This window comes from Castanea sativa, chromosome 11 (genome assembly GCF_040712315.1).
Source record: "Castanea sativa cultivar Marrone di Chiusa Pesio chromosome 11, ASM4071231v1".
Classification (NCBI taxonomy): Eukaryota; Viridiplantae; Streptophyta; class Magnoliopsida; order Fagales; family Fagaceae; genus Castanea; species Castanea sativa.
In genome coordinates this window covers 70,758,504-70,819,451 of record NC_134023.1, presented here as the reverse complement: position 1 = coordinate 70,819,451, position 60,948 = coordinate 70,758,504, and the positions used below count along the sequence as shown (strand labels likewise).

Sequence of the window (60,948 nt, the reverse complement as noted above, 5' to 3'; positions counted from 1 at the left end):
TATTATATGCATACAAAGAATATCCTAACCTTATAGGAGGTAAGCTAGGCATGTCGCTGAGTATCTTAATGTTCAACTTTATGTTTATTTACTCAAAAGTCAAAAGGTTGGTTTTAGATCTAAACCAAAGTAGTCAATACCGTACCGGTACCGGCCGTACCAGTATGTATATCGGTATCGAAACACGCTGAGTCTCTTAATGTGCAACTTTATGTTTATTTACTCAAAAGTCAAAATGTTGGTTTTAGATCTAAACCAAAGTAGTTAATACCGTACCGGTACCGGCCGATATATATCATACCGGTATGTATATCGGTATTGAAATGTCAACGTTTCATACTAATTTAAATACCAGCCGGTACCGGGCGTACCAGTCAGTACAGGGAATTTTTTTTTTTTTTAAAATTTTTAGTTTTGTAATTTTTGAATTTTTGTTAGGGCAAAATGATACCTTTATATTAACTTATTAATATTATTTGTTTTCTTAGTATGCAATGAACAATTAAGCTTTCTATTTTTTATGTTGTATTTTTTTTCTTTTAATTTATGCTAAAGTTTTAAACCATGAATAATATGTTTTGACTTGAGAAAATGTTTTATGGTAAAGTTTTATATTTATTATAATACACACACATACACATATATTTATTTATAAATATAAAAAATAATGGTAAATCCGAAACAGTACACCGGTATTGACCGGTATCGAAATGTATCGTTTCACTAGTCAAACTGGTATCACCTCCAGTACGAAATTGACTCCCTTGATCTAAACTAATTTGTGCGCTGCTTTTACAAGGAGCTAGCGAAAGTGAAGAGGGTATAGCTCCTCTCTACCGGGACTCATCCATCGTGTTCGTGTGTGTGTGTATATATATATATATGTATATTTTTTTTTTAGGGAGAATTACAACATGTTGCTAATCTCGGAACTCAAACACTTTCTTTCATAAACTTCCAAGCACTTTGTATATGGAGAAGTGTCAATTCAGTTACAAGGTTCTTGACATGTGTGGATATATATAGACAGATATACATACAATTTTCAAACATATTATTGCATTGAGTTTCCAAAAAATGGATTAAAAAAAAAAACAACTAAAGAAAAAAGAAAAAGAATTCGACTAATTAAATACAATGAGACATTTCCTATACTTCTTTTGCTGATCAATATATATAGTAACATAAAATCATTTTCTAGCTTGGTGCTAATTAAAAATGCATTATTATATATAGTTTTTAATTTTTGATTTGACTAGGTAACCATAGAAGGTGTACCAATGGGCTAACATTGGAGCTGATCTGTTACAGTTGACTAAAGATCTAACTTTCACTTGAACCCTATATGGGTGAAATAGTAAATCTTAAGCAATTCAATTAGAGACCCTTCTCATAAAATCTATGATCCTTTGTGATTATATATCATATTGTGAATCAACTCAGTCATGCTGACGAGAAGGGATATATACTTATATATGGCGCAGTTTACTTCTTTTTATGATGAGTGGAGTGAAAAATGTAGAATCAGGGTCTGTTTGAAATTCGCTTATTTTGCTGAAACTGAAAACTTTTTGCTGAAATTACTGTAGATAAAAGTAAAATTTAGCAGAAATAATACAATAAAACCCATAAATAGTACTAAAAAGTGCAATGGGGCCTATAAATAGTAGCAAGAATAAGCTGAATAGTAAAATAAGTTGCAAAAATAATTTTTGCTAGACACACACTCAGTATAATGGCATCACTGAACACAAAGGAGGAGGAAATGTACAGAAAGCATAGAAACATACTTTCACTATATATATATTCTAATTACATAATAGAAGAAAAATTGAAACTAAACAAAAGAGGAAGTTTCCTTAAAATCTTCTATGGAGATAATGCATTTCAACTAACAATCAAGTAACTTAACTCAACTCTTCAATGAAACCATCCAAGTCAGAGAAACCATCAAAGAAGCCATTTAAGTTTTCATTTCTCCAAAATTCTTCTTCATCTTCCTCCTTTATTCTCACCCCATTTTGCAAATTGGCAAAAGCATCATGCATTTCTATGGTGCTGCAGCTTGGCTCCCTGTAGAAACTCATTAAATTTTTGCTTGGTGGGCTTCTTGTTGTTGAACATGTAGTACTGTTCCTATTACTCTTCATCATCTCTGCAGGTTTTCCCGTGAGTCTCTGAACAAGCTCTCGAAAATTTGCAGGTTCTGTCTTTATGACTTCTGGTGCATATATGTGAATTATACGAATCTTTGGCTTGAGCTTTGATATCTCCCGTGAGTGTTTGTGCATGGAAAGCTGAGTAGAAGCAGCTGAACTTGGTTTACATAAATGTGGCTTCATCATCTTCTTGCAAAATTGATTGACAGAGAAAGAGTGGGTAGGAAAGGGTTGGTTTGCTACTATTGATTGTGTATGTTTGAAGAATGACTAGTGGATATAGAGGCTATTATATATAGGAGAATGTTAAATTTAAGAACTTGTTTTAAAAAATACTAGTGAGATTTTTTTTTTTGATAATACAATTGAGTATTGAAGGCAATATTAAGCTGTCTTATGGAAACCAGGGTTGGATATATATATAATATATATATATATATATATATATATATATATATATATATATATATATATATTCTACTATCTCAAGAGTCAATGAAGTAATAGAATGCTATTGGGCCTTGCTTACAGTTACATACACGCATACATAGATATTTTTCCATTAATTTGGAGTCTAAATCATTATACTCCACATCTATAGCATATATAAGAGTACTCGTCCAAGTTCATTTTACCTAACTCCTGCGTTACATTAACGTGGATAATATACAGCCACATGTTAACTAAAACTAATCTTGGCTATCATGTAAATGTTAGGAAATGCTTTTACATAGAAAATAAGTTTCGTATAAATTAATTCAGACCAAACGATGTGAGAACTTCATAATGGTGTTAACTACACCATTATTAGTTTTGTGAGAGCTTTTTTGATTATTAAAATCTGGATGTCTTCAGCTTACTATTCAGACCAAACGATGTGAGACTTCATAATGGTGTTAACTACACCATTATTAGTTTTGTGAGAGCTTTTTTGATTATTAAAATCTAGATGTCTTCAGCTTACTATACTTTAATTTCTGCTATGATCATATTAGTGCATGTAAGGTTAGAATTAGAACTGAGAAGGAGGAACGGATTAGAAGAAAAGCTTTAAAGGAGACATTGTTAGCCATTGATTTTTTTGCTAAACAAAGACTTTTATTGACAGAACAAACTAAAATTGTTAGAGCATTCACACCCGGCATGCCATATGCCATATGTTAGTTTATTTTACCATTAAAGCACAAAAAACCCACTCCATCTGGCCTTCCAAAAATCTAAACTTGTAAATTTTTTTACAATACCGCTACAGTACCGTTATTATAATATTATTTCTCTCTCTCTCTCTCTCTCTCTCTCTCTCTCTCTCTCTCTCTCTCTCTCTCTCTCTCTCTCAAAGCATGCCACCGGAGTTGGGTTGGATTTGGCGTGGTAACGGTTGGTCACGGCGTGGCGAGATCGGTGTGTGGCGTGGTCTCGATGGTGGTAGTGTGGGTCTGGGTCGATGATCGATGGCGGCGACGTGGGGAGGTCTTGATGGTGGGTTAATCTAAGTTTATAGTGTGGGTTGGTCTAGGTTTGTGTGGGTTTGCTTGGTCTGGGTTGTGGGTTGATCTGGGTATGTGTGGAGGCATGGAGGCATAGAGACTGGTGGGTTTCTGGGTTTGGATCAATGTTGTGTGTGTGGCTCCGGCATGGAGGTGTGAATTTTTTTTTTGAATTGGTTTGATGGTGGCTCCGATGGTGGGTTTTTGGCTTAGTTTGAACTGATGCTTTGATTTTTGATTTTTTTTTTTTTATGTGGTTTTGGTTTTGGTTTGATGGTTCGGTGGATGGTGTTGGGATATGTGGGGGTGACTGTGTGTTGGTGGGGGCGTGGTGGCTATGGGGGGTGACTGTATGTTGAACTGTTTTGGTTTTATCTGTTGTGACCAGTGCTAGAGGTTGAGGGAGAAAGAGAGTAAAAGGAAAATAGTAAAAAAAGGAATAAAATAGAATATTTAAATAAAATGGGGAAAAAAAAGAGTTTTGGGATGTTGAGTGCATTGTAAAATGGTATGATATAATTGATAAAATAATTTTTTGAGATGACAAAATAAGATGTGATAGAATTTTAAAATGTGAATGCTCTTAACTATGTATCATGTACTCTACTTATCACCTACTGGTGCATCTACTGTCTCTTTTACGTGGCCAGCTTAATGAACCATTGTACCATATATGTACTCTACTGCTGCTCTACCAGCCTCTGCACAAAACAAATGTACTAATTGGATCTACTCGTGGGGCTAAATCAATATGTGCACGGGCCACGGATCTCTTGCAACCATTTTCACTGGACACGCAAATCAGTAGAGCACGAGATTTGTGCAGTTCCATTTTCACTCTCCTCTAACTTTTTAACAACATGAAAGGTTGTTCTATAGACGACTTCCAAAATTACAGCCGGATATCAAAAGGAACATAATGGGGCCTCCTAAAATAACATTACTTTTATGAGGTTCACGTGAGGTTTTGTGAATCCTTTTTTGTTTTAGTTAACAATAAAAAGGATACATCAAGTTCTAATTATAATTTTGATACTCCCTTGGTGAGAGTGAATAAATAATTATGTTGGCTTTAATTTTGTGCCAAATTTGATTGTAATTTCTTCAATCATTTCCCTGTATTTATGTGAGTTTTTAATTGTAAAGGATGAGTGTGAAAGAGTATGAAGACTCAAGCTTAAAGCGATGAAGAAGTGGAATTCACGAGTGCCTCGCGAGAAGCTATCCCGCAAAAGGGCCACGTGTAGAACACATGACTGGAATGCGAAAAATCATGTCAGCCTGGAGTTTTCATGAGTGTCTCACAAGTAAGGCCTTCCCACGAAATACTCGCGAAACATTCTATTTGGCTAATTTGTCATGTTTTGTTTTACCAAGTCTTTACCCACACTATATATACCCTCATTATCCACATATTGTAAGAAGTACTTTTCAGAGAGAAAATACATTTGAGAGTTAGAGATTGTTATACCCACAATCATCTACACATTTCCTTGTAGTTTTCTTCTACTTTTACCTCTCCATCTCTAAATCCATGAGAGGTTGATAGTCCAAACACTTACCACACTCAATCTGAGTGTTAAGTGAAATTTTGGTGTTGCTGAAAAGTATTGGAAGGAGTTATTCATTGGCGGATGCAATGGGGCTAAATTGCGGGATCTGGGAAAGCTAGAGAAGACAAGGTTCCGAGAAGCCAGTTGGTAGTAGGAGCTTGAAGGGCTCAAGTACATTGGGTAAACTAGGCTTGGAGGGTCTTTTGTTATTCGTGTACTCCAACGTATTCTCTAATGGATCGATTTACCGGTTGGAGGGCAGCGGAGAGATTTTTCGCCGAGTTCTTCGGTTTCCTCTTCGATAGCACATCTCGGTCTTATCTTGTGTTTGCATCTTTCTTCCCTAATCTTTAAACTTATCTTTTATTGTTGATATTGGATGAATATGACTTATGGTAGTTTTATCGTTTGTTTGCATTTATTTACTTTTATTCCGTACTTAGTTTAAATTAGAGTAAAAGCAATCTAAACGTAATTTTTTATTGAGGGTCTGAACAAACTCTTATGTTTTTACACAAATCCGAGCTTTTACAAACTTTCCTTATTATACTTCTTTGTATTTCAAGAAGATTAAATTATTAAACATTAAAGAAAGGGGGTTTGAACTTAACTTCTTCTTTTTCATATTTCATTTTTTTTGGACCAATGTAAATAAGTGTAAAGAGATCATATGCTATTTTAAAGATGCTTGAATAGGAAGGGGGTTTACCTTACATAAAGAAACAATTTTAGTTGATATTAGATGCCTAAAATTTAGCTATATCATTACTTATACAAAACCCCATTTATATTAATAAAATGAAGAATATTACAATAACAAGAAAAATGAAAACTAACTGTGAGTTCTTTTCTTTGACAGCACACAAGCCTAAGTAGAAACAAGGATTCTAGGCTTTTGTGCTTAAGTTTAAGGGACTGGGCTTGGTTCACCGCAGCTAAGTTGAGCTGATTTCTAACTAAGTTGTGCACAAAACGTGGTCCTTACAATACATACATACAAACACATAGAAAATACATACATATTGCGCCATAAGAAACAGTAAAGAGTGATATAAGTAAAGGGAAAATGAAATAAAACATTAGGAATCCTTAGGATAATAAGAAATACTTAATTATTTTCTTAAGTTTTTCAATACATTATGCTCTTATTACACTAGGATATATCACAAGGTCCAAATAAGTTCAAAAATCACAGACTTAAATAGCTCTTTAAGGCTTCTAAGACTTGTGAAGTTTGAATCCCTTTGAATCCAAGTGTATTCTCTAGTGTCTGTCTCAGGATCTCGGACGATATTTTTCCTCTCTTTTCTCTTTTTGAATTCTGAAGAAGTTTTCTAAATGGTCTTTTCTCTCTGATTCACCATTACTGAATGAATTTCATTGTTGGCCCCCCCCTCTTTTTATAGTGCCCTCTTAGGGTTTTTGGTGTACTAGTGATTTCCTTCATTTGCTGTTCTGGGTACCAGAACCAATGTTGTGTCAGCAATATTAGTGGTTAGTCACTTCCTCATTTTTTCATTATTTTCCTCTTTTGAGGTTCCTTCTCTAAAAGGTCCCAGCTGACCTTCCTCTTTTAGGAGGTCCTGAGGGCTGCTTTCTAATTCTTCTTTTCCTAAGACTTCTAGATACTACTTTTTTTCTACTTTTCCTTTTGTCATTTTCTCTAAATGGGCAGATTCTTTTCTATCAAGCTGAAAGATCTACAACTACCTTCCTTCTTGGTCTATTTCCCTGGGTTCCTCGAGGTACCAGACATTTTTTCATGAAGTGTTGGTTCCCAAGTCTTCTGCCCCTTTTCTGCATCATTGGGTGGCTGATGGGACATATCTGTTCTCGTTCTTTGTGTTCCTGGCATGCCTCCTTGAGCTGTCTCATTCCCAACTTGGCCCTGTTGCATATTCCGAGGACCCTAGGCTTTTAGGAATCCCCAAGTATCTTGGTTCAACTTTCTCTTTGAGTTCCCCAGCGATTTTCTCTCTTAAGGGCTAGGCTGAGCTGAGTTGAGCTTCTCTTTTTCTTTGTTCTATAAGGCCCAAAGCTTACCCAGTCATGGGTTTAGGCCCCTTCCCATTGACTTTTAATGAATTTGGGCCTTACCCTTTTCTTGAAAGCCCAAACGGTTCTTGGATTTCAACTTTTTGGGCTTTGGTGTGATATTTTGGACTTCAACACTAGCTTACAAGTTACCCTTTATTTTTTGGGTTTTAAAAAGAAAGAGAGAGATTCTAAAGTCTAAACAATGATTTTTATTTAATGATGGGTAATCTAAAAATTGAACCCCCTTTAAGATAGAGGAATGACTTCATTGCAAATGTCACAATCATATGTAATAGTAAAATTAAAATTTGATAAAAGATGATTGTTTATTAAAAGTATTCCGACAAATGATGATTTTTTTATGAGGGAGGAGGTAGCCCCATCGCTGTTTTGGACTTTCCGTTTCTTTTACAGTCACTTTGAATCTTTGATGCGGCTAACTGAACATTTTCGGTTGAAAGATTTTGTTACCAACCAAATCTCTTTCATTATTACTATTTTTTTTTCTAATTGGATGGTAATCTAATCTTGATTTCATGATTTGTTAGAAAATTGACATACTAATTTGTCACTTTGCGGCTTTCTTTCTCATTGAAACAAAATAATTAAACAGTAAAATACTAAAAATGATTAGTTAACAATATCAGCAGTTCGTAGACATTGACATTGGATTTTTAAAATATTGATACCAGAAGGTATATGCGAATTTCTCAAGATTATATTCATTTAATTACCGTTTTAAGAGTTGAACAATGCTTGGATTAATAAAATCATTCCACCTAGTGATGTTACAAATTTACAATATTATTCTATAATGTCAAAAGCTTCTATTTGTCCCTCTAGGGAAAAAAAAATCTTGCATAACTAAATAATTACAATAACTACAAATATAGATGGTTAAGTTGCCTTCTCAACCCGATTAGAATCAGAATTAAAAGGTTGCAAATTTCAGGCTCTCGGCTTGCCCTCTCTTGTGCAATTTGTGAACTCACTTATGAATTAATATAAAAAGGTTATACTTAGGGTCTATTTGGGATCAGCTTATTTTGTTGAAATTGAAAACTTTTTACTGAAAGTAATGTATATAAAGGTAAATGTTAGTTGAAATAGTACAGTGAGATCTATGAATAGTACCAACAAGTGCAGTAAAATCTATGAATAGTAGCAAAAATAAGCTGAATAGTAAAATAAGTTGGCAAAAAATAAGTTAACCAAACAAATACTCAATATTCAAAACTATCACTTTTAGAAAGTCTAAGAGAGATCGTGGTAAGCACAATCTTACCCCAAATTATTTGAAGAGGCTAATCTCTTGACTTAAACTTGCTACCTATCAATTTTGGTGGAAGGAGCTTGCCATCACACTAAGGTAGAAAATTATAGGAAAAACCATGGTTTAGTGGGATTGTTCAAATTTCCATTATAGGAAGACTTATGGTAAGTGAAAAAAAGAAAAAAGAAAATCACAAGAGGAATAGTTCTATTAAATAACAGAAATTGGAGAGAGAAAAATTGTATATAAAATAGAAATCATTTGTCTCACTTTTAATGTTTCACTTTATACATTAGCAATTGTGGTATATTATTTGTTTGAAGTTTTTTTTTTTCTTCACAAATTATGATTTGTGGAACATAAAATGAAATATTCAAAATGAGATAAGAGTATTTTGACAATCAAAGAGTTCTAAATAAAGTAAGCTAAAGGGTGCACCTAAAATACCATTGGAAACAAGAAATGAAGATAATAGAAATTAAAAATATATAAATAAAAAGCAAAATTAGGGAAGGAAATATTTTAAGGTTGTGTACATATATGAAGACGGGAAAGTAGGTAAATAAAGGAAGTCCATCAAAGATCATAAATAATTTAGAAAAGAAAATCATGGATGGAAAAAAGATTTCTGTCTATTCATTAAAAATGACAAGTTTCTTTATAAGCCTCCAAATGGGTAGGTATAATTCGGCCAGCCCATAATCAATTATTGTTTCTTTTTACCCACGATTTTCACAAGTCTTTGTTTGTCTATAACTTCCTCTCTTTTTTCAAAAGAGTTATTGTTTATACTTTTATATGATTCCTTATCGAGTGCCACTTAAGATTTTAAAAGATTGATGGACCCAACTGACCAAACCGGTACCTCTCGTGGATCAAAGTTTCTTTGTAGAAAAATGAAAGAAATTAAGCCCATCAAAATTAACACTGTTTACCATTTATTTATTTTTTAAAAAACAAGCCTTTCTATCCGGTTTCTTCCAAAAATTTCATTTTACCATCTCAAAAGCTACATTATTTATTATACCATATCATTTTACAACACACCCAACATCCCAATTTTTATTTCTCTATACAACACAATAAAATAATATATATCTACACAATAAAATATACAACACAAAACTATCTCTCTTCTTTCTATTAATAAAAAATTGGAAACACAATAAAATAATATTATTTAAGAATACAATCTTGCTAGCTGAAATACTTGGAATAATTCTACCTAGCACAATGGGATTTTTTTACAATTACAACTTGGGGTAATGCTTGTTTTTAGTGTTTTTAAATGGTAAAATGCAATTTTGGGGCTTGTAACTAACGCTCTAGGCCAAGAGCTCCTTATATAGCATGGATAGATGAATACAAATCCTTAAGCTTTGGCTATTCTATAAAGAAAGTTCAAAAAATATATCGCAAATTGCGATTAATAAAACATAGAATACAAAAAGTAGTATAGAAGATTTGTATTCTGGATAAAGGGCTCCAAAGAGAGACCCAAATGAGCAATAATGATAAAGAAATTATTTTGTACATCGGGTGCTACTGCACTAAAAAAAGAAGAAGTAATGGTTGATGGAAATAACTTCTCAACTAAGGAATTGGTAGAACTTTTACATGTCTTCATTTGTCTGGCTAGAAATTTGTCTTCCATAAAAATTTTACATGTAAAAAAAAAAAAAAAAAACTTTGTGAAGAGGTAATTGGCTCCCATATGCAGAGGATATGTTTAGTAAATTCAACACAGCATTAGATCTCCACATATATAATGAATTCATGTTTGATCTACATGAATAGTGGATTGAATTACTACATTGATCATCTTTCCATATGATATTGGCTATATGTCTAACATCCACAATTTAAAATTTTCTCTTCCTATTAAAACATTTTTTGGATCTATCATTTATATCCTGCCACCACTCACCGATTGCCATATCACTAGAAAACGCGTGATAAGTGGTGCTAAAAAGACTTTATATGAAAGCTAAATCTGTTTACTAGCTACAATAACAATCTCTGTCCAATGAATGAATAAAGAACCAAAGAATCCGTCTAATTCATGTACACATCAACACAATCAATCTTACAATATAGAAGCCAGCAGCCAAAGCTGTGCCACAAATAATTAATACTAGTATAAAAGAAAAATGAATGGAAGTACATATATGAAAACCAAAACAAAAAAGAAAACCAAAACCAAAACCAACAACAAACAAAAAGGCCTAAGATGTGTGCTCATGAGGCCTTGAATTTTCCTTGATTGGAGACTGAGGGCCTCTTGGAAGAGGAGACGGCTCGCCACCAGCAGGCATGTCGCTAATTGCAGCAAGAATTCTGTTAATACTTACAGACCGAGCTGGTTTGAAACTAAATGATCTCTGGGTGTTTTTGGAGAAGATGCTTGATGAGTTTGAAAGTATGAGATACACCAAAGCTTGTACTAGAAAAAACACGGCCACCTTCATAAGCATGTGTCCTAAATCACTATCCATCATCATCATCATTCTTGTTGATAATGAGATTTTTGGACTGGGAGAGAGGCTAAAGTTTTGATCGAGTATGCGTGTGTGTGATAGCAAAAGAGAGGTGAGAAATGATGAATTGGATTTAGCAAAGACCATGCACACAAGTCCTTATATAAAAGCTGGAAAGAGATTTTGCAACTTGCAAGCCTTTCCTCTTTGACTATTGACTTAGCCGCCTCAAACTACTGTACTTAACATTCAGTGTAAACCAAGCAAATATATAGCACGTGGCTAGGTGTCAGAAAGGAAAATGCCTAATAATTTAATTGATTGTGGACCTATTTAGCGATCATCAAGCGTAATTGCAAACGTGACACCTTCATGAGCATGAAGGTGGGAATTGGTCAATTTTGACACATTCATTTTAGGGGCTTTAAAAGTATAACCACCTTCATGAGCAAAACAACCATATTCTAGATACCACGTGTTATTTGTTTATCCAATAAGCTTTGCAAAGAGTTCACACGAAAGTCATCAAATGAAATGAGACCATTTGATCACAGACCGTAGGTGTAGGTGTCTGTGCAGTTCAATTTATGTTTGCCTTATCTTCTGTGAAATTTGTATGGTAGGGTAGCATTGGCATCAATTATTGCAGTTGCAGATGGTTATGTTTCACGTTTCTAATACTCATTGTTAACAGCACAATAAGGTAACCAAATCCCTTTTCTGTTCTAAATTATTAATTGCATTTACAAACAACCTTAAAACATCACATTGCATTATTGGATTTGGATTTTAGAGTAAAGGAAAGAGCCGTGAAAGTGACAAGGACCACAAACATGCTGACCATGGACTTGGACAATAAGAGTCGCATACGACTGCCATTATATTTATGTGGCGCCACCTCACATTTCTTTGTCCCTTAGCTACACTTTTTCTCCTTGATAAGTATTACAAGAATTTTTTTTTTCTAGGATCAGGAACCTAAAGAGTTGATTTTTTTAGAAAAAGGTACCTAGGGAGTTTTTGTTCAATAAGATTCGAAATTGCTTATCTTAATAGAATTCAATCCTATTTGGGTTGAGTTTTTGAACAGTCTGTATAACGGTTCTTTTGAAATGAAATTACTCATTTCCAAAGAAATCTCTTAGTGTGCGTTTACGGCATTTCTACGTTTACGTGTGTTTGCGTTTCACTTGGCTGGTCCCATTTCATTGTTCATGGACTAGCTAAGTGATGAAAAACGCGTGAACAGTGTATTCAGCAATAAAAAATATTTACTACAGTATTTTCAACAATAAATTTTCAATTTTCAGTAAAATAAGCAGTATTTAAACAGACCCTTACACTTTCACAAAGAAATTCCAAGTCAATATGATTGGAGTTATACTACGCGCCTAATTCTTGGACAAATCAAAACTCACATGCATAATCCTCTTGCATGGTTTGCAATGACAGATGTGGTGTGAAATTCATTTATTTATTTAATTTTATTTTAAAAAATTGATATGAACACCGCCTGCACCTAGTGAGTTTTGAACACATCACCTCATCCTTCATCCGATTATTATGGGAGAACAAGGAATTGCCAATTAATCTACAGCCCATTAGCACTGTGAAATAATTGTGAAGAAGAAAATGTATAAAACTCTATACTGTACGTCCCTTGACATGCAACCCTTCCGTGTGTAGGAACTATGAAGTGTTGATTAAGCTATAGCTCATTGGTGGGTGAGAGAATTGAGTAGAAGAAAATGTTAGAAAATTTTATACGCGTCTTCACATGCATCTCTTCCTTGTGTAGTTGGATGACACCCATGACAGATCCTACCTAATTGGTTGGGGTTGGCCTGACGTTAATCAATCAGCTGAGTGGATGACAAAATCACACGGGACCTCATATAAACATGTTGAGAGTTACAATCCAAACACAGCAGAACTCACTATAAAATCTGAAAGCCAGATTCTATTATTGTACAATAAAGAAGGCAATGATGCAGTTGCAAAAGCAATTCTAGAGGGTGTACTAAAGTTAAAGGGAAAGTTCCATGGGTGGCATTAAAATAGTTTTGCAAAGTGAAATCATAAATAAACACTCAGATCAAAGCTTTACTGGTACACTAAAATAGCAACTTAACCTTCTATTTTATTGAAATTGAAGGAGAGTTTGGATTACATAATATTCAATTCAGAGAGAGAGAGAGAGAGAGAGAGAGAGAGAGGTGTTGCACAATAGTCACGCATAAAACCAGGTTATCATCTTATTGGGTGGTGCACTATACCTAGCAAAAATGGAACAGGATACAATTATCCGTTGCAGATTTACACTTCATCAGAAGCTCTTCAATGACTGAATTCAGATTCTCCTAATAACAAATTATATACATTACCTGCAATAAGTTATAAGGACATCAAAATGAGATAGAAGCCAGTTGAAATGCAGCAAGAAGTAGAAATCAACCAAGACTATGTACATTATATGAGTAATTCTGATCTCTACATCTCCCATCTCTCTCAGATACAACTCGTGTCTTGTCACAGTTTTTGGGAAGATATTCCTGGGCCACTGGGGTTTATCCAATGCAGGTAAAGAAGAAAGGCAGTAGGTGACAGATGATACAAAATTATATTTACTTTGCAACATTGAAACGCATACACACACATGATGATTTCTTGATTTGTTTGCATAGAATTCAACTTAAAGTTGATACAGGAAAGCACATAACTAAAATAGGTCTATATTTTATAGAATTGTACTATCCTGACATAACACCAAATTGGCGGAAATCTTCAAACTGGTGATAAAGCATTTCAGGTTGCTCGACCAATCAAACTAATCTCAGCATGAGCTGAGATAAAGGGATGTTGATTATCAAACAGAGTGGCAGAGATATTATAAATAAACTCCATGTGTCAATTAGCAAATACAAACTAACGAGCATACTGAAAATACATCCAGACTTATGAAATTCCAACACAATTACTGAATTAAGCCATAAAAATGCCAGAACTAGATATATAGCAACAACTTGATCCCAAACGCAGCCTACTTAATATGTATAAAGCCTGTCTCCCATCTCTCTCAGATACATCTCTTGCCTTGTCACAAATTTTTAGGTGAATATTTAGAGACACCAGAGTCACCTATTGCATCTAAACAAGAAAGGACTAATGAAATAAATGAAAAATAATCACTTTCACATTTGCAAAACTCAGAAGAATAATGTCTTCATTTGTCTGGCTCGAAGTAACTTCAAGTTTAATTTTGTGTGAGCATACATTTGATGTGAGTTTTATAGAAATACTATCCTGATTTAAGTTGGAGGACAACTTCAAACTGGAACTCTGGACCAATTAGACTAATGAAAGCTCTTGAGCTACAATATAGATGGTTGTTGATGATCAAACGAAGTGGTTGAGAAATCATCAATAAAGTAAAAAAATATAAACCAGAAAGAATAATGAAGTTGAATCCAAAGTACAAGACGGGCATATAGAGGCTTCCCACAGCTGTTTGATGAAATACAAAACTGTACGGCAGATGTGCTGGTGGAAAAGTCTTCTATTACAAGTACTACAGAACAGCCACACTCATTACTACTGCTGCAACAAGTACTACTACTACCATTACCCCTTTTTTGGTGGGTTTCTTTCCCTTTACCTTTACCTCATCTCCTCACGTTTATTTGCAATCTCCCACAATCCCCCAACCACTCTTCTTCAACCATTATATCTTCCAATACATTTAGGACCTTTCCTATTTTATATTCTCAGTACCAAAGTATATATATAGCAAAGAGAAGGAAGAAAGTTGAAAGCTGTTCTTTAAGGGGGAGCCAGAGAAAGTAGCAGCAGCTTAAGGATTGGCAATCAAATATCATCACAATGAATTGCTCAACTATGAGTAGTAAAAAAATATTTTAAATTTGTACACAAGTTTTCATTTTGATATTTTTGAACAAATGTACCCCAAGCCCAAGGGCGAGGGTCAGTGTAATTGCTTAAAAGAACATCTGACAGATTATATCCACTAAACAAGTGTAATAATCAAAATCATGGCCCAAGCATTAACCCACAAATCAAAGATATTTGGAATTTCTGTCAAAATTATTATTTCACTTAAACTTGCAGTTATATAGCATTCTTCAATTCAATTTAACTTACTGATTTAATTTGAAGATGCTGTGTTAAGTCCAAAATAATTTCAGAGGGAATTAGAATAAAAAAGTCATTACAGTGCACAGACATGACCATTATTATAATTCAACTGCTGCTGCACTACACATACCAATAAATTCTCCATTATGCCCATCTTTTTTCATTGTTCTTTGTACTTTTTTATTAGCTCCATTAGTGTTCAGACTTATTTTTCATCAGACAGAAATAAGGCAGCATAAACACATGCTTTTAGATGCTATATTTGAGAGCATTAGTGGAAACATCTACAGAAACTTTATCATTAAGGAACAGGAAAACCATAGGGAACCATAAATTTATCTTTCTAAAAGTGTTAGAGAAATATTATTTACCTAATTGGAACCATAAAACTCTGAGTTGACAAAAAAATATAATCAAGCCTGAAAGATTTAGGTATCACTACTTCCATTACTTCAAAGCATACTAAACCATTGTTATATATTGGCCAATAAACTACCAAACATCAGATGCTGCACATGAAGCATAACCCATCAGACAACCAATTTCAACAAAAAACACAAATTTCTCTCACAGCTTCAAGAACTCTAGTCATATAACTAGAAAATAAGAATTAAATTAAAGGTTGGGTTGCTTGGTAATAGATTCAACAAATTGCACAACTATGAGTAATAAAAAAAAAGAAAAAAAGATCACCTACGAGCTTAATCTAAGACAAAGTATAGTTACTGGAAGCCGTAACCATTGGGGTAAAACAAGTATTGATTCTAGTACTTAAAAATAGATAATCAACTTATTAGAAACCTTGAAAATGCCTAACAAATAATTCTTCACACTCTTAAAGCTATATTGACTTTATACTAGTAGGAGTATAGTTAGTAAGGCCATATTTCCACTTCATTTACATAATCATTATTTTAAAGCTGGGTTCTTTATCTAGTGTCAGCAGCAGAATTGTGTGAAACAACCAGTTATGGTCTTTTAGAAGGCATGAAAATATCTATGTTAATACTTAATACCCAAGTAAAGTTGTATATATTAATTTTCCTTTTCAAAGTGAACCTTTCCTGCTATTCAAAAGACAGAAAACACACGTGGAGGAAGAAGAGGAATTAAATACTAATGAAAGTGTTTTACTTTTATCATGAACAAAAAGCAAAGGCCTGGAATTCCCACATACAAAAATTGCTGAAAAATAATAAAGATGTGAACTTCGGTAGAGAAAGTCAAAGAATGAAATTGGAAAATTGAAAAATAAAAAGACCCACCAGGAAATTAAGGTAGAATGATATGAGCATTGTGGTCATTGTCATCAAGGTCCAAATGTTGATCTCCAGAAGCAGCAGCAGCAGCAGCAGCAATCATGGTTTGTCTGCGGGCAATGTGCCTGAGAGTGTTGGTAAAGCCAAGCCAATCCTGTTCCTGCTCCACCTCATCGTGGAGGAAATCACGAAAGGAGAGTGTCCCGGCGGCGGCGGCGGCGGTGGTGGGGAGTTGGAAGCGGCAGAGAGGGCAGGAGTTGTGGGAAGAGAGCCAGGGGAGAATGCATTGAGAATGGTAGAGATGAGAGCAAGGTAGCTGCTTGGCTTGGGAGTGGAGGAGAAGGTCGTCCTTGCAAATGGCACAGAGAAGAACTGGGTCCGAGTCCAGCATGGATGAGGAGATGGTGATGGTGGAGAGAGAAGAAGAGTCAAAGTGGTTGTTCTTGTTATTGTTGTTGTCGTCTTCTTCATTGTGGTGGAGGAGGAAGAAGCGGTGGAGGAGGGTGGGGTTGTCAAGAAAGTAGGAGTCTTGTTGTTGGGTAGTTGTTGTTGTAGTTATGGTGGAATCCATGAGCTCCAGGAAATCGCTACTGTTGCAGTGAGGACATTGGGAATGGGAAAGAGAACGAGAGATCAAATTAACGCTCATGTCACATTCATGGCACCAGTATGTGTATATTTGCCCTTGCATCTCTTCTTCTTCTTCGGTCTCAGGAAGCCCAGCAGCCATTCTGGTGTCGGTGGCGCATCTGGTGCTGTTCATGCTGCAAGATGCTTTGGTGCTGGGCTTGCTGGCCTCTACCTCACGACTCAGGAAGAGAGGATATTCTCTCTCTTTCTCTCAACTATTTTCTACCTACTTTTTTTTCATAAAAAGTAATTAACAAATAGTAAGGAGTATTTTTCAGTTAAGTACTGCATTGCGTGGTGATAGTGACAGTGACGGTGGGTGTGGGGCAGTGGGGGTGGAATGGGGTGGATTAGAAATTGGAAATTGGGAAATTGGAGGAGAGAAAGATAACAAAAGTTTCTGTTCTGTTCTGTAATCTGTTTTGTATTGATTTGTTTGGTGGGTTTATTTTTGTTTTTTTGATAGGGGAAGTGGGTCCCATTTTCCATAAAAAAAGGAGAGATAGATAGGAAGTTTCAATGCATCTATGGTATGGTCGGTCAGCTGTATCGTTAGTGGTGCAGTGGAATAGGATAGGGAGAGGGAATTGTGGACTGGTGGAGGGTCTCATTCTTTAAATTTAAAAAATACTATATATATGCTAGGAATAGGAATGCTTAGCTTAATGCTATTCACTTTCACTGTTGACTCGACTGTCTTTTTCTTGGGCATTTTAGCATAATTTTAGGAATAATTTAAAAAAAAACCACCGGCCCAAAATTATTTTGTTATATAGCATTTTTTTAACCTTTAATTTGTCAAACTCAAATTCAATTCTAATAATCCATTTAGGATTCACTTATTTTGTTAAAACTGAAATTTTTTTGCTGAAAGTATTATAAATGAAAGTAAAAGTTAGATGAAACAATACAGTAGAACTCATGAATAGTATAAAAAATAAGCTGAATAGTAAAATAAGTTGGAAAAAATAATTTTTGTCAAACAGACACTAAGTGTTTGTTTAGAAAGCAAAATACACGTCCAGCATTTGTGAGTTGTTGTTGTTGTTTTTTTTTTTGGGGAGCTGTGATTATTGACTTTTCTGTGTGAATAGTGCACACTAGTGGGACCTGTGCACTATTCACGGGATCCACAAATCTCACTTTTCAGTAATTTTTCATTAAAAATGGGTCTCACGGTACTATTCACACATTTAAAAATTATTTCGTTGCATTTTCAGTTTTTGACTGTATCCAAACGGACCTTAAGTAAAACTTGAGTTCCAAACATTATGATAATTTGATCAAACATAACGCTTGAAACTCGAATTTCGCTTGGAACTCAAGTTTGACAAATTCGAGTTCCAAAAAGATGCTGCATAATTAAATAACTTCGGTCAGATGCTCTTTAGCAAAATTTTCCCTTATCTTGCATTATTTTAAGAGAAATGCTATGTTTACAACAAATCCAAAGTAGTGTGAGGTCGTATGTTTTAAGATTGTGTGATGTATAGATAGCAATAAATGAAATCGAGGTAACAAGAAGCGTCGCTTTGGCCGAGTGGTTAAGGCGTGTGCCTGCTAAGTACATGGGGTTTCCCCGCGAGAGTTCGAATCTCTCAGGCGACGTTTATCACTTTTTTATCTTCACCTTCTTCTCATTCCCACTACCAAAAGGAGCTCTCTCTCTCTCTCTCTCTATATCTCTCGCTACCTTTTACTTTTTTGGACTCCTATTTCTCTCTTATCATCTTCCTTCTTCACTCTTCTCTCTCTATTATCATATCTTATAATTAAAGTTAATACCTTTAATCAAGTTTCAACTAACTTCAATCAAAGGTTAGATCTTTCTCTTTTTCTCTGTTATGTTATGTTGTGTGCTTTAGTCTTTATTCTCTCATTTTTATTTTTTACTTTCATTACATCATTATAGAATCTCACTCACACCCTTCAAAACTCAAAAAGGGCAATAAATTAGAGTCTCTGATGCGCTTTCTCCATAGCGTTTACAGCGCTGTACATTGCCTATATTGATTATTGGAAGCAGAGAGAGTCTCGCATTATTGCCTTTTTTATATATGTTCATGTGGCTTATGCTTTCTCAGATGCTCCTATATGGAAGAATAAGATTCTCAGTTAAATCCCCTCTTGGGTTAGACATTAATTTTGACTGGGTCTGAAATTTTTATACCAATTCTGCTGCAATTAACCATTTTTTTTACTCTTATCTTTAGTGCTTAGATACCCTATCCCATGTGCTCATGTGCCCACCTCTCACATGCTTTTAGGTTCAAGGTGTTTGGATCCTAAAACATACATGTGAGAGTCAAGGTATGTGCACCCTGGGTGGAGGGTACTTCAAGCAACTGGCTTTCTTTTATTTTGTACTGCCAGAACAATAGGAAGGGGTGGAGTGAATTGGTATAAACATAGATTGATTCTGTTAGAATATATTAGGATATTACCATAAATACATAGACTATGGTTTTTATAGAATACAATAGGCTATTGTGTCTATTGTGTTTTTCTATACACCATGTTTTACGAATTTATGGTAATATCTTAATATATTCATACACCTTCTATTATTCAATTCCTAGTGTCTCATCGCTTCTACTATTGGAGCATTGTTAGATAAATGAGTGTAATGGATATAACCCCATTTGTGTAGGTTGGTATATCTAGGCGAAGAATTTATTTTTTCCTGTAGTAGGTGTGCCTAATTCCATTTTGTTATGGTTTGAGTATCTGCTATGGAATTTCTGCTATTGACTTATTATTATTAGTTTATGGTTTTTTGATTCTCAATTGGTAAGTTGTAGAGGCAGTGAGGATGATGTCAATACCGTCAAACTATGAAAGCTTTAAGGCTTGTAGATGTCATAAGAAATGATTACTCTTTGACCCCTTTTTCTTAAACTCTATTTACTTTGAATAGTGTTTTATGTTTTGCATTTGATTTCTTCTTGTGCTATTCCTAGATTGCATGTGTTATGACATGTTTACCAAGACTTTTTCCTTGATGCATCTGAAGTGTCCTGTATTGAATGTTGGTTTGATCATTTATATTACTAATGTGAGAAAAAAAATTTTTAATACCAGTGCTGTGGTGGTGGATTAACTTGCCATACATAAGAGATTTTCTCCTTGGTGATTACTGTCAAAAGAAAATAGATTTTACACAAATTGGTGGTGGGTGTTGACAAATTACTTGGTGTAGTTTTTTTTTATGTGATCAACTAGTTCTATTCTCATATTAGGACACAGTGTCACATGAATGCATTCCCTGAATCGTCTGCTTACTTGTAAATGAAATGATTGGAATTAATGGTTGGACAATAGAGTTTGTGTTTACATAAGCTTGAGCTCTTTGAATTGTCTCCATGTACTCATGTTCATAGCCTATTGGCTTTAAGCTGGAATTGTTTCACAGTGTCTGTATGAATTCCTACAAACCTATTGGCCTTGTTTCAGTAAAATGTGTTGAAAAAGTGGAGAAATTAAGAGTCTCATTAGTTTAAGCAAATCTCCATGATAATGTTCCGTTGTCTTGTCATTCTGCATCATTTGTTATCTAAGCTGTTGAGCTTATATAGCATTGATGACATTAAAAACAAGATCAAAGCAGTTCTGCTCATGAGTTCTCTGTAATCCATGGAAAACCAATAGTTTTTCATCTTGGGTTAAGCTTAAGTTCAGCTTTGTTTTATGGTTTATGATTTAAAATGAAATTATTTCATACTTAAGTGTGAAAAGTATTTGATTCTATGTAGTTTAGAATGGTTGGTCTTATCTATTGGTAACTTAAATTCTTTTTCATTTCCTGGGAAAGATGATGTTTTGCAATTACATATATATATATATATATATATATATATATTTAAAAGTATGTGGTTTTGCAAACATAATCACTCTTTTTTTTTTTAATTTAAATTTGCTTCTTATCTCACTAATGACCAATACTCTGCTTCCAGTGTCCATATGGGCTTGGTTTCAATTTTATAATGGAATAGTCTTTCCTTAACTATATAGATCATTCTTTTTTATCAAAATTTATTTGTGCTGATTGTGTATTTACATTTTTTCAAAGAGAAGGCTATTGATCAATAAAAATACTTGGGAGAGCATTCCTTTTCTTGTGAGTTGCGTTGAAAATTTGTAAAGTTTAGAGGCAGTGTAATCCACGCTTATTTCACCACCCTACCACTGTATTTGTCATTTCGTTTGTGCACTGGCACACTAGTGACCACAGGACATCTTTTGCCTGTGAGACTTGTGCGTGTTTTACTCCTTTTTTTTTTTTTGATGATGAAGTCATCTACCATATATGACCCTTCTTTTCAGGACCTAAGTATTGCATATAGAAAGGAATACCCTTCATCCACCAACGTGAAGTTGTGTTAGAATAAGAGTCCATTCCTAAAAGTTAGGTGTTGGAGTCATGAACAACTTAGAGCTTGTTTGGATAACATGAAAATTGAGTGATGTTACTTAGTTTTCATGATCCATCATCTAAAACTAGTGACCATAGGACAACTTTTGCCAGTGAGACTTGTGTGTGTTTTACTTTTTTTTTTTTTTGGTTGCTTTTTTTGATGATGAAGTCATCTACCATATATGACCCTTCTTTTCAGGACCTAAGTATTGCATATAGAAAGGAATAGTCTTAATCCACAGAGGTGAAGTTGTGTTAGAATAAGAGTCCATTCCTAAAAGTTAGGTGTTGGAGTCATGAACAACTTAGAGCTTGTTTGGATAGCATGAAAATTGAGTAATATCACTTAGTTTTCATGATCTATCATCCAAAACTAGTGACCATAGGGCACCTTTTGCCAGTGAGACTTGTGTGTGTTTTACTCTTTTTTTTTTTGGTTGCTTTTTTGATGATGAAGTCATCTACCATATATGACCCTTCTTTTCAGGACCTAAGTATTGCATATAGAAAGGTATGGTCTTAATCCACAGATGTGAAGTTGTGTTAGAATAAGAGTCCATTCCTAAAAGTTAGGTGTTGGAGTCATAAACAACTTAGAGCTTGTTTGAATAGCATGAAAATTGAGTGATATCACTCAGTTTTCATGATCCATCATCCAAAACTAGTGACCATAGGACACCTTTTACCTGTGAGACTTGTGTGTGTTTTATTTTTTTTTTTGTTTTGGTTCCTTTTTTTGATGATGAAGTCATCTACAATATATGATTCTTCTTTTCAGGACCTAAGTATTGCATATAGAAAGGAATGGTCTTAATCCACAGATGTGAAGTTGTGTTAGAATAAGAGTTCATTCCTAAAAGTTAGGTGTTGAGGTTATGAACAACTTAGAGCTTGTTTGGATATCATGAAAATTGAGTGATATCACTTAGTTTTCATGATCCATCATCCAAAACTTGTGGATCTCACAAATGATGCAGTGTTTGGCTTGGTTTTAGATGTTTGTTTCCATCATTCAAAAACTCAAAATTTTGAGTTTGGATGATGGAAAACGGAAACAAAAAGGGGCCTTTTGGCACGGTATTTTGAACAACACTTTTTAGTTTTTAAACATTACACATATATCTATACACTTTTTCACGAACACGTATTTTCAAAAAACACAAGCGTTACTAGAATAACGTTACCAAACGGTTTCTGTTTTCAAAAGTTGTTAAATGAGATATTAGGGATTTTTGTAAGAGTCATGTTAACGAGTGTCCTTAAGGCATTGATTAATAATTTATTTTAGGAAAATTTTGACATTACTTTTATGAGAAATGAAAAAAGCTGTCAAAACATTAATTTTTTTACATAAAATTTTGTTTAAATGGATTGTTAACTAAGAGCACTCTCATTAGGTGTGCCAAATGTCAAAATATGGCACATTTGGCACACCAAACTCCAAAATATGAGTCTCATGAGATGTTTCAAAGGCCAAAATTTTTGGCACATCTACAGTACTGTCTCATATTTGAGACGGTACAGACATATATGCCAAACACTGTTTGAATTATTTAATTCGTTTTTTTTTTTTTTCTCTCTGTCTCTCTCGTCTGCAACACATCTCTCTCTCTCTCTCTCTCTCTCTCTCTCTCTCTGTCTGGCCACGCCAATCTCGTTTTTTCTCATCGCCGTCTCGCCACACCGATCTCACCATGTCGAGAGACAGAGACTGCCCAGGCTTGCCATTGATCACTGACCCACTTTGCGACGAAGAGGAACTCCAGTGTGAAGGATACGATGGCCAGAAGTGAAAACTTTCTTCAGTGACGGCGATGGAGGCGTCCGATTCAAAATGTCTCGGTGTATGTCTGATTCAATTTATGATTTTAGTGTAAATTGTAATTGATTTTATAATTGATTTGGTGGATTTGGGATGTGGGTTTGTTTGATTTGGTGGATGTGGGTTTGTATCGATCTCTCTGGTTGTGTGTGTGTGGCCGTGGTGGTGTTTGTGCCGATGGTGGTGTGGCCGTTGTTGCGGCAGTGCTTGTTGGTGGCTGTTGTTGCGGTAGTGCCGTTGTTGTTGTTGTTGATGATGATATTAGGAATGAGTAAATATATTATTTTAATGTGTCGTAAATATTATTTTAATGTATAAAATTGAAGGATAAAATATCTGATAAATGAGATTTTGTAAAATGATGTGGTAAAATGATAAAGTAGGTGTTTGATGTGTCAAAACTGATGTAGGACATGTGGCAAAAACAAAATCCAAAGGTTGCAAAGATGCCACGCCAAATACAATTCTTTATTTATTTATTTTTAATAGTTTCTTCTCTCAGGAATTGTTCTTTTGAATTAAATGTTAATGTTATGATTGATTTTGTGGTAACATTGGCAGTGGGTATTATTTATGTTAAATGGATCTTTTGCTCTTTTTAATTTCCTAATCTATTGTTTTGTTTTACCCTTCTTTTTCGGCAAGCTTTGATGCTCAAGTTTCGGTGGTGATGGAGAAGAAGAGAGAGGCAAAGAAGAGAAGAAAGGCTTTGTGGGAGAGAGAGAAAGAGAGTGGTCAGACTTTTTAGGTGTGAAAAAAGTTGTATTCAGCGTGGCTTTTTTGTAACCTTTAGATTTTGTTTTTGCTACGTGTCCTTCATCAGTTTTAAAATAGGAGAGAACGGGAGACTTTGAGACTAGAGAAGAGCCGGTCCCGTTGTTGTTGATGATGATATTAGAAATGAGTAAATATTATTTTAATGTATAAAATTGAAAGATAAAACATCTGATAAATGAAATATTGTAAAATAATGTGGTAAAATAATAAAGTAAATATTTGATAAGTCAAAATAATTTTTAAAAAAAATATATCTAATGAAAATGCGCTCAAGACCACACATGCGGTCAAACCTTTTTTACTTCTTTACCTTTTCTCTCCTCCGTACTGATATTTCTTCTCTCCCTCTGCTCTTTTGTCTTTTATTTCTTTCTTTTCTTCTTCGAGCTGGGTTCTTTCAGCTGCTTCGCCTTTTCTTATCTTTCTTTTCTTTTTTTTTTCTTTTTTTCTCAGCTTCTTATTATTCTTCTTCATTCTTTCTTTTTCTTCACGCTTGTGATGGCAGAGGGCTTCGATTTCAGTTGCGATTTGCGTTTTAATCGGGTTAAGATGTGTTTTTTGGGCTTGGAGTTGTGGATTAGATTATGTGGGGTAATCTTTTCTGGTATTTCTTTTTATTTTTATTTTCATTATATATATATATGTAAAAGATTTTGTTGTGATGTTGAAGGTGTTGGTGGATCTGCTATGATGGATGGGTTTGATTTTTGGTGATTTGTACGGTGGTGGATGCAAAACAATGGCGGTGAGTTGGGTTTTTGAGAATTGCAATTGGTGGGTTTGTGGGTTGTTGTTGGTGGTAGAGGCCGAAAATGGGAGGAGAAAGTTTTCAATCTTTCAGGCTTCGTGAAAGAGGAGAGGAAAAAAAAAATGAAAGAGATGGAGAAGAGAGACATGGCCTTCACCACTTTGTCAAAATTTTGAGTTAAACTCACCCAGATTTGAAACCAAACAAAAATAAGATACAAAAATAAGATAGAGTTAAGGAAAAAGTAGAGATACAGATATGAGTTATCAAAACTGAGTTTGAGTGATGAGAAATGAGATCCGAGAATTGTGCTTGCTCACTTATTTACATAAAAATATTGCACATAATATAGAGAAAGAGTACACGAAGAACATCACTCATAATATGCATATATATATATATAATTTATTTATTTTTCACCCAAAAAAAAATGCATATATATAGGGGAAACTAGAAACCCAGCCCAGAAGAAGCATCTGCACAATGGGATTGGATTGTTAAGGAATGATGAGGACTAGGACTAGGAGGAGGCCTTAGAATCAGACTTAGAAGCCTCAAGATCTGCAGCCCTTTTAAGCAAACTTTCATCACCATCCTCAAGAGCCATCTGAATGGGACAGGACCCTAGTCCATCAGCAATAGCAAGCATGATCTTCTTCATCTCCGCCCTGAACTCCTCCACATCCACAGTCCCATTGCGATCACAGTCAAACTTCTCGAATATGGAGTCGTAGAGCTGGGTGAGCTGATCCGGAGTGGTCGCCACATCGATGCCGAAGTGGCTCTCGAGGAGCCTCATGGACTCGAAGGCCTTGCGGAGCTCGCCGCGCGAGAGAACCCCGTCGTTGTTGAGATCGAAAGCTGCAAACCTCTCGTCCACGCTCTTCTTGAACTGAGCCTCGTCGCTCACAAAGTCACGCACCGTTGATCCATCTATTATCACCACCCCCATCTCTTACTTAACTCTCTCTCTCTCTCTCAATTTGTTTGTATGGCTAACAATGTTGTGAAGACAATATATGAGCTTGTGAAGATAGACATGAGTGAGTCTGTTTGAGGTGGTTGAAAATTGTGGAAATTACGTAAATGCAACGGTTTTGGTTTGTGGAATATTCACGAGGAGCTATCACTGTGGTCTTTGGCAAATACGTGGGGAGCAGCGAAGCTTACACAAATATCTATAGGTGGATTACGAGTTGGAATTTGGCCCGTTGATTTATCAAGATTGGTGGATGAGAACGAGTCTCTGGACAACGACATTTTATCTAGTTTTGTACTCCAAAAGACTGTGATAAAAGTAAAAGATTAATAATGAGTGTCTAGATTTACTACAAATTTGATGACTACTGAGATGAGTCGGTAGGTTGTGATTATTATTATACAATGAAGTTCATGTTAGGGGTGGTTTTAAGTGAAAATAATGTTGTTTCAAATGTTTTGATTGAAGTTGTGAAATTTATTGTGTTTATATTGTTTAAGAATGAAAGGTAAAAATGAAGAAAAATGGTGGGAAGGAAAATGCACCCTCACACATACACACATGAAAGGAAAAGGAAATTGTGGACTATTTACCACTAATTTACTAATCTACTTTTGAGATTGCGGGTGATGTAATTCAATCCCAAGCGAGTTTTTATAATTTCTTAAAAAATAAAAACCCAATTAAAAAGTGAAAACCTCATCTAAAATCTACTCGAATGAAACATCAATACAAGTTGTCTAATATATGATGGGAATTTATTTTCTAATTGATCTAATATAAACCTTACGAAGCATCTTTGATGTTGTTTCCTCCACTGAATATTTTGATTAAGTGCCATTTTGTTTTTGGTAATGGAAGGAAGGGGGTCAATTTTTCTTGTGGAAGCTAATTTGAACGTGTTGGTCATTGGTTCAAGAGAATGAGATAAGTGATGACATTATATTGATGTAATCTAGGTGAATAGATTAACTGGATTGTTTGTAGAGAGACAAAAGGGTATAGCGAATTAGTTTGCATACAAGGAAAGGTAGGTATACAAGGGAAGGTAGGTTCCTTTCATTTTCTAAATTTTGTCTCTGCTTACACATTAAAGCACAAATATTATGCTGTTAGCCGTTTGCTGAAATGAAGCGAGATGAAACCGTTTTTGACTTATAAAACATGGTCCTTAGTCCTTCCCAAAAAAAGCCAACACTTGTTCAAAATACAGTTTTTATGTGGTTGTAATCTCAAAATTGTAATATCGTATACCCAATTGTATTGAAATCAATGTTGCAATCGATCCTACATTGCTTATTGCTTGTTAATGCTTATATTAAGGGTCTGTTTGGGATCCGCTTATTTTGCTGAAGGCTGCGTTTGGTTGGATGTAAAATATTTTTCGAGCGTAAAATAATTTCAGGTGAAAATATTTTCGGGAAAGGAAAATATTTTTAGGTGTTTGGTGGTATTTTAAAAAATACTTTGGAAAATATTTTCAAGTGTTTGGTAACATTCTGAAAATGCAATTTTTTTACTGATTCCTCACATTTTCTCACATTCCAAACAAATTTTATAATAGAAAATTACAATCCATCAACTTCTAAACAAACAAAAATCAAAACAACACCATGGCCAAATCATTTGGTCAAACTGAGAGAGGGAGGTGAGACAGGGAGGAGGAAGAGAGAGATTGGTGGGTCACCGATCTCGCCAGCGCGATCTCGCCCGGCGCGAGCTCGACGATGCGAGATCGCGCCTCGATCTCGCCCTGCGTGAGCTCGATGGCGCGAGATCGCGCCTCGATCTCGCCCTACGCGAGCTAGACGACGGGCCTTTGGGTTGAGGACGACGATCTTGGCTTCACCGGCGTGATTTGACCGATTCGGCGATCTCCCTCTAGCTCTCTCTCTCTCTTTTCTGGTGTGGGTCGTTGCTCTCTCCCTCTCCTTCTCTGTTTTCCAACGGAAAACTCTATTTAAAGGTAAAATAGAAATGGAAAATGTTTTACGGGTGGGGAGGGAGTATTTTATGGCCAATGCAAGTGATTTTCCATTTGACCAAGATTTCAGTTGTTGCCAAACACATGCAAACGCTTAAAACATTTTCTGAAACTTATTTTCTGTCCAACCAAACGCAACCGAAATTGAAAGCTTTTTGCTGAAAATACTAAGATAAAGGTAGAAGTTAATTTGAAATAAGATACTAAATCCATGAATAAGTATCTAAAAAGAAAAGTACAGTGGAGCCCATGAATACTACTAAAAATAAGCTAAATAGTAAAATAAACTGACTTTTTAATTTGGAGTCAAACATACACTTGAAAAGGATAAACAAATGCTCACACCAATTCAGATAAGTTATATTGCAACATCTTCTTCATGCTTTATTTTTGTTACAAATTATTCATACTCCATACCTCCTCCCAATAATCCCACTCTAAAAAAATAATCAAAACAACATGCTAAAGACTACCATGAAAAATCCAAGCCATAGTTGAGATTCCCATGATACAACTATTTCCATCGATATTCCTTTGTCAAACATGCTCAATTGAAGTATTTTCAAATGGGAAAAATTTACCTCCAATTCAATTTTCCTCCAACCAACTACATGAAAATTGAAAAAAATCATCCACGTGTATTATTAGTCATATGACATTTTTCATGAGTCGTGATATTTTTAAAATTAATACACGTGGATGATTTTATAAATCATCATGCAGTAGGTTAGAGAAGATTCATTTGAATTGGTTTGGAACTTCGTAGAATTTCATGATTGTAGGGAATAACCATACCATTATACAGCTCAACACCTTGTAGTCATATATATTAGTATATTACTACAAGCGGGAGAGCATTGAATTAATTGGGAAGTAGGATACAACAATCGGAGCTCCAGATGGTTTTGATTTTGATTTGCTTTTGGATTTCTCTGATGACTCTGCTTTCATGGCATCATCTGAGACTTGTGACAATGAGGAGGGCACGAAACATTTGAAGAAGGCTGAGAAAAGTGCCATTGCGTTTTTCTTCTGTTGTTGTTTCTTTGGCGAAGCAAAGTTTGAAATGAATGAAGTGTGTGATTGATGAGAGTTTGAGGAGTAAGGTGGTTTATTTATATTGATAAACCAGAGATGGCAATGGCCAATGATTTGGCCTGAAGAAAAGGGACAGTGATATATATGACTAACAAATTTTATGTTGCTAGTGAGTCCAAATGCTTGGAGAGCACTCATCATAAAAAAAGAAAAAAGAAAAAAGAAAAAAGAAAAAAGAATAAGCTTGGAGAGCAAGGTGAAGACCAAATTAAATCTTTGTAAATTCTTAGATGGTTCTCACTAGTCTTAGGGTCTTGTACCTGCGATTTGGCCACAGCTTACAAGTAATAATATAATAATATGTGGAAATTTGAATTGACGTCAAGAAGTTAGTTAAGATCATGGCATGTGGAATCAGTAAGTTCATTGGTGTAAGATCATGACATGTGGAACAAGGGACAGAGATATAATTATATAATAAATAAGTTTCTAAAAAAAAAAGTTTAAAATATTTTAATAATTACGCATCATTATGCAATAAAAATAATAATATTCCTAAGCTTATCCATTCTCAAGCTACTCTAGGAATTATAAAATAGGTTAAGGTAGTATGCACATGATATATTTAATTCTAAAATTTACCTATAATAATTGTATACTTTACGATAAAGTTACAAACACAATAAATTTCTTAACATTTCGTAACTTGTTGAGATAAATTATTATTAACATAACATCATTTTCATGGAAACCACCGTTATGATTAGCATAAATTATGGCACTTCAAAGTTCAAATGTCGAAAAATATATTGTAAAATTTGTTTAGTATTTAAACATAATTGTATCCGGTAAAATTTGCTTAATATTTAAAAATATAAGTTATAGGACTTTTCATTTTTTTAAGACAAAAAAGTGAGTTTTCGAGGTGAATTCATTGACTTTATACCGTGCGACAACAATGGAATACTACCTATATCACCGGAGCCTTGAGGGGGCTATTATCGTGGGCATAGCATATATTAATTGACTTAGATAAATATGTATAAGAGATATTGGATACGCAATTTCTTGTGTGTGCCAGAATTTACCCAAAAAAATATTATATAACTAAAAAGAAGCTTAGTTGATGTACATCATCAACTATAGCATTAGCAACAAAAATACATATTATTTGTACTGCTATCGATGTGGACTTTAACACGCTCAAAGGTGCTCAAATTGAATTTTTCATTAATCTTATTGTTTAATGAAAATTTAACAACAACAAAGTGATGCAATCAAATTATTTATGACCGGGTTCCAAGATGACAAACAAGTGCAAGTATATTTAATATTTAATATTTATATTGTTTTGTTTTGTTTTTCTTACTTTGACTTTTGAAGGTGGATCAATAGAGTTGATCCTTTGGAGGGAGACATAGGAGAAAAAATTAGCGTAGAGAGCAAGGAGGAATAGACAAACATTTCAACACAAATAATTATAACGCGTTTTTCACTTTTTTGGGACTCTTCTGCCTCCTCTTTGGTGAATCCCCCCATCCCTTCCTCTTCCCCTTTGACTAACATGAAGAACATGTCATCTAACTATTCTATTTTTAAAATACATAACCGTATTAATTTTTTTAGTATGTTAATTTTTTTAGCCGAACTTTATAAGTAACATATATATGGATAGTTTATGTATCTTTATAGTCTAACCTTGCCCATATTGTAGCTAGATATAGCCAACTTACCAAACTGGAATGCCTTTTTCTAGGTTCGCCCTTTAATTGATTATCCTCATTGTAATTTGTAAGGGAGACACTGAAGAGAAAAAAGGATTTTACAAATTCAATTGAATAAATGATTAATTGATTATCCTTATTGTATGGAATACAGTGAAAAAAAAAAAAATTTTTGACAAATTCAAATGAATACATAATGAAACATCTTTCTTCATCAATCTACACCACCATGAAAAACCCCATAATTGACAATATTTACAATATTATCCCTTCCAAAATCTTCAAATATTTTCATCATCATTCTTTCAGCAAACGTTCTGACTTCTGACACATATTTGTTTCAAATTAACCCGGCTTTAGATACTGCTGAATTTCACGATTGCATTGAATAAACACAACCATCTTCCAGTTCAACATCATGTAGTCATATAGTATCATAATACAAGTACTACAGACGGGAGAGGTATGAATTAACTGGGAAGTGGGATACTACAATCGGAGCTTCAGATGATGATTTGGATTTGGATTTGGATTTGGATTTGTTTTTGGGTTTCTCTGAAGACTCTGCTTTCATGGCATCATTGGAGACACGTGACAAAGAGGAGGGCACGAAACAATTGAAGAAAGCTGAGAAAAGAGCCATTGTTGTTTGACTTAGAAGAAGTTTTTGATGGAGTAGTAGTGAAGAGGCGCTAGACAGCTTTTGGTTTCTTTAGCAGAAGAAAGTAGAAATGGATGAGCAATGTTGTGTGATGGATGAGAATTGAGGAAAGATGGTCTATTTTATAGTGATATTGAAGAGACTGTAAGTGAGAGTGAGAGATATGTGGGAGGTGGGGGAGTGTTTCCGAATTTTTCTTTGCTTGGAAAGCACGGAGAGGACAGACCAAAGTAGAGTGGGTCCATTGCCATTTGTAAATTCCCAGATGGTTCTCACTTCTCACCAGTCAAATGGTCTTGTGGCTGCGCTTGACAAAAGCTTACAAATGAATTACGTTATGTAAATGTAGCAGGTGGAAACCGTGGAGTCATCAACAACTTGACTGGTCTAGTCAGTCACCAGTATACTATGCCTTGGTTTGGCCCTTTTTTTAAGTAATCCACAAATAATTACACTACTTGTTTATGAAAGCATGGATTTGCCTGAAAACATAAGAGTTTGTTCAGATTCTAAATAAAAATTACGACTAGATTGTTTTTACTCTAACTTAAAACAAAGGGTGAAATAAGAGTAAATGAGCGCAAACAACCAATACAACTACCCTAAGTCATATTTATCCAATAGGTGGGCAATGAGGGTATATATAGTGTGGGTAAAGACTTGGTAAAACAAAACATGACAAATTAGCCAAATAGAATGTTTTGCGAGTATTTCCCAAGAAGACTTTACTCGCGAGACATTCGCAAAAACTCCAGGCTGGCATAACTCTTCGCATTCCAGTCATGTGTTCTACATGTGGCTCTTTCGCGGGATAGCTTCTAACAAGGCACTTGCGAAATCCACTTCTTCATTATTTTAAGCTTGAGTCTTCACACTCTCTCAGACTCATTCCTTACAATTACACCCCTAAAGTTTGGGGGTGATTGTATTTTACACCCTGAAATTTTAGAATTTAGATTTTACTTCTTGAAGTTTGGGGTACTTTGATTTTACACCCTAACGTTTCAAGTGTACGGTGGTGGATGTTTATTTTACATCCTTTTCAAGTGTATGTTTGACTCCAAATTAGAAAGTCAATTTATTTTACTATTTAGCTTATTTTTAATAGTATTCATGAGCTTCACTGCACTTTTTGATACTATTCATGAATTTCACTGTATTATTTCAGTTAATTCTACCTTTATCTCAGTATTTTCAACAAAAAGCTTTTAATTTTAGCAAAATAAACAGATACCAAACAGACCCTTGATATAAGCATTAACCAGCAATAAGCAAGGTAGGATCAATTGCAGCATTGATTTCAATACAATTAGGTATACGATATTACAATTTTGAGATTACAACCCCATAAAAACTGTATTTTGAACAAGTGTTGGCTTTTGTGGGAAGGACTAAGGACCATGTTATATAAGTCAAAAACGGTTTCATCTCGCTTCATTTCAGCAAACGGCAAACAGCATAATATTTGTGCTTTAATGTGTAAAATAAACTGACTTTTTGGTGATTTGTACGGTGGTGGATGCAAAACAATGGCGGTGGGTTTGTGGGGTGTTGGAGGTGGTAGAGGCCGAAAATCGAAGGGGAAAGGTTTCAATGTTTCAGGCTTCGTGAAAGAGGAGAGGGAAAAAAAAAAATGAAAGTGATAAAGGAGAGAGACATGGGCTTCATCACTTTGGCAAAATTTTGAGTTAAGCTCAACCAGATTTGAAACCAAACAAAAATAAGATAGAGTTAAGAAATGTAGAGACAGAAATATGAGTTATGAAAACTGAGTTTGAAGGATGAGAAATGAGATACGAGAATTTTGCTTGCTCACTTATTTAGATAAAAATATTGCACATAATAGAGAGAAAGAGTACACGAAGAACATCACTTGCATATATATAAAATTTTATTTTTCGCCAAAAAAGAAAAAATGCATACATATAGTGGAAACTAGAAACCCAGCCCAGAAGAAGCATCTGCATAGCAATGAGATTGGATTGTTAAGGAATGATGAGGACTAGGACTAGGAGGAGGCCTTAGAATTAGACTTAGAAGCCTCAAGATCTGCAGCCCTTTTAAGCAAATTTTCATCACCATCCTCAAGAGCCATCTGAATGGGACAGGACCCTAGCCCATCAGCAATAGCAAGCATGATCTTCTTCATCTCCGCCCTGAACTCCTCCACATCCACAGTCCCATTGCGATCACAGTCAAACTTCTCGAATATGGAGTCGTAGAGCTGGGTGAGCTGATCCGGAGTGGTCGCCACATCGATGCCGAAGTGGCTCTCGAGGAGCCTCATGGACTCGAAGGCCTTGCGGAGCTCGCCGCGCGAGAGAACACCGTCGTTGTTGAGATCGAAAGCTGCAAACCTCTCGTCCACGCTCTTCTTGAACTGAGCCTCGTCGCTCACAAAGTCACGCACCGTTGATCCATCTATTATCACCACCCCCATCTCTTACTTAACTCTCTCTCTTTCTCTCTCAATATGTTTGTATGGCTAACAATGTTGTGAAGACAATATATGAGCTTGTGAAGATAGACATGAGTGAGTCTGTTTGAGGTGGTTGAAAATTGTGGCAATTACGTAAATGCAACGGTTTTGGTTCGTGGAATATTCACGAGGAGCTAACACTTTGGTCTTTGCCAAATACGTGGGGAGCAGCGAAGCTTACACAAATATCTATAGGTGGATTACGAGTTGGAATTTGGCCCGTTGATTTATCAAGATTGGTGGATGAGAATGAGTCTCTAGACAACGACATTTTATGTAGTTTTGTACTCCAAAAGAGTGTGATCAAAGTAAAAGATTAATAATGAGTGTCTAGATTTACTACAAATTTGATGACTACTGAGATGAGTCGGTCAGTTGTGATTATTATTATACAATGAAGTTCATGTTAGGGGTTGTTTTAATTGAAAATAATGTTGTTTCAAATGTTTTGATTGAAGTTGTGAAATTTATTGTGTTTTTTTACCCAAAAAAAAAGAGAGAAGAAGAAGAAAAGAAATTTATTGTGTTTGTATTGTTTAAGAATGAAAGGTAAAAATGAAGAAAAATGGTGGGGAAGGAAAATGCGTGCTCATATACACATACAAGCGAGAGGAAAAGAAATTTGTGAACTATTTATTACTAATTTACTTTTTAGATTGCGGGTGATGTAGTTGAATCCCGATAGAGTTTTTATAATTTCTTGAAAAATAAAAACCCAATTGAAAAGTGAAAAGCTCATCTAAAATCCGCTCCAAATGAAACATCAATACAAGTTGTCTAATATATGAAGGGAATTTATTTTCTAATTGATTTAATATAAACCTTAAGAAGCATCTTTGATGTTGTTTCCTCTACTAAATATTTTGATTAAGTGCTATTTTGGTTTTGGTAATGGAAGGAAAGCGTCAATTTTTCTTGTAGAAGCTAATTTGAACGTGTTGGTCATTGGTTCAAGAGAATGTGACGAGTGATAACATCATATTGATGTAATCTAGGTGAATAGATTAACTGGATTGTTTGTAGAGAGACAAAAGGGTATAGCGGATTAGTTAGCAACTTAGCATACAAGGAAAGGTAGGTTCCTTTCGTTTTCTAATTTTTGTCTCTGCTTACACATTAAAACACAAATATTATGCTGTTAGCCGTTTGCTGAAATGAAGCGAGATGAAACCGTTTTTGACTTATATAACATGGTCCTTAGTCCTTCCCAAAAAAAGCCAACACTTGTTCAAAATAAAGTTTTTATGTGGTTGTAATCTCAAAATTGTAATATCGCATACTCAATTGTATTGAAATCAATGCTGCAATCGATCCTACATTGCTTATTGCTTGTTAATGCTTATATCAAGGGTCTGTTTAAAATCTAATTATTTTGTTGAAATTGAAATTTTTTTGCTAAAAATACTGAGTTAGCTGAAATATTACAGTGGGACTCATGAATAGTACCAAAAAGTGCAGTGGGGCTTATGATTAATACTAAAAATAAGCTGAATAGTAAAATAAGCAGGCATTTTAATTTGGAGTCAAACATGCACTTGAAAAGGATAAACAAATGCTTACACCGATTCAGATAAGTTATATTGCAACATCTTCTTCAAGCTTTATTTTTGTTACAAATTATTTAGACTCCATACCTCCTCCCAATAACCCCACTCTAAAAAAATAATCAAAACAACATGCTAAAGACTACCATGAAAAATCCAAGCCATAGTTGAGATTCCCTGATACAACTATTTCCATCGATATTCCTTTGTCAAACATGCTCAATTGAAGTATTTATAAATGGGAAAAATTTACCACCAATTCAATTTTCCTCCAACCAACTACATGAAAATTGAAAAAAATCATCCACGTGCATTACTAGTCATATGACATTTTTCATGAGTCATGTGATATTTTTAAAAATAATACACGTGGATGATTTTATAAATCATCATGCAGTAGGTTAGAGAAGATTCATTGGAATTGGTTTGGAACTCCGTAGAATTTCATGATTGTAGGGAATAACCATACCATTATACAGCTCAACACCTTGTAGTCATATATATTAGTATATTACTACAAGCGGGAGAGCATTGAATTAACTGGGAAGTAGGATACAACAATCGGAGCTCCGGATGGTTTTGATTTTGATTTGCTTTTGGATTTCTCTGATGACTCTGCTTTCATGGCATCATCTGAGACTTGTGACAATGATGACGGCACGAACCATTTGAAGAAGGCTGAGAAAAGTGCCATTGCGTTTTTCTTCTGTTGTTGACTTAGAAGAAGTTTTTGATCGGAGTGAAAGAAGGTTGTAGTTTCTTTGGCAAAGCAAAGTTTGAAATGAATGAAGTGTGTGATTGATGAGAGTTTGAGGAGTAAGGTGGTTTATTTATATTGATAAATCAGAGATGGCAATGGCCAATGATTTGGCCTGAAGAAAAGGGACAGTGATATATATGACTAACAAATTTTATGTTGTTAGTGAGTCCAAATGCTTGGAGAGCACTCATCATAAAAAAAGAAAAAAGAATAAGCTTGGAGAGCAAGGTAAAGACCAAACGGTTCTCATTAGTCTTACGGTCTTGTCCCCTGCGCTTTGGTCACAGCTTACAAGTAATATAATAACATGTGGAAATTTGAATTGACATCAACAAATTATGTAAGATCATGACACGTGGAAGCAATAAGTTCATTGGTGTAAGATCATGACATGTGGAACAAGAGACAGAGATATAATTATATAATATAGTAAAGAGAAATGATATATCCACAACATTTTCACAACATTTTTACAACAAATCTTAAGTGACAAGTTGTTACTAGTTGTTATTGTTGGACATAGAAGTAATTTTAGTGTTAGGTTCAAATTTGAATTAAAAACAACTAATCATTTGTGATTTGTTGTGAAAATATTGTAAAAATGTTATGCACTCGTAAATAAGTTTCTAAAAAAAAAGTTTAAATTTTTTTATTAATTACAAATCATAATGCAATAAAAATAATAATATTCCTAAGCTTATCCATTCTCAAACTATTCTAGGAATTATAAAATAGGTTAAGGTAGTATGCACATGATATATTTAATTCTAAATTGTACCTGTAATAATTGTATACTTAATGATAAAGTTACAAACACAATAAATTTCTTAATATTTCATTACTTGTTGAGATAAATTATTATTAGCATAACACAATTTTCATGGAAACCACCGTTATGATTAGCATAAATTATGGCACTTCAAAGTTCAAATTTTGGAAAATATATTGTAAAATTTGTTTAGTATAAACATAATTGTATCCGCCAAATTCTGCTTAATATTTTAAAAAAGAAGTTATAGGACTTTTCATTTTTTTAAGACAAAAAAGAGAGTTTTCGATGTGAATTCATTTACTTTATACCATGTGACAATAGTTGAATACTACCTATATCACCGGAGCCTAGATGGGGCCATTATCGTGGACATAGCATATATTAATTGACTTGGATAAATATGTATATGAGATATTGGATACGCGATTCCGTGTGTGTGCCGAAATTTATCCAAAAAAATATTATATAACAAAAAAGAAGCTTAGTTGATGTACATCATCAACTATATCATTAGCAAAAAAAATACATATGGTTAGTGCTGCTATCGATGTGGGCTTTAACATGCTCAAAGGTGCTCAAATTGAATTTTTCATTAATCTTATTGTTTAATGAAAATATAACAACAACAACAAAGTGATGCAATCAAGTTATTTATGACCGGGTTCCAAGATGACAAACAAGTGCAAGTATATTTAAAATTTATATTGTTTTGTTTTTCTTACTTTGACTTTTGAAGGTGGATCAATTGAGTTGATCCTTTGGAGGGAGACATAGGAGAAAAAATTAGCGTAGAAAGCAAGGCGGAATGGACAAACATTTCAACACAAATAATAATAACGCGTTTTTCACTTTTTTGGGACTCTTCTGCCTCCTCTTTGGTGAATCCCCCCATCCCCTTCCTCTTTCATTTTCAATATTACACAACTTCAACAACACAACTACCATATGTATTTACAAAATAATATTTTTTTTAGAAGAATGTACAAAATAATATTAATAACTGAATTTCTTTTATTATAGTAGAAACAAGGTGAATAATCATAAGTACAATCACCTTATAAGCAAGTTGGTAGGTTATTAATCATTTAATTCTTACCAACTATTTGGAATAAAATCTAAACACGCATGCTTTGAAACTACTACAATCTTTACAAAATTTTTGCGGAAAAAAAAATATTGATTAAGGAAATATAAAATAATGCACGCACAATGCATACGCATGAGATTAAGAAACTAACTTAGAAAAAAAAAAAAAGAGTGAATGCTTTTAGCCTTTTATTTTTCTACTGATTAAAAGAAGTGAATATGCCTCAAATATGGTTTTCACAAGGTTGCCTCTCGAAATTATACTAAACTAATATAGTATTAGATAACAAATGTAATGAAATCAACAACTTTTTATTGGAGGTGAATTTTGATAAATTCATTGTAGTGGGGTGAATGCAAAACGAATCTTGGGCCAAATTATAATAAATATAAACACTAAGCCCAACTAGAATATCAGCCCAAGCAATGGGGATAAATCCCATGATGGCCAGCCCACTTCTTAATCAATGCAAAACCTCGGATCCGCAGTTAGGCCCAACATCCACCTAGGCAACACGTAGAGGTCACCTTCGAGGTCTATTCGAGCTACCGAGATAAGTTGCAGAAAGGCCAGACTTCTCCAAGATAGTCTTCTAAAGGTTTCTGGTGATTCCATAACCGCCTTTGCATCGAGATAGGTCGCCTGTCTGACATCACCACATTCAATGCAGAAGGACAAGCCTTAATAGTAGAAGGAGCCCTAGAAGTCTCCGTTCATGATGAAAAATCTGCAAAAGAAGAGTCAGATAAGACCAGGAGTTGTCTAGGTGGACATCTGAGCAGTGAAGAATACCTTATAAGTCTCCGTTCATGATGAAAAGCCATAAAAAAGAGAGGCCCGATAAGACCAAAGGCAATCCAGGTAAACAAAGACAAAAGATGAAGAAGAAGAAGATGAATCATATAAAAGGAAGAAAAGAAGACTCAAATGAAGAATATCACATATGACACTGAAATTAATAGAGGAGATTCTGGTTTTTACGCGTTCATGTCCAAACTTCTCATTGTGGATCAATATCAACCCATATTACAAATTAATTGTAACATGTGTTTTGCTAATTTATTAAACCATAAAATTAAGGGCAACGCTTCTACACCCATCATTGGATTACATTTTTTTTCCTTATATCTTCCATGTTTGTAAAATTTCTGGAAAATTAAAGATTAATAACTATGTCAATAAAAAAATTGTTTAAATTGCTAGTTTTTGTAGTTTAAAATTATGAATAAAACATAAGCTTACAGATCATATAGTAAAAAATATTCGATTAACACAAAATTTGACATATGTATTAAGAACATAGAAAACATTCAATTCAAATGTTATATTTTCAAAATATGCAATAATATTATTTTTAAAAAAAGGAAATTGTAGCCTGAAATTACAAGAAATTTTGTAGCTAAATTCTGTCCTTCTAAATATCAAGGAATTGAATTTAAAAAAAAAAAAAAAGTTTAGCTACAACTTAGTTATAGTTAATTGTTACAACTATCTTTTTATTATATATGAATTTTGACAAATTCACTATTAGATTACATATATATATATATATATATATATATATATATATCCTTCATGCTTGTAAAATTTTCAGAAGATCAAAAATAAAAAATTATATCATCAATTAAATGTTTAAATTTTAAGTTTTCATAGTATAAAATTATGTATATAGAATAAATTTGTGGGTCAAATAATAAATAATATTTGACTAACATAAAGAACATGCCATCTAACTATTATATTTTCAAAATACATAATCGTGTTAATTTTCTTTAGCCAAACTTTATAAGTAACATATGGATAATTTATGTATCTTTATAGTCTAACCTTGTCCATATTATAGCTAGATATAGCCAACTAACCAAACTGGCATGCCTTTTTCTAGGTTCGCCATTTAATTGATTATCCTTATTGTAAGGGAGACAATGCAGAGAAACAAGGCTTTTACAATTTCAATTGAATAAATGATTAATTGATTATGGAATACAGTGAAAAGAATAAATAAATAAAAAAGCTTTGAAAAATTCAAATGAATACATAATGAAACATCTTTCGTCATGCTTTATTCCTCCAGAAATCATCAAATCAATCTACACCTCAAATTAAGACCACCATGAAAAACCCCATAATTGACAATATTTACAATATTATCCCTTGCAAGCTTTTCAAATATTTTCAATCTTCATCATCATTCTTTCACCTAACGTTCTGACTTCTGAAACATATTTGTTTCAAATTAACCCGGCTTTAGATTCTGCTGAATTTCACGATTGCATTGAGTAAACATAAGCATCTTCCAGTTCAACACCATGTAGTCATATAGTATCATAATACTACAAACGGGAGAGGTATGAATTAACTGCGAAGTGGGATACTACAATCGGAGCTTCGGATGATGATTTGGATTTGGATTTGTTTTTGGGTTTCTCTGAAGACTCTGCTTTCATGGCATCATTGGAGACACGTGACAAAGAGGAGGGCACGAAGCAATTGAAGAAAGCTGAGAAAAGAGCCATTGTTGTTCGACTTAGAAGAAGTTTTTGATGGGGTAGTGAAGAAACTAGCTAGCTTGTGGTTTCTTTAGCAGCAGAAGAAAGTAGAAATGTATAAGCAAAGTGTGATGGATGAGAATTGAGGAAAGATGGTCCATTTTATAGTGATTGAAGAGACTGCAAGTGAGAGAGATACGTGGGAGGTGGGGGAGTGTCTCCAAATTTTTCTTTGCTTGGAAAGCACGGAGAAGACCGACCAAAGTAGAGTGGGACGTCCATTGCCATTTGTAAATTCCCAGATGGTTCTCACCAGTCAAATGGTTTTGTGGCTGCGCTTGACCAAAGCTTACAAATGAATTACGTTATGTATATGTAGCAGGTGGAAGCCGTGGAGTCACCAACAACTTGACTGGTCTAGTCAGTCACGAGTATACTATGCCTTGGTTATGGTTTAGCACCACCCCCCCCCCCCCCCCCCCCCCTTGGATCGTATATTTATTTATGTGCAAGCAAATCAACAAAATAATTGTTTAGATGATAACAGAGCAGGATGAGGTTAGATCAAGGTATTTCATCTCCATCTCATCCAAAAGGTATGAGAAAAAAAAAAAAAAAATCTACATAGAGTAGGTTAGGGTTGGATGAGTCGTGGTAATATTGAATTCAAGATATGACTCGAAAGATGGTAGAAATTACATTTGACGTGTACAATTTCACATGTGAACATATACACCTAGTATTTGAGATCAATTTGAAAAATACAATTTATCCATAAGAATGATAAGAGGTATTTTTATTTTGAGAAAATGGTAAGAGGTATTTGAATGCAAGAAAATCCATAATAAAATAATTTATTTTCTTATAGTATATATTAACTATAAGGAGTTTATTCACATGAATAATCCATTTATTTATTTTTACAAAATCAAAATTCTATTCAGCAGAAAGTCTTTTTAGAAAAGTCATTATTAAGTACAACTAATGTAGATCCTCTACACAAAAAAAGTACATCTTACGTAAATTTTTGTTATTTTGATAAAGCTATATTAAAAGTATTTTTATTTTTAACTTAACATGCTAATTTATTTTTATAATTGTGGGGGGAAGAGGATCCAAAGCAGTTAAACAAGCGGTCAAGGTCATTTCTGAAGAGTTAAAATCCATAAAATGATCTAGGGCGGTGATCCCACGACTTGAAGAGAAGTTGGGGTAACTCACTTGATGAGGATTTCGAGAACATACTCCAGACCTTGGAGGGACGAGCATTAGTGGTATAAAGGGCAGGGAGCTAAACCACCAAAATGGGAAACTGACTTGGCACAGAACGCAAGAAGAATGAAGAAGGAAGGATGTAGAAGCCATCCCCTCCGCATTAAATACAATACAACCACTTCTTTGGCCGCATTGATGAGGAAGTGACCATGAACAGCAGTGGCACAACTAAGATTTTAGTGTAAAGCTTAATGGTATGTTTCGGGTGAGACAAGGATTCTATATTCGTCTCTGTAGTTACCTTAGCTCTTTTCTTTGTAGCTCGAGATCGTCCGCAAGTCTCACTCAAGTAGTGGAGTTTCCTAGAGCGAATTTTTAACAAGACCAAGCTAGAGGAGAGAACGTGGGCAAAATTGGTTAATCTTGATACATTATTTTGTTACTGTGACGGTCCTGAACCTTCCGTTGCCGCCCGTCGATACGATACTAGAGTTCTTAAACGTAAGTCCGTCCCGTCCATTCCTTAATTTGTTTCTCATTTCGTAATGTCGTGTGTTCATTACCTTTTTCAAAAATGGACGACGCCAAAAGAAGAGCCTTCATCAAGCAGTAAGTTGCCAAGAAAAAACAGGAGGATGGTCAGCCTTCCAAAGGGACGGGATCATTCGTTCCACCCAAAAGGAAACAACCAGATAAATTTGACCGTTAGACCAAGAAAACGAAGATAACGCCTGAACCCGTCGTAGGACTTAAAGTTGAGCCCAAGGGAGCCGTCACTCCCCTAGGACCAGGGAAGGGCAAAGGCTTAATGAAGGGTCTAGACACCGTCCATGAGAAACCGACTGTCCTTTTTCAAGAGGATTCGGGGTATGGTTTGGAGAAACTTTCATCTATCCTTACTGCCGATGACTATAAGGACCTTGGTAACCATGCTACTGAAGCCATGGGGGAGACGGGCCTCTTTAGTATTGCTCAGGTATTTTTTATCCATCTTTGTTATTTTTATCATGATTTCATCGATCTTACGGCCCCTTGGTTTTCATGCAATGCTGATGATGAAGGGACTCATGGGTCGCTGCTTGAATCATGAGACATCCTTGGACCGTCTTAGGAAAAAATCCAAAGCGATGGAGAGCGAACTCAAAGGCCTCAAGGCCTAGAAGGTAGGTATGGAGAAAAAACTTGCCTGTTCCGAGCAAGTAAGAGGAGAACTGGAAAAGCAGACAGAGCAACTGACGCAGATTCTAAGAGATAAAGAAAAAGAGATCACGGATGTCAAGGATCAACTCCGTCAATCAAAGGAGTAGGAGATACGTGAGTACCGTGATTCTGAACTTCTCTTAGCTGAACTTGGAAGTTCTTTTGCTGAAGGGTTTGATGATGCCCTTCGTCAAGTCAAAGCCTCATATCCAGATCTGGACGTGTCCCACTTTACGATCGAGACTCAAGGGCAGACCTTAGCTCAATCCGTCCATTCTGAGAGCACGAAGAGTTTGTTTGCTTCCAATGATCCTCATGTAGACGGAGAAATGACCCTTGATGAGAGGTAAACGACGCTTGTTGAAGGTGACGCCGATCAAGCAGTTAATGAAGAGAAGAATGAAACCCCCCCTTCATAGTTTTTTTTTTGGGGTAATGCTAAGGACAACTCTATCCATTGTGATTTTTGTATAAGGACATATATCCCCCTTTTGTGGGGCTCAAGTATTTTGATTGTGTGTGTTTATCCGTCTACTTGTTGTTTGTTTCTTTTGTATCATCTTTTTATGCAATCCATAATTTAAGGTTCGTCATAAAAATATTCTTATCTGGTTAGTGGGCTCATCCACTTAAAGGACTCGTCCACTAGACTTTCATCCTTCCTGGGATGGTCCGTCCAGTTTGTGGGCTTGACGGATTTTAATCCTAATTAGGATGATCCATCCGCTTTGTGGACTGAACAGACTTTCATCCTTCATGGGATGGTCCGTCCACTTTGTGGATTGAACAAACTTTCATCCTTTTGGGATGGTCCGTCCACTTTGTAGACTTGATGGATTTTCATTCTAGTTAGGATGGTCCGTCCACTTTGTGGATTGAACAGACTTTCATCCTTCGTGGGATGGTCCGTCCACTTTGTGGATTGAACAGACTTTCATCCTTTTTGAGATGGTTCATCCACTTTGTGGACTTATGGATTTTCATCCTAGTTAGGATGATCCGTCACTTTGTGGATTGACTTTCATCCTTCTGGGGATGGTCCATCCACTTTGTGGACTTGATGGATTTCATCCTAGTTAGGATGATCCGTCACTTCGTGGATTGACTTTCATCCCTCTAGGGATGGTCCGTCCACTTTATGGATTGAATTGACCTTTATCCCTTTAGGGATGGTCCATCCACTTTGTGGACAGCAGATTTTCATCCTAGTTAGGATGATCCATCCACTTTGTGGACTGAATTGATTTTCATCCTTCTGGGGATGGTCTGTCCACTTTGTGAACTTGATGGATTTTCATCCTTCTTGGGATAGTCCGTCCACTTTGTGAACTAAATTGATTTATGTAAAAACATTCCTTATATGCTGAAGAAACCTCCTTTTATTGTAATGGATAAGTAGAATAGTGTTCATAAAAATAAGAAAATTACCCCGTGGGCCCTAAGAATACTTGTAGAAAATAAAAACTACAACTGTTTATTTGAAAAAATAAACTGGAAATGAGGAGGGTGTTGTTGTCGTCTTCGTTCTTCATCTACTAGTAGTACTTCTTCAGGTGCTCCGTGTTCCATGGGTGACTCAATTTTTTCCCGTCTAGTGTCTCTAGGTAGTATGGTCCTTTCCTATGCCATGAAATGATCCTGTATGGTCCTTCCCAGTTAGGTCCAAGCTTACCCTGGGAGGCATCTTTTGCGGCGCTGAGTACCTTTCTTAGGACAAGATCCCCAATCTGGAAGTCCCTATACCTGACCTTAGAGTTGTAATGCTTCGCCCTGACTTCGTCCACAAGATCAAGCTGCAAACGCATGGCTTCGTCATTTTTGCTCTCGTCGAAGTTTCCAACCCAGTAGCTTGTTAGCCCTACTTCTGTCGGTATGATGGCCTCACTACCATACGCCAATCGGAACGGTGTTTCCCCTGTTGGTGTTCTTGCCGTTGTTCTATACGCCTATAGAACTCTTGGTAATTCCTCCGGCCATATGCCCTTTGCCCCCTCAAGCCGGGTCTTGATAATCTTGAGCAAGGACCGGTTTGTGACTTCTACCTGTCCATTGGCTTGTGGGTGGGCGGGTGATGAGTAGTGGTTCTTGATCCCTAGCTGGGAACAAAAATCTCTGAATGCATCATTGTCGAATTGCTTTCTGTTGTCTGAAACTAGTACCCTTGGAATACCATACCTGCAAATAATATTTCTCTATACAAAACTTCGGATATTCTTCTCTGTGATAGTGGCCAAAGCCTCCGCTTCCTTCCATTTTGTGAAGTAGTCAATGCCAACTACTAAGAACTTCAACTGCCTTATCGCTGTTGGGAAAGGGCCCATGATGTCTAACCCTTATTGTGCGAATGGCCATGGGGCTATCATAGGTGTAAGCTCTTCCGTTGGTTGCCTTATGAAGTTGCCAAATCGTTGGCACTTGTCACAAGCTCTGACATATGTGTTGGCATCCTTATGCATTGTTGGCCAGTAGTATCCTGCGTGAAGTAGCTTGTGCACCAAAGACCTAGATCTAGAATGGTTGCCATAAACTCCTTCATGGACCTCCCTCATGACATAGTCCGCTTCTTCATGGTCGAGGCATCTCAGGTACGGTTAGGAGAATCCTTTTTTATATAGGACGTCTTTAATTAACACGAACCGGGCGGCTTTAACTTTCAACTTTCTTGCGACCTTTTTGTTGTCTGGCAGTTTGCCTCCCTTGAGATACGCCGTTATTGGAGCCATTCAACAATGCTCACTGCTTACCTCCTGCATGCTAATGCCATCTAATAGTGATGAGAGTTGGACGAAGGATAATACCTGGTCGGGGATGATCATAGGTTCTGCTGAAGCTACCTTTACAAGTCGGTCGGCTTCTAGGTTCTCTTCCCTTGGGATTTGAACCAACTTGATCTGGAGATTGTTCGCTCGACCCTTCACTTCCTCAAGATACTCAAGATACCTCTTCATTCTTTCATTCTTGCACTCGTAGCTTCCATTAACTTGACTAATCACGACTTAAGAATCAGAGTATATGATCACACTCTTAGCTCCTACGGCTATTGCAAGGTCCAGTCCTACTATTAAGGCTTCGTATTCTGTCTCGTTATTGGTGGTAGAGAAGTCTAGATAGATCATGCATTCGATCTTATCTCCTTCTGGGGTGTGGAGTATCACTCCGGCCCCTCTAGCATGCTTAGTGGAAGATCCGTCCGTATAGATTCTCCATATTTGAGTCTCCTCTGCCCCTGGTTTTTCATGATGGTGAACTCAGTGATGAAATCTGCTAATATCTGTCCTTTCACATCTGCTCACGATTGATATCGAATATCGAACTCACTCAGCTCGATTCGCCCACAATGCCATTTGTCCGGCAGTTTCGAGGCTACTCATTACTCTTCGTAAGGGTTAAACTGTCAGGACATTTATGGTATGTGCTTGAAAGTATGGTTTGAGTTTCCGTGCCGTGGTCACCAATGCGAAGGTGCGTTTCTCCATCTGAGGGTACCTTTCTTCTGCTCTTCTCAGTGGCTGGCTTATGAAATATACGGGCCTTTGTACCTTATCTTCTTCTCTAATAAGAGTCGCACTGACGGCTGCTAAGGAGACGACAAGGTATAGGAACAACTCTTCCCCCGGCATAGATGGGCTGAGCAACGGCGGAGCGGAGAGATACACCTTTAAATCTTCAAATGCCTTTTGGCATTCATCCATCCATTCAAATGATTTTCTTAGCGTGCGAAAGAAGGGGAGGCATTTGTCCGTCGCCCTTGATACAAATCTATTCAAGGTTGCTATCTTGCCGTTCAAACTTTGTACTTCCTTTACCATCCTTGGAGGAGCCAGTTCCATTATTGCCTTCACCTTCTCTGGGTTGACCTCGATGCCTCTTTGGGATACCATAAATCCTAAGAACTTTCCTGCCGTTACCCCAAACGCGCACTTGCTCGGATTCAGCTTCATTTTGTATGACCGAAGAGTGTCAAAAGTCTCTTGGAGCTCACTCATGCGATCGGACTCTCGAGTGCTTTTTACCAACATGTCATCTACATAAACCTGCACGTTTCTGCCAATTTGGTGCGCGAACATCTTGTTCATCAATCTCTGGTATGTGGCTCCTGCGTTATTAAGCCCGAAAGGCATTACTTTGTAGCAGAAAAGCCCCTGACTTGTCACGAACGAGGTTTTCTCTTGATCCATCTCATCCAATTTAATTTGGTTGTAGTCGAAGAAGGCATCCATGAAACTCAAGAATTCGTGTCTTGCGGTGGAATCTACCAAGGTATCAATACGCGGGATTGGGTAACTATCCTTAGGGCAAGCCTTATTCAGATCTGTGAAGTCGACACACATTCTCCACTTTCCATTGGCCTTTTTGACCATTACTACATTGGCCAACCAATCTGGGTAGTATACTTCGCGTATGAAGTTTGCTTCTTGTAACTTCTGTACTTCATCAACTATGGCTCGATCTCGTTCAAGGGCAAACACTCGCTTCTTCTGTCGGACAGGAGAGAATGAGGGTGATACGTTCAACCTGTGGACCATCACCGACGGGTCGATACTCGGCATGTCCTCGTGACTCCATGCAAAAACGTCTTGGTTTTCCTTGAGGAATATTGCAAGTGCTTGTCGGACTGTTTGGCTGGCCAAGGTATTGATTCTTGTGGTCCGTTCGGGCCTAGAATCATCGGGATGTACTTCTTCTAACTCTTCCACCGGTTTTGCTACCGTTCACTGTTCCTTGATGTTCATTGCTTGCAAGTGGTCGTCTATTTCCATCATAGCGACGTAGCATTCTCGTGCGGCCACCTGATTTTCGCGTAGCTCTCCAACTCCGTATTCGGTGGGGAATTTGACAATTAGATGGTAGGTCAAGGTTACAGCCTTCCATGCATTAAGAGTGGGTCATCCGAGGATGGCGTTACAAGAAAAACCACATCCTTAGTTATTTGCTGGGGGTAATCTCCCACCGTCACAGACAACGTGACGACGCCTAAAGAGTAGATCCTTGTCCCACCGAAGCCAATGGGTGGTGCATTTGTTGGAGCCAGCCACTCTCTACCAATCCCCATTTGCTGGAACACGGGGTAGAAGAGGATATCTGCCAAGCTTCCGTTATCAACCAAAACTCGATGCATGTTGTAATCCCCTGCCCGTATGCTGACGACAAGCGCGTCATCATGTGGGTGGTGAAGGCGTCGTGCATCTTCTTCCAAAAACCCGACGCTGGGGTTATCAAGTCGCGCCATTTTTGTGAGGAACCCCTTATCTGGACGCTTTGAACCATCCGCAAGTATGTTTTTCGGGCCTTTTTAGATGACCCTGCAGAAGCAATGCCCCCTTACAATCATCCGTATGTCTCCTATAGGTGGTCTAGGACGTTCGTTTTCCCGTCGGGGGGTTTGTTCTTGGGGTTGATCCGTTCTTTCCTTCCTTACGAACCTCTGGAACCTACCATGCCTAATAAGGGCTTCAATTTGCTGTTTTAAGTCATAACAATCCGCCGTGTCGTGGCCATGATCACGATGAAAACGATAGTATTTGTCCCTTGGCCTCTTGTTAGGATCTCCCTTCAACTTGCCGGGAAACGTCAGGGCTCCTTCATCTTTAATCTGCATTAATACTTGGTCGATTGGGGCAGTGAGAGGGGTGAAGTACGTGAATCTTCCCGTGGGTGGTTTGGATCGTCAATCCTCCCGTCGTTCTCTAGTTCTAGCCATCTTCTGCCCCCAATCCGATCGTGTGTCTTCCTGTCTCTCCCTTTTTCTAGGCTTTTCCTTTCGAGCTAGCAGTGCATCTTCTGCGTTCATGTACTTCGTTGCCCTGTAGAGCACATCTGACATCGTCTTTGGGTCATTCTTATATAAAGAGAATAAAAACTTACCCTTCCACAGCCTGTTTGTGAAAGTTGCAACCAGTATCTTGTTGTTGCTATTTTTTTGATTAAGATGATTGATCCTCTATTATCTATAACTGGAAATTGTACAATTGCACTAGTTAGGAAGCTCTACTAATGTGGTCAGAGGCAACAAAAATGAAAGAATTAAAGCTGATTGTGGGAGTTTTCTTTTGCGGGTCTATTCAATTAGTTTAGTATTCTGTTGGATTTTATATCATCATACCACACTACTAAACGTGTGAGGAAAAGAGGTTAAATTTTCAATTGCAGCCAACTAAAATATTCTCTAAGATGGGTGAGGTTTGGAAAGAAGTTTATGTCTAAAAAAACAAGAGTGAATGTTCTGTCCGGATGGGGCGTAAAACATGGGTTTTACGTTTTACACCCACCAGTACTGGATCTCAACGTCAGCTATTTATTAGAAAGTGAATATAATATCTCGTTTAATCCCAAATTTTATTATACTTCTGTTACTCGTGAGCTGCTGACAATTTGTCTCTCTTTTCTATTTCTTTTTCCTTTTCCATGGATCTAATCTCACGTTTGAAGAGTCTTTTGGGTAAATATTGCTAATAGTGAAGTTTTTTGGGGTTATAGTCACTGTTCCAAGTTATTTGGGAAAATGAGGAGAGAGAGTGAATTTCAGCAACAGTGTTGCCGAAATTCTAAGAAAAGTATGAGAGAGAAAATGGAAAATGAGGAGAGAGAAATTTTGGAATTTCGGCAACAGTGTTGCCAAAATTCCTTCTGCCCAGCCCTGCCCCAATCAGTGAGTGCCCATGCGCGAGTGCCCAAAAGGAAAAAAAAAAATGGTTTGTGGCAATCCCATTGCCGAAAATGGAGGGAAAAGGGAAAAAAAAAAAATTTGAATTATGGCAATGGGATTGCCGAAATAGGGGGGAAAGGAAAAAAAAAAAAAAAGAATGGTGACCATGTAGTGCCGAAATAGGGAAGGAATAAAAAAAAAAAGGAATTGTGACAATGGTATTGCCGAAATAGGGGGAAAGAAAGAAAAAAAAGAATTATGGCAATGGGATTGCCGAAATAGGGGGAAAGGAAAAAAAAAAGAAAAGAATGGTGGCCATGTAGTGCCGAAATAGGGAAGGAAAAAAAAAAAAGGAATTGTGGCAATGGTATTGCCGAAATAGGGGGAAAGAAAAAAAAAAATTATGGCAATGGGATTGCCGAAATAGGGGGGAAAGAGGAAAAAAAAAAAGAATTATGGCAATGGGATTACCAAAATAGGGGGAAAAGAAAAAAAAAATGGTGGCAATGGTATTGCCAAAATAGGGGGAAAAAAGAGGAAAAAAAAAAATTTGTGGCAATGGTATTGCCAAAATAAGGGGAAAGAAAAAAAAAATTGTGGATATTGTGGCAATGCTATTGCCGAAAATGTGAAAAAAATTATAAAAAAAAAGAAAAAGAAAAACCAATTGTAGCAATAACATTGCCGAAATAGAAGGATTCTTATCTGCTTAGACAAATTCAAGTAGTACATAGATTCTAACACGTGAAAGTTATAGAAAAAAAAAATATATTGATGTGACTCAAATGGTACTTGAATAAAACTTTGCTAAGATTCTTTGCTGAGATTCTTTGCTAAGAATCAAACTTTGCTAAGAATCAAACAAGACTTGAAGAAGAATCTCTGCAAAAAATATGATTGATGTAACAGAAAGACCGGGACTCTGTTAGCCTCCGTGACAAATGAATTTTTTTTTTGTCTTTTATTTCACATCTTTGTAATAAAAGGCAAGCCCTTCCTTCTCACAAAACACTTCTACTTTTCATCTCTGCTTGAAGTTTTCTCACAAAAAACACTTCTATCCGATTGTTCAGTTTTTCTTCAGTTTTGCTTCAGCGTACACAATTGTAAGTTTTGGGTTAATGTAAGTTTTTTTGCTTTTTGCTTCAGCGATTATGATTATTGTTGTTGTTGTTGTTTTTATTCAAATTTTAGATTAATAAATTTTTTATGGTTAGGACTACAAACTGATGATGCTAAGAATATCAGTAGGCTGGATGCTTCGGACTGGATAGGACCACTTGTTCTCTCTGCGGCCTGAAGAAAAAGAAAAATGGATCAAAGGCGACCGGGGCTGCCGGCCGAAAACCCTCCGATGGTAAAGTTAGTTTTTCTTACTATGTTTATGGAGTTCCAACTTTTCTGGAGTAAAATTCACATACCTTTGCCTTGTCTGAATCAGGCTTTATATAGTGCCTTCATGAGCGGTTATTGAAATTGGGACCTCTCCTGGATTCAAGGAGGATTAAATGTAACTGCCATAACTGTTTAGGAGTTATACTTCTACTTCACAACGGATACCTGACGGTTATGCGTGGGATAAGGGATTGTCACATTATATTCGGAGATTATTCTAAGTATAATCTCCTCGTCCTGTAATTCTTTCGTCGAGTGTGCCTGATAATTCCAAGTGTAGCATACTCGTCCACGAAACTTTATGTGGATGAGTCCTCTCGGGGCAGGCCGTGCGCATCCCCCGGACGAAGGATGTAGCTTCGCTATCATCCTCTAGACGGCCTTGTCAGTTACCCTCGTCCTGAGGATAACTCCTGGACGGTTGCCGAGGTGATGACCGTCCAGGGACGGTTTGAGCGTTTTCATCCCACATCAGTTGCCCCTCGTCTAGGAGTTATGCAACGCATCGACAGATTTCAAAACGTGCTACGTGTCACACATCCATAAGGGGGTTAGTCAATTAGTTTACTTCTTCGAGGCATGTGCCATGTGTCGCCTTCTAATTGGTTCCGTCGTTGCGGTTATCGAGACTTTTCTGCCTATAAATAGTGGTTTCCCTCCCATGCCCCTTTCACTTTTTCAAATTTTCTGCTTTGACACTCTCGTCCGTCGCTTCGTCTAAGAATATCCTCAGCGTCCTTAGTGTCCCTCGTCTAGAGCCAGGTAATCTCTCTACACTTATTCTAGCTTTCCGTTTTAAATGTTAGGACGTTGTCAATGGCCTCCTGCTCGTCTAGCGACAGTGTGGTCAAGGCCATAGACGAGTATCACGACGACTCTAGTTGTGATACTTCCAGTAATGCCAGTAGTAGTAGTAGTGGTCACACAACCGAGGAATACACATCTGGTGTTCTTGGGATTCCTACAGAAACCTTTCAGGAGTGTATTAGGACGAGGACAGTCTCTGGGGCTGACACCTCGACGAGCTCCCCGCCGTCCTCCCCTTTGGACGAACGGGAAACCGTATATAGTTGTGCTCTAGAGGTTCCTTCTAAGACGGATGAGAGAAGGTTAGATTCCCTTAGGAGTTGGTTTCAAATTCCTGATGACCTAAACCCTAGGTTAGCTGTCTGAGGTGAATGGTGTTGCCAGCCTCGTTTTGGGATAGGTGTCTATGAAGCTTATCTGTTAGGGGGGCTTAGACTTTCCTTGAATGCCTTTGCTAGGGAATTGCTCACCAGGCTGGGCTTGGGAGTGTGTCAGCTTAACCCTAACGCATGGAGACTAATTGTCTCCATGCAAGTCTTATGGATGGAGGTGTTTGACGGGGACCGTCCTATCACCGTGGACGAGTTCTTGTACTGCTATAAACCTTCCGAGATAAATCAATCTCGAGGCTTCCATCAGTTCACAGCCAGGAGCAATGACTGTAGACTGATTAAGTCTTTGCCCTCGTCTGACAGAAACTAGAAGACGGAATTTTTCTTTGTCTCTGGTTTCTGGGCGGGGCATCCTGTTGAGATTGGTAGAGACTCGTTTGCTCCTTATACTGGAGACATAGGGAACCTTCGTCCAGAAGGTATGTTATGCTCTTCTTTTTTGTTTCTTTTTTATTGTACTTTTTCTTTGGATGATGGTCTAACCTTGACTTCCTTCTTTCCTTTCCAGCCGTTGGACGACCTTCTCTGAGCAAGTTCCACCGTGATCGCGTCCACAGGGTCCGTCTACATTCTGAACGAGGCTTTCACTCGTTAGTGACCCTTAAGCATCTACACAAGTGGGGACTTGGCCCTGAACCGTCCGTCGACACCTTAGCACACGAGCTAACTACCCGTAGACGTGAGTGTTCCTCTTTAAGACATGTCTTTTCCATTTTTGTTTTATCATTATTATTTATATGTCTTTTCCATTTTTTTTTTTTTTAGGAATGGCAACCATGAAGGGAAACAAGGGGAAGGAAGTGGTCGACGAGGCAGCTAGATCTAGACCTCAACCCCAATCTCGTCTTGTTTCTGGAGAGAAAAGGAAAAGCTTGTCCAAGCATGTGGACTTGGCTAGCTTGCCAAGTCGTCGGGGGAAGAAAGCTAAGTCTGGGTCGTCCAGGCCTGAAACTACTAGGCCTGAACTTTCTTCCCAGCCGCCCGTCCTGGTCGTTGATGTTGATTCGTCCACGCCCCTAAGTGCCACTCCGTCCAAGTCTCCTGCTCCTGACTCGTCCCAGCCTCCTCAAGGGATTTCTACTAACTTATTGGAGAACGAGGATCTGGCTTGGGAGCGATTCCAAGAAGCTGTGAAAGGCGATGACGTAGCTGCGTGCTATAACATGTCCTTGAAAGAGTTCGAGCACTCTGGCGTCCACGATCTCTTCAAGGTGACCATCTTTGCCTCGTCTTGATTTGTCCACATTTGCCCAATATTATTTGTTTCATCTGAACTTCCTTTTCTTCTATATAGGCAATGTTCAAGTTCATAGCTGCGTCCAGGTAGGCCACAGATTTAGACAGGACGAGGATCCTTCTAGAAAAAAGAATAGAAGAGATCAAAAACGACTGTAGGACATGGGCAGAAGTGGTGAACAAGGCCAGGGACGAGGCTAAGGAGTTCAAGGCTTTGGTGGGGGAGCTGAAGTCCGACACTGCCAAGAAGGACGAGCGTCTTGAACTTCTTCAAAAGGAGAACGACGAGTTGAGCCTACTTCTGAAGAAAGCTAAAGACGAGGCGGTGGAGGAATTCAAGGTGTCCAAGGAGTTTACTGACCTGATGGACACAAACTATGCAGCAGGGTTTGAGGACTTTAGGATGGACGCTATGGACAGCTTTTCTGAAGTTGACTTTAGCGTCATCAAACTCAACCTTGCTGCTGCTACAAGCTCTCTCGTCCAAACAGGTTCAGGCGATGTCAACATTGAGGACGACGCTTCCACCAGACCAGCCCAGGACGACCCCAACGCTGATGCCCCTTCCTCTTGAAGAAGATGTTTCTATTTCTTAACCAATCATCATTGTCACTTAGCTTTCTTTTTTTTTTTTAAATGTATTTAAGAATTTGAGATGTTATTCAAGTACAATTTCCTCGTCCAGAGTGTTCTAGACGAGCTTATGAACAATGTCTTTTACTGCTTATTTTATGAGGGTTTTTGGACGGTGGCCGTCTACCCTTTTCAAATTAAAGAATATCTTCTTTGTTTGTTATCATTTATATCATTGACTTTTAAACAATGCTCTAAGCGTTGAATGACCGTCTACAATCTTTTTACGGACGACCCACTTAGGACTGATGACTGCGTTACTTTGGCTTGTCCTTTAGGCAATTATTATTCGCCTTCTCGAAAGAAGTTTATAGCGTGTCCTTTCTCGTCTTGACGAGTGCTCGTCTCTGGAATGTGATACCTTAAGGCTCTTTTCTTTCTTAGACGAGTGGGCCTTGGACTTTTTCCTTTTGCTTTATCCCTCTTTTCTTTTTTTTTCTTTTTAGGAAAGCTTTGGACGAGAAGGCAGTCCTTGGCTTCCTTCTCTCGCTTTATCCTTTTTAGAGGAAAGCTTTGGACGAGCAGTCATTGGCTTCTTTCTCTCGCCTTATCTTTTTTAGAGGAAAGCTTTGGACGAGCAGTCCTTGGCTTCTTTCTCTCGCTTTATCCTTTTTAGAGGAAAGCTTTGGACGAGCATGCCTTGTCATTTTTTCTTTGCTTTATCCTCATTTGAAGGAAATCCTAGACGAGTTTGCCTTCGTCCCGAGATTTTACTTGTCTAAGGATTTTGCCTCGTCCGTGGATATTATCAGGGAAACTGGAATTCAAATACATAAGAAATCCACACCATATTATTACATGAACATTGTTCACAAACTTGGCACATGCTTATAAGCTAGTGCCTTATTAAGATACTCAAGTACATAGCATCGCCTTTCATATGCTAATCTGTAAGTAGTGCAAAAGTTTAAGAACTAGCGCACTTTTATTCATAACACACCATAATAGTAGTAAAAGCAAAAGTAAATATAAGCAAACAAGCAAAAGTAAATATAAGCAAACACGCAAATCACAACTGTAATTTTGCCACTGACTTCCCTCGTCCCCGCTCATCACTGATAGTACCTTCGCAGATGTTCCACGTTCCAAGGATGCTCTAACTTCCGCCTGTCTAGGGCTTCCAGGTAGTAGGACCCCTGCCTTTTGCAGTTGATTACCCTGTAGGGTCCTTCCCAATTGGGTCCCAGTTTTCCATGAGCTGGGTTCCTGGTCGCCAAGGAGACCCTTTTGAGGACAAGGTCCCCTACACCGAACCGTCTGGGCTTTACCATGGCGTCATGCTGTCTAGCCATGAGATTTTTGTACCTTGCCGTCCTTTGCTCCGCATCCATTCTTACCTCATCAACAAGATCGAGGTCAAGGCGAAGTTGTTCCCCGTTGTCTTTCTCCTGGTACTCCATCACTTGGTAACTTGCCATATGGACCTCCGCTGGTATGACAGCTTCACTCCCATAGGCTAGTTTAAAAGGAGTCTCTCCTATTGGAGTTCGTGCGGTCGTCCTATAGGCCCAAAGAACACCCGGTAGCTCGTCTGGCCCTATCTCTTTCGCCCCCTCGAGCCGAGTCTTGATGATTTTCAGCAGGGATCGGTTTGCTACTTCTGCTTGTCCGTTTGCCTGTGGATGGGAGGGTGAGGAATAATGATTCTTGATCCCGAAATGATTGCAAAAATCCGTGAAGGGTGCGTTGTCAAATTGACGTCCGTTGTCGGATACTAACACCCTGGGTACCCCGAACCTGCATAGAATATTCTTCCACACAAAATTTTTCACATTTTCCTGAGTGATTGCTGCAAGAGGCTCGGCTTTTACCCACTTGGTAAAGTAATCTATTCCTACCACCAAAAACTTCATCTGCCAGATTCCTATGGGGAAAGGACCCAGGATATCCAGGCCCCACTGTGCGAAGGGCCATGGGGCCGTCATTGGGGTCTGGTATTCTGACGGCTGTCTAGGCACATTGCTATAACGCTGGCATCGGTCACATACCTTGACATAGGCTTTAGCGTCTGCCTGCATTGTTCGCCTACAGTAGCCGGCACAGACGACCTTATGGATAAGGGACCTTGCCCCTGAATGATTTCCACACGATCCTTCATGAACTTCCCTTAGAACATAGTTTGACTTGTCAGGAGCCAAGCATCTTAAGTAGGGTTGGGAAAAGCCTCGCTTGTACAACACCTCATTAATGAGGACATACTTGGCCGACCTGACCCTTAACTTTCTTGCCTCATCCTTGTCCTCTGGAAGCCTCCCATCCTTGAGGTAAATTATTATCGGACTCATCCAATTCTCTCCTCCCCCTATCTGCTGTATGTCAGGGATGTCTATGCTCGGCATGTATTGGATGTCGCCAAACTTGTCTATGACCCCTGCCGAGGCGGCTTTCACCAAAGCGTCTGCTTCCGCATTCTCCTCCCTGGGAAGTTGAATAAAACTTATGGCTGAAAATTTTCGGGCAAGGCGTTTCACTTTGTTAAGGTACTTATTCATTCGATCCTCCTTGACATCACACATCCCATTTACTTGGTTAATGACCAGTTGAAAGTCTCCTCTGATTGTTAACGACTCCGCCCCTAAGGACTTGGCCAATTCCAACCCCTTGAGTAGAGCCTCGTACTTAGCCTCGTTGTTGGTAGTTGGATACTGCAGACGGGCCGCATACTCCAGCTTGTCACCCTCTGGGGACTTCAGTACAATTCAAATCCCTCCTGCATACAGTGTGGACGATCTGTCTACATTAACCACCCACATTTCATTTCCTTCGTCCTTGTTCAGGTCGTCCTGACTGGGGGTGAATTCTGCAATGAAATCTACCAACGCTTGCGCTTTTATTGTGCTCCTCGGGAGGTACCTGACATCAAACTCGCTGAGCTCAACAGCCCACTGTACTAGCCGTCCAGCAGCCTCCAATTTGCTCATCGCCTTTTTTATGGGATGGTCTGTCAGGACGTTGATGACGTGTGCCTGGAAATAATGTCTCAGCTTCCTGGAAGCCGTGATTAATGCGAAGGCTAGTTTTTCCATCATCGGGTATCATCCTTCTGCCCCTCTCATCGCGTGGCTTGTGTAATAGACCGACTTCTGGACTCTTCCCTCTTCTCTGACTAACGCTGAGCTTACTGTGTGTGGGGACACTGCCAAGTACAAGTACAACTCTTCCCCAGGTACAGACGGACTCAACAGTGGTGCCGTCATTAGATACGTCTTCAAGTCTTGGAAGGCCTTTTGACACTCGTCCGTCCATTCAAAAGCCTTCCTAAGGACCTTAAAGAATGGTAAATATTTGTCAGTGGCTTTCGATACAAACCTGTTGAGGGCGGCAACTCGTCCAGTAAGAGACTGGACTTCCTTGATATTTTTCGGTGGCTTCATGTTCAGTATCGCCTGGATTTTATCCGGATTCGCCTCAATTCCTCTGTGCGACACCATAAACCCCAAGAACTTACTCGATGAAACCCCGAAAGCACACTTGCTCGGATTTAATTTCATGCGGTACCGTCGCAACGTATCAAAAGTCTCTTAAAGGTCGTCAAGATGTTTATCCTTGTCCTGGCTCTTCACCAGCATGTCGTCCACATAAACCTCCACATTTCGCCCGATTTGAGGACGGAACATATGGTTAACCAGCCTTTGGTATGTCGCTCCCGTGTTCTTCAAACCGAAGGGCATAACCTTGTAGCAATACAGCCCTTGGCTCGTGACGAATGAGGTCTTCTCCTGATCCGCTTCATTCATCTGAATCTGGTTATACCCTGAGAAAGCGTCCATGAAGCTAAGTATCCTGTGACCTGCCATCGAGTCCACTAACTAGTCAATGCGCGGCAATGGGTAGCTATCCTTGGGGCAAGCTTTGTTTAGATCAGTGAAGTCCACGCACATCCGCCACTTGTCATTGGCTTTCTTGACCATGACTACGTTCGCCAACCAGTCTGGGTAATGAACTTCTCGAATAAACTTCGCAGCGACCAACTTCTGTACCTCTTCCTTAATGGCATTGTCTCGCTCGGGAGCGAAAACTCTTCTCTTCTGACGCATTGGTTTCGAATAGGGACACACGTTCAGGCTATGGGTAATGATGCTCGGATCAATGCTAGGCATGTCCTCATGACTCCATGCAAAGACATCGAGGTTTTTCTTCAGAAACCGAATCAAAGCATGCTTTGCCCCCTCTTCCATGCTCGCCCCAACTCTGGTAGACTTCTCGGGCTGGTTATCGTCCAAAGGGACGTCCTTTAATGCTTCAGTGGGCTCAGCCACGACCCTTCTTCCGTCTATACTCATCGCCTGCATGTGCTCGTCCATGGCCAGCATAGCTAAGTAGCATTCTCTGGCAACCAGCTGGTCTCCTTGTACCTGGCCTACTCCGTGCTCGGTCGAAAATTTGATGGACAGGTGGTAGGTAGAGGTTACCGCTTTCCAGCTGTTCAAAGTTGGCCTTCCAATAATCGCATTGTATGACGATGCACAATCAACAACAAGGAAATTCACCTCCTTGGTTATCTGCTGCGGATACGTTCCGACGACCACTGGCAACGTGATGGTGCCGACAGGTTGCACCTTCATTCCTCTGAATCCTACCAACAGCGAATTTACTGGTCGAAGCTGATCCCGTCCTAGCCTCATTTGTTGGAACGCGGGGTAGTAGAGAATGTCTGCAGAGCTGCCATTGTCTATCAATACCCTCCTGGTCGTGTAGTCAGAGATGAGTAGGGTGATGACTATCGCGTCATCGTGTGAGTGGTGAATTCGTCTTGCCTCCTCGTCCGTGAAAGTAACAGCCTGTTGTTCTACCTCCCTCGTCCTAGGAGGTCGTCCAGACTGTTGGATATTCTGCACCACCTTCAGGTATGTCTTCCTTGACTTGGACGACTGCGCCGTCGAGCTTCCTCCTATGATTACCCTTATTTCTCCTAGTGGGGGACGTGATGATTCTTCCACCTTGGCCTTCATTTTCTCATCTCTCTGGTCTCGTCCAAGGAAGTTCCTCAATTTTCCCTGTCTAATGAGATTTTCTATCTGCTGCTTCAAGTCAAAGCACTCGTCTGTATCATGCCCATGGTCCCTGTGAAAACGACAGTACTTGCTCCTATTATGCTTGTTGGGGTCTCCCTTCATTTTGTCCGGCCACTTCAAGGACGGATCATCCTTGATCTGCATAAGAACCTGCTCTAATGGCATAGTCAGGGGCATGTATTGTTGATTCCTCGCGGAGGAACTGGCCTTCTTACCATCCTTATCTTTTCTCTCGTCTACCCGAACTTTCTTTGGACGAGGTCCCTGGTCCGGATAGCGATGGTGGCCCACTTCCAAGCGCTCTGCCCTTTTTCTTTTCTTGGCTATGATGGCGTCTTCAGCATTCATAAAATTCTGGGTCGAATGGACAAGCTCGACCATAGTTTGTGGTTCCTACTCGTAGAGCTTATGAATGAACAAGTCAGAATTGACCTCATTGTGGAAAGCGGCCAGCAATAGCTTGTCATCCATCTCGTCCACCGTTAAGGCTTCTCTGTTAAACCGAGTAATAAAAGATCGCAAACTCTCATTGTCCCCTTGCTCTATAGTCAGCAGGCTGGAGGAGGAGCGTTTGTGACGCTGTCCTCCAATGAAGTTGTTGACAAATAGTTTACTCAGTTCTTCAAATGATCCCACTGAGTTTGGGGGGATCTTACTGAACCACACTCGCGCTGGTCCCTTGAGTGTGGTAGGAAAAGCTCTGCACATGATCTCGTCTGGGACCCCCTGTAGGTGCATGGTCGTCTTGAAAGTTGCAATGTGATCGCAAGGGTCGCGATTTCCATCGTACGAGTCTAAAGAAGGCATTTGAATTTCGGGGGTAGAGGGTGACTGTTGATGGAAGCTGTGAAAGGGGAGTCCGTTCGGTGGACCATATCATCTACTGGGTTTGCTCGCCTCATGTTTTCCCTCATTTCATCCATGGCTTTTCTCATCTGGTCCATTTCTTTTTCCAAGTGCGGCACCCTTCTTGAAGCGATACCCCTTGTTTGATCTTCGAACTCTACATTTTCCCCTCCTCCTTCCTGACTTGGGGCCATTCCCTCCATTTGTCCTTGACGCTGCCTCCTGAGGTTGATCTCTTTGTTCAACTCTTGGTTCTGACGTGTCAGTTCTGCCACAGCGGCAGTCATGGATTGTATGTGCTGAATAGAAGGCGGTTGCATTACAGGCGCTGATCTGCGATCGCGAAGGGGATTGCTGGAAGCATCCCTACTCTCCTGGTGGCCTGGGCTGGTAGCCCTTGATCTTGTTCGAACCATTCAGCCTTTTGTCTGGGATAGAATAACTGTTCCCACAGACGGCGCCAACTGATGATGCAAAGAAGATCAGTAGGCTGGATGCTTCGGACTGGATAGGACCACTTGTTCTCTCTGCGGCTTGAAGAAAAAGAAAAAATGGATCAAAGGCGACCGGGGCTGCCGGCCGAAAACCCTCCGATGGTAAAGTTAGTTTTTCTTACTATGTTTATGGAGTTCCAACTTTTCTGGAGTAAAATTCACATACCTTTGCCTTGTCTGAATCAGGCTTTATATAGTGCCTTCATGAGCGGTTATTGAAATTGGGACCTCTCCTGGATTCAAGGAGGATTAAACGTAACTGCCATAACCGTTTAGGAGTTACACTTCTACTTCACAACGGATACCTGATGGTTATGCGTGGGATAAGGGATTGTCACATTATATTCGGAGATTCTTCTAAGTATAATCTCCTCGTCCAGTAATTCTTTCGTCCTGCAGGCCGCGCGCATCCCTCGGACGAAGGATGTAGCTTCGCTATCATCCTCTGGACGGCCTCGTCAGTTACCCTCGTCCTGAGGATAACTCCTGGACGGCTGCCGAGGTGATGACCGTCCAGGGACGGTTTGAGCGTTTTCATCCCACATCACAAACATTTTTAGTATTGTTGTTATTTTGTGTTTATTTATTATTATCTAATTGTGTTTTTCTTTTTCTTTTTTGCAAGTATCACTCTATAATTCTTATTCTTTTAGTTGGTATCACAATTATCGTAAGCATCTCAACTCTCTATCTAATTAAATTTACGTATATGTTTTGTTAATTTTGAAATTATTTAATATTATTTATTGTTATTATTATTAGTA

The 60,948-nt window shown here is 37.7% G+C and overlaps 6 protein-coding genes and 2 non-coding genes across 8 annotated transcripts; 2 read left to right on the top strand and 6 right to left on the bottom strand.

Annotated features, from left to right (window-relative positions):
* Positions 1-1,907: 1,907 nt before the first annotated feature.
* LOC142617077 (VQ motif-containing protein 17-like) lies at positions 1,908-2,345 on the bottom strand. Its single transcript, XM_075789768.1, has one exon. It carries the CDS (start codon positions 2,343-2,345, stop codon positions 1,908-1,910), a length of 438 nt encoding a protein of 145 aa, XP_075645883.1.
* An 8,195-nt stretch (positions 2,346-10,540) lies between these two features.
* Positions 10,541-11,153, bottom strand: LOC142615011 (uncharacterized). Its single transcript, XM_075787661.1, has one exon. The coding sequence runs from the start codon at positions 11,131-11,133 to the stop codon at positions 10,735-10,737; it is 399 nt and encodes a 132-aa protein (XP_075643776.1). The 5' UTR covers positions 11,134-11,153; the 3' UTR covers positions 10,541-10,734.
* A 1,953-nt stretch (positions 11,154-13,106) lies between these two features.
* On the bottom strand, positions 13,107-17,419 carry LOC142617430 (uncharacterized). The gene is made up of 2 exons (XM_075790303.1): positions 16,404-17,419; positions 13,107-13,370 (listed from the first exon to the last, which is right to left on the bottom strand). The coding sequence occupies exon 1, from the start codon at positions 17,158-17,160 to the stop codon at positions 16,411-16,413; it is 750 nt and encodes a 249-aa protein (XP_075646418.1). The 5' UTR covers positions 17,161-17,419; the 3' UTR covers positions 13,107-13,370; positions 16,404-16,410.
* A 1,134-nt stretch (positions 17,420-18,553) lies between these two features.
* On the top strand, positions 18,554-18,635 carry TRNAS-GCU (transfer RNA serine (anticodon GCU)). Its single transcript has one exon. It is a non-coding gene; the product is annotated as a tRNA-Ser (tRNA).
* Positions 18,636-19,828: 1,193 nt separating this feature from the next.
* Positions 19,829-19,914, top strand: LOC142618160 (small nucleolar RNA snoR116). The gene has a single exon (XR_012841207.1). It is a non-coding gene; the product is annotated as a small nucleolar RNA snoR116 (small nucleolar RNA).
* A 5,133-nt stretch (positions 19,915-25,047) lies between these two features.
* LOC142615194 (uncharacterized) lies at positions 25,048-25,965 on the bottom strand. The gene has a single exon (XM_075787900.1). It carries the CDS (start codon positions 25,738-25,740, stop codon positions 25,309-25,311), a length of 432 nt encoding a protein of 143 aa, XP_075644015.1. The 5' UTR covers positions 25,741-25,965; the 3' UTR covers positions 25,048-25,308.
* Positions 25,966-33,030: 7,065 nt separating this feature from the next.
* On the bottom strand, positions 33,031-33,732 carry LOC142615318 (uncharacterized). The gene has a single exon (XM_075788054.1). It carries the CDS (start codon positions 33,612-33,614, stop codon positions 33,183-33,185), a length of 432 nt encoding a protein of 143 aa, XP_075644169.1. The 5' UTR covers positions 33,615-33,732; the 3' UTR covers positions 33,031-33,182.
* Positions 33,733-47,578: 13,846 nt separating this feature from the next.
* On the bottom strand, positions 47,579-47,950 carry LOC142617076 (uncharacterized). Its single transcript, XM_075789767.1, has one exon. It carries the CDS (start codon positions 47,948-47,950, stop codon positions 47,579-47,581), a length of 372 nt encoding a protein of 123 aa, XP_075645882.1.
* Between the last annotated feature and the right edge of the window lie 12,998 nt (positions 47,951-60,948).

Excerpts from the sequence above, each read along its gene's own strand:
- LOC142617077 (XM_075789768.1), bottom strand. The coding sequence starts at position 2,345 with ATGATGAAGCCACATTTATGTAAACCAAGTTCAGCTGCTTCTACTCAG.
- LOC142615011 (XM_075787661.1), bottom strand. The coding sequence starts at position 11,133 with ATGGTCTTTGCTAAATCCAATTCATCATTTCTCACCTCTCTTTTGCTA.
- LOC142617430 (XM_075790303.1), bottom strand. The coding sequence starts at position 17,160 with ATGAACAGCACCAGATGCGCCACCGACACCAGAATGGCTGCTGGGCTT.
- LOC142615194 (XM_075787900.1), bottom strand. The coding sequence starts at position 25,740 with ATGGGGGTGGTGATAATAGATGGATCAACGGTGCGTGACTTTGTGAGC.
- LOC142615318 (XM_075788054.1), bottom strand. The coding sequence starts at position 33,614 with ATGGGGGTGGTGATAATAGATGGATCAACGGTGCGTGACTTTGTGAGC.
- LOC142617076 (XM_075789767.1), bottom strand. The coding sequence starts at position 47,950 with ATGGCGCGACTTGATAACCCCAGCGTCGGGTTTTTGGAAGAAGATGCA.